This window comes from Dipteris shenzhenensis, chromosome 18, assembly GCF_047967505.1.
Source record: "Dipteris shenzhenensis isolate YYH24624 ecotype China chromosome 18, Dip_SZ_1.0, whole genome shotgun sequence".
Taxonomy (NCBI): Eukaryota; Viridiplantae; Streptophyta; class Polypodiopsida; order Gleicheniales; family Dipteridaceae; genus Dipteris; species Dipteris shenzhenensis.
In genome coordinates, this window is record NC_141613.1 from 21,618,199 (window position 1) to 21,690,287 (window position 72,089).

Genomic DNA, 72,089 nt, shown 5'->3' on the forward strand with positions numbered 1-72,089 from the left:
AAGAAAGATATTTGTTGTTTCATATGCATTGAAACCACAAACAAAAGCCAATTTATAAATGTTGCATTAGGAAGATTCGTTGGAGTAAATTAAATTGCAGTATCGATATATGCAATAGGATTGTTATAGAGCTTTGACTCCCTCATATAAATGTGGTGTTCAAAAACAAAATTAAACTTGCAACAACAACTATCAGTTTTTATTTGGTATATTAGATGTATCAAATTAATGCCAAATGCATATGTTTCTATGTTGATAAATTGCAGTATTGACATATGCAATAGGATTGTTGTAGAGCTTTGGCATCCATCATATAAATGTGGTGTTCAAAAACACCGTTCCATTAGAGCTCGTGAAACTCTCCATCACAATAGAGCTCATGAAACTCAGAGACATAGTCTTGATAAAAACCTTTTTTTTAATTGCTTTCTTGTGCTAAAGTAGGGAAAGCAGTTAAGGAAGGACGCTTGTCCAAAATGCTAGCTACAATACCAGATTTGCATGCCATGTCAGCTCAACCACAAACAATGCCACTTTTTGCAAAATAGCACAAGAGATGTGGACATGTCAATTTTAAAAGCTTGTTAGAACTCAGAAATTAGAATATGGCAATTCGAATTCCTAAGTTTTAGTAATGCTACTTTAGTAGACATTGCTAGAGAAATGCTTAGTAAGAAGCATCTTTTGAATCAGTATTGAGCAAAAGCAATAGCCACTACAAAATACTTGCTTGATCGGCTTCCGATTGAATCAATTTCAGGGTATGGTACCTTATGAAGCATTCATTGGACACCGGCCACGCATTGGGCATCCCTGCATAGTTGGTTGCATAGCATATGCCCACATACTTGACGACCATCATCGAAAATTGGATGCAAAGTCACGTTAATGCATCATGGTTGGCTACAATGAAGAAACCAAAGCATACAAGCTGTATGATCCAATCAACTATCATTATCTCCGAAGATGTAATCTTTGATGAGGAATCTGAATGGAAAACCTCAAATACACAGGAGATAGATGCACCGATTGCACAGTCATCTACAGAAAAGGTTGATGAACAAGAGCAAGAATTTCTAGAAGCACCCCAAGAAGAGCCACATCAACTCAGACTATCTATTAGGGAAATCTAGCCAGATTGACATATGCTCAGAAAGGCAAAGCAATTCACGTTGAAACCACCTACACTCTTATGACTATCATCATGACTACAGAAGACGCAGTGTACTTTGAAGACGCAATTAACAAGCCAGAATGGCAAATTACTATGAATGAAGAAATGGAATCTTTGTATAAGAATAATACTTGGGATTTATGTGACCTTCCACGAGGAAAGAAGACCATTGCAAACAAATGGGTTTACAAAGTGAAGTACAATCCAGATGGAAGCATCAAATGATACAAAGCTAGACTAGTTGCAAAAGAATTTGCACAACAATATGGTCAAGACTATGATGAGACTTATGCTCCAGTCTCAAAGATGGATTTCACATGGTTCTTGATATCACTAGCGACACTCAGCAGATGGAATGTGTACCAGCTCGATGTCAAGAATGCTTTTCTCAATGGTTATCTAGATGAGAAAGTCTACATGCAACAACCAATAGGTTATGTTGAACCAGGAAAAGAGAATTAGGTTTGCCACCTCAAGAAAAGTCTCTATGGCTTAAATCAAGCACCCAGAAGTTGGTATAGCAGAATCGACAAATATTTTGCTAATCTAGGTTACATTAAATCCAATGTAGATCATACTCTCTACTACAAAGTTCAAGGTGAAGACATTACTATTGCACTTTTGTACGTAGATGATCTAATTGTGACTGGAAGCAAGGATAGCTTCATCAAAAAGCTAAAATAAGACTTATCTCTGCAGAGGTTGACATGAAAGATCTTGGACTTATGCACTATTGTCTTGGAATTGAGTTCTAGAGAGATTCAGACAGCACTTTCATGAGTCTGCTAAAATATGTTGATAGTCTCCTGAAGAAGTTTCATATGGCAGATTGCAAGATTGCAACCACTCCCATGGAACATAGTTTGAAACTTACAAAATATTTAGAAATGCCTACAATCAATGACAGGTACTATCGGCAGCTCATCGGATCTCTTATATATCTGACTATCACACAACCAGATATTTGTTATGCAATAAGTTCACTTGCATAGTTTATGTCAGTCTCACGGGAATGTAACCAAAAGAGTCTTGAGATACATTGGAGGTACAAGAAAGTTTGGAATAGAATAAAGAGGAAGTCATCAAAGGTTGCATGGATACTGCGATAGTGACTATGCCGAAGATCATGAGGCCAGGAGATCAACACAGGGATATGCATTTTTCCTTGGTCAAGGTGCGTGGTTGTCAAACAAATAGCCAACTATTTCTTTGTCTTCAATTGAAGTAGAATATAGAGCACTCACTACAAGTGCATGTGAGGCTATATGGCTCATACGACTATTATCAAAAACATACAACTTTGATGAATCAAAGCCAACAACAATATACTTTGATAATCAATTCGCTCAAGCATTGTCCAAGAATCCAATATATCACTCTAGGACAAAGCACATTGATGTTAGAGAGCACTTCATCAGAGAAAGAGTGTTACTTGGTCACATCACACTGCAGTATTGTGATAAAAAGGAAAATATTACAGACATCTTTACCAAACCACTCGATAAAGAGTTTTTTGAGAAACACTGACAAACTCTTGGTTTGACACAGAGGAAGGACATTCCCATTGAAGGGGTGTGATGGAATGTAATGCTCAGTCCTTCTTTAATTCCCTAGAATCATCATCTTGAGGGAAGGCCTACTTCATGATGTTGATCTTGAGAGAAGGTGCTAAGAAACCATGCTCAACATCATGTGATCATATGTGCATAGCACTAACACATATAGAGTGCTATAAAGGAAAGGGTTAGATGCCCTAACCCTAACCCTAAAAGGGTTTGTATATATTCTACATTTTTAACTAAATCTAGTGTATAGTTAGTCATTTGTGGAGTGCTCTCTAACTGTGCCCTCTCTTCTCATCTCCACTCTTCTCCTCTCCCCTCTTCATATTTTGTAAAAAGGGGCATACTCCATCATGATGCATAGGTCCTATTTGACCTCTTCCATGGGGTCATGCTCCTCCCTAACTCTAGGCATGTAGTCACCTCCTCTTCCATGGACATAGGCCTCACATCCACGACTTTATTGTAGCCACCACAACCTTTGTGGCCTCTGCCTCTATCATGACTATATGTGTTGGGATTTGGGAAAATAAATGAATTGAATTCTTTCATGACACAAATGTATTTATGCAAGAGATGGAATCATTTTACTTCAAAGACAAAAGACGTTCATGAAATACCTTGATGCCCAAATTGACTATGTAAATTACACAAGTGCTTAACATAAGCAGCGCTATCCCAAATTGATTGTGGAATGAGGCAAGGACACAAAGAAGAGATATGATTCAACTGTAGCAAACAAAGCTATCAAATCTATTTAAAAAATTGACCAATATAGGCTCATCCTTATGGGGCTTGTTGCCTCGTACAAAAAAAACTACAATTCAAAAACTCAAAATTGACCTAAACCGTGCACATCATCATGTGAGCATAAACAATGGTGAAATTACACTAAACAACTCTCATGTGAGCATAGACATAGGTGAAAGTACACTAAGAACGGACCATCTACATGATAAATCCCTCTAGAACAAGGTTGCTTTGAACTACATGCTCATAATCCAAAAAGCATTGCCTCACTATGTATATCAAGCCTATGTTGTTGAGACTTGGAAACCACCCTTGAATCATTCGATAACTAAGGCCACCTCCTACTAAAATTGGATGACCAATTTCCACGAATAGATAAAATCTATGTTGGCAATCGCTTGCCATATATCACCTACATGAAAATCACAATATTATAACCCCTAGCAAAGGTGTGCTTATCCAACAATCCCCCTTGAAACCAAAGATAGGGGAATCACAAGAGATGTCGACTTGTCAAAATTGTTGATTCTAAAAAAACTGTGAAATGTCTGAGAAAGCGTCCCACCAACAAAAGTCTAAATAGCTACACAAAGAAAGAGGGGATTCTCAAAATGTGTCATCATCTCTCGCAAAGACAGAGATCGATCCAAAGAAATAACATACCATTACAACCCAAATGGAATTGCTTCCAAACAAAAGTTGGAACAACCCACATAGGGTCAAGTCCCAAAAGCTATAAATCCAAGAAAAAAGCTCTAAGTCAAGGAACTCATTGTGATAATCCTTTTTTGCAATCACTGATCTTGCAAAAACTTCAACTTCAATGTAGCTATAACCTCCATCTGAAATAGATAAAGTTGTCCTCCAAATTGCTAGAAGGGGGAACTCTTGGTAGTGAAGTTGGACACAACAAGCCCCAACAAAGGAAACTCCATAATTCAAACCTGTGGGCTCTAATACCACTGTTGGGATTTGGGAAAATAAATGAATCAAATTCTTTTAGGACACATAAGCATTTATCCAAGAGATGGAAATGTTTTGCTTCAGTCACAAAAGATGATGTAGCTACAGGTCTCCATCTAAAATAGATAAAGTTGTCCTCCAAGTTGCTAGAAGGGGGAACTCTTGGTAATGAAATCAGACACAACAATCTCCAATGAAGTAAACTCCATTATTCAAACCTATGGGCTCTAATACGATTGTTGGGATTTGGGAAAATAAACGAATCAAATTTTCAGGACACATGAGCATTTATTTAAGAGATGGAATTGTTTTGCTTCGGATACAAAAGAAGTTGATGGAAGACCTTGATGCCAAAAGCAACTATGAGAATAACATAGGTACTCAACATGAGTGACGCTATCCCCAAATTGATTGCAAAATGAGACAAGTGTACAAATAAGAGTTACAATTTAGATGTAGTAGACAAAGTTATCAGATGTATTCAAGTGCTAGTAGCCATGGGAGCTATGCCAACTTTGCAACAGAATAGAAAAGGGAGAAGAGGAGTTGGGAGAAACCTGCTAAGTCACAATTTGTTGGTTGGATGTGGAGATACTACAATTGATTTGCTGCACCCAACACAAGCTATAGGAATCTATCTATACATAAGCTATTTTACTGATAGCTTCTCTCATACACAAGAAAATCTAAAATAGATTGTAGCTCATATCCTCATATTATTTTCTCATCTCGCTGCCTAATTGCTACTATACATAATTGTGCCAGACATTTGTTGATATCTTGTGCTACTGCTAGTTTTGCACTGCTAGCTTTGTGCTATGTAGTTGCTACTGGTTTGTCTATCACGTCCCTGTTACTACACTGCTTGCTATCTTGCTTCATGGTGCTATGCTTTTCATTGCTTGCTACTAATGGCTTACTTCTACTCTTTCCTATTATTGAGCTTTGCATTTGCTGGCATTGCTAATTTTGCTTCTACTTCACATTGCTTTATTGCTATTATTAGCTTCTCCTTAATGCTTTGCTTCTTAATGATGATTGCTTCTTGCACTACTACTCTGTTATGCTACTACTTACTTGTTTCTTTTGTCATGGATTCTACTAACTTTGTTGCTAGAGTCCTTAGTAGTGGAGTCCAAGCTCTAACTTCAGTACTCAAAATGTTGGTTCTGCTCTTGCTATGCTTTGTATGCTCGTCTCTATTAGCTAGTATTTGCATTGAGGTGACAAGTAGCCAGCTCAATGGTGACACATAGATAACATGGTACGTGTAATATAGCTTGGATAGAATGGCGGCTCATAAAAGAGTGTTGCAGATCTAGAGAGAGAGCACATTGTTAGAATGAGAGAAGACTAGCCATCCTCATTGAAGGTTTGTAGGGATTGCAAGGATCTGATACCACACTAGTATGAGTGTGCATGTGTGGTGTGCTTGGCAACCACAAGAGATAAGAAATCTTCTTCAACTTGTGTTCTTCATCTTCTCTATTGCTTTCTTCTTATAAGGCTTCTCCATTTCTCCGTTGTTCAATCAAGTACCATACATATCTCACACCTTACCTTGTCATCCTTTACTTCACGTAACATTATGTTCAAACCACACACACACACACACACACACACACACACACACACACACACACACAATTCTCCTTTTTCTTTTGCATCCATTTAATTTCTTAATTTTTCATTTTCCTATTTTTTCTAATTCCTTTTCCTTCTATCTCACAAACACTCCCTAATTTTTCCTAACTCCTAATTTTTTTTCAATTTCTTTCTTAAAGCTCTAAATTCTCTCTCTCTCTCTCTCTCTCTCTCTCTCGCATCTCCCCCTTGCATCTTTAACCAATTTTCTTCCCTATTTTTTCCTCTTCCTTCCCCATAATTTTCCCTAATTTCATTTGATTCCCCCCCAATTATTTTTATCAATGTTTTAAAACTAACTTTTTAAATCCTTTTTCCCTGCCCCTTTTTTTACACCTTTAAAGTCCACATTGAGCTGAGTTGTTTAAATCCGTGTTTAAGCTACTATTTTATTGTGACCTTGATAACAAGGGAGGGGTGTTTATGACACCTGTCTTCCCAATTAAAGTTAAGCTGGTTCTTAGCATGTTTTCTTGTTGGATGGTGGCAGGTATGCAGAGTCTTATGCAATTTCGTAGATGCTTTACCTACATACTCAAGCTCTTCCTTAATTCTATAATGTTCTCTTTCTATCCTTTACCTTGACTCTTTTATCTTTTCACTCTGCAAAAGGGGTTGTTGTCTTATCTTTGTATCCTTTACCTTGACTCTTTTATCTTTTCACTCTGCAAAAGGGGTTGTTGTCTTGTCTCTCTCACACACACACACATACACACACACACACACAACACATGGGTTATTTTAACACATAACATGTTGTCCATCATAGCTGCACAGAGACATATTGCATCAATTAATAGTTTTTGTAGTTGAAAACCACCCAACTTCCTACCGAAGTGGATTTTATCCTTTAGAAGGATTATCAATGCACCCAATCTCCCCCCCCTAGATTGCTAGGTAACCAACAATGATGATGGTTGGGAAACCCAAGATCAATCAAGCAAAGTTGGAGGGGATGATGGCTGTAGTAGCGAGGAAACCCCATATTACTATGTTAGGATCGGATCGGATAGGATGGACACCAAATTGGAATGGTGCGTGGTCATAGGGACCTATCTCCAAATTGAAAATGCCTCGAGGTCTTCGACTAGAACCAAAGTCGTGTCAGTGGAGCCTTTTTTTTAATGGAAAGGTCCAAGTGAATCTTTAGAAGATGTGTTGCCTGCCATGAGATTCACCCTATCTTAAAAGAGTTCCATGACTAAAGCTGTGGGGGCCATTTCCTAAGCCAAATGACAGCTTAAAAGATCTTGTCGAATAATGGTGGACAACTAGAATAAAGGATATATCGAGACTTGTATGAGGAAGTCGAGAATAAAATTGAACCTCGTCCTTCGAACCCCGTCCTTATCTTGATTTTGACGCTCCTATTCGAGAAGTGGGACATTGACTTTGTTGGCCTCATCTCCCCTTCATCATCTTGGAAATTGTAAACCCTCATGGCTGTACGGATTACTTTACGAAATAGTCTCAATGGTGGCCAAATTTGTCTGCCATTTCAAGGGGATTATAATGGATCGAGGGACTCATTTTATGACTAAGCTCCTCCAGGAGGAAGTTGAGTGGCTCTCGATTGTCCACTGAGCAGACTCCGCGAATCGTCTGGAAGGTGAATGTCCAGGTGGAAAGCAAGAATCAACTCCTAGAGCCATTTTTTGAAAAACTATCCTAGGTGTATGCTCAATTGAGACAAAAAAGTCCCATGGGCATAAGGTTGGGTTGGCATCACCCGGTGGTGATCCTACAATGTCCTAGTTAAAAGATTTGTGTCTTGGCCTTCATGAAGGCCGCCCACTCAATGGCCAACTCCTTCAACCGCTACATGATTGGCCCATTCTATCTCCTCCAACGCGGACACCTGGCTGACAAAAAGTCAGCCCTGCTGTGAACCCTCACCCTAAATGTTGCATACAAAACGCATGAGTCCTAGTCTAATTGAGACACGCACTCGAGAGCTATTTGGTAGAGAGAAAACTATAGAAAGTGCAACCTCCGCTGTTTATCTTAACTAGCTTTACATTCATGACCTTGAAGCCTTGCCAGTAGCCATGCTACGGGCCGTAAAACCCAAGACTAAGCGCGGGAGACGGGAACTGGAGAAGCGTGCCCCCAAGCTTGTAAGCTCAGAGAGAGAGAGAGAGAATTGGTTCCGTTCACAAAGATGGCCTACAGTAGTAAGAATGGCGAGAGAGAGAGAGAGAGAGAGAGAGAGAGAGAGAGAGAGACGTGACTGATCGCTTTTACTTTGCAGGAAGAGAATGTAAAAAAGTTATTGCTTCTCCATGGCACAACTACTAGTGCCGTGGTGAAAGGAGTTCTTTCAGACTTATACCGACTAAGAAAGGCCGGTGGTAACGCTATTAAATACACAAGGAAAAATGAAAACATTCGACCGTTTGAGAGTGGAGGTGAAGCGTATCTCGAGGTTCTGTCCCAAAAGACAGACTGTAGTCTGTTTGTGGTAAGCTGAACATTTCCAAAATCTTATTTTCAAGTGTACGCGGAGCCTTTTCCTCCCTTGGTGATCGGCCAACCGTTTAAAGAACATCCTGCTTAAATAGCCATCATTAAATCACATTTTAGGTTTTGGTCAGACGCCACTCTCAAAGTTTGTGTGGCCCTTCAGTTAGTTTGTGGTAATGTAGTGTGCTTTCTGGGTTTCAAAAATAATCTAGCAGCATGCAGTGTCTGTGGATGGTTCCGAGGCTCGCAACTGATAGTATTTTTGATGATGTCGAGGGCAGTTTGGTTCTCACTCAAAAAAGAGACCTCACAATCTTGTTTTTGGAAGAATGTACGACCATCACGTGTACGATCTTGTAGAGCTTGGTGTGGAGCACTTTGATTCTATAATTTCCTTTGGAGGTGGGAAAAAGTACTCTCCACAGGAAGGCTCAAAGCCCTGCTTTGCTTTCGTTGGTGAAGGGTTTGAAGAAGATGAGAGGCTAAGGCATCTGAAGGAGCTTTTACTCGACTTTTTTAGGGGCGAGGTAACACTTCCTTTGATAGCCCATTTTTTATTTTTAGTGTAATTTATGCTGCAGAGTAAACAGATGACTGCGCTTCCATAAAGCTGTGTTCCATAGCAGGTTTTTGGACAACACAACAAAAAATCTAAATTCGTACGATTGGATATGTTCTAGTTTTACAAAGGTATATGTTTTGGACAACACAAACTTGGAACTGAAATCTGAATTCCTGCTTTTGTTTTCTTGTGGTAACTCGTTGAATTTAAACAAGATGGATTTTCAAAGGATTGTAACTGGTTGAATTAAAACAAGATGGATTTTCAAAATATTGTATAAGCTGCATAGAAATTTGAGCGTGGATGACAACCGATGATTAAGATCTCAAACTTGTCTAATTAGATGCACTGTCTTATTGTTGGCATGAACCGCATTGAGGCCTAAAACGTAGACTTATCTAGGCCTAAGACGCAGACATGTTGATAATATTACCGAGTAAGTGATATTTTTTAATATTCTATTCAACATAAATTTCTCCTTCTTGGCAAGGGCTGATATGCATACAAGCAATTGAGATAATTCTCTAGCTAGTTGTGATGTTTGGTAATGAAGGAAATTAGAAACTAAAAGCCATGGAAAGAATGTTTGCCAGGAATTGTATCGAAGATGTATAGACATGATCATTGTGTGTCTTCTAATTGACGTAGATAATCAAGTGTTATTTAGAGGTTATGAAAAGTACTTAGACAGTAGCACGCAGAGCATATAATATTAGTTCACATGATGGGGCTTGCTTATTTATGTCAGACATTATTGTCCATCATACAACGCTTCTCTTCTCTGGAGAGCTTTCCAAAAATTCCTTCGGCCAGCCACTGCCTCAAAAAATGATAGCGACGCATCTACAAAGACCTTGATGGTGCGGCCAAGCGGTGTCTTACGATCAGCTGCTGCTCATGAACCTCAGAGATTACGTAATGATTTCCCACGATCAGTCGTACATGCATATGGCCTTTGTTGCCTCCTCCGCCTTAGAGGACTCTTCAAAATCTGCCGCTGCTCATCTTCGGATGAAGTTTCAACTCCGGTCCCTGTTCTGCTGCTGCTGTGAACTTGCTGAAATCTCAGCAATCCTTTCTCAACGACTTTCGTAATTTGACGTTGCTCCTGGCGCAACAACAACTTATGGAACCACCACAAGATTTCCTAACCAAAATATGCCACCCCATTATATATTTTGGATAGCTAATATGTCAAAAGGCTCCAATGTCTTGCCGCATGGCAGATTGGAGATCAAGATGCAGCAAGGCCTTAGATGCGACTTAGACGTATGCCTTGCAATCACTCTTAGTGATATGGCAAGATACTATACACCTTGGTGGCCAGGTCCCCATCGACATTAGTTGCCTCTCAAAACATCAGAGTTTTTGCAAGTCTTCTGGGTTTATTTGCAATCCAAGTATACCTTTTCTTTGTGCTGCTTGGAAGTTTTAAAAACTCCCAAAAAGCCAAGATTTATTGCAGTTGCTTGTGAGACTACTTTGACGGATGTCTCTAAATGGCTAAGCTACTGCTTCAAAGCTATGTTGCCTGGTGTCCATGAACTTTGGAGGGACTTATCAAAAGAGGCAGATGTCCCCTTGCACTCAAGCTGGATTTGAAATGACTCTGTAGGAGTGATTCCTGTTGTTAAATTTTTTTTCCTCTCGAAGTATTCAAGAAAAAGAGTCTCCTATTCTCCTTCAAACCTATGATTTTACCACGCTTTACACAAAGATTGAGCTGGAAGACCTGAAGTTTAGAATACAAATGCTAGTGGCTGAAGTTTTCAAGCTGAGATTTGACAAAGATAGATGCAAAGTGCTAAAAGTTGAGAAAACAGCCTTATGCTTTGACTCTTTGTGGCTAAAAAATAAAGGTAAAAAGAAAAGATACTCAAAGGTAGCAAGTGTCTGTAGGAGTGATTTCTGTTGTAAAATTTTTTAAGTCCTCTCGAAGCATTCAGGAAAAAGAGTCTCCTATTCTCCTTCAAACCTATGATTTTACCATGCTTTACACAAAGATTGAGCTGGAAGACCTGAAGTTTAGAATAAAAAAGCTAGTGGCTGAAGTTTTCAAGCTGAGATTTGACAAAGATAGATGCAAAGTGCTAAAAGTTGAGAAAACAGCCTTATGTTTTGACTTTTTGTGGCTAAAAAATAAAGGTAAAAAGAAAAGATACTCAAAGGTAGTAAGTGTGGAAGATGTTTGCTCTTGGATAGATTTTCTTTTAGATAATCTTTACATCACAATAGGTGATTCTTTGTTTCAACAAATTATAGGAATCCCCATGGGCACTAATTGTGCCGTCTTTTTAGTAAACTTTTATCTTTTCACTTATGAATTTGAGTTTATGCAACGTCTTATTTCTATCAATACTTGTCCTATCATTTTACATAAGCTTAGCCAAGTTAGGCGTTTTATAGATGATTTATTTGTAACAGGTGTTCCTAACTTTCAAGACTTTATGTACAAAGACGCCAGTGCCTTTGGAGAAGGAATCTATCCTCGTGACTCTTGTGAACTGAACTGCACTTCAAGAGGGGATTCTTGTGTGTTCTTAGATCTTAGAATTTCTCAATCTACCATAGGATTAGAGATTGATATATGCGATAAACGTGAACAACCTGAATATTCCATAGATTTTCCCGCCTTTGTACAACTAAGGAGTCTTTTATCACTCAATGTAGTAATTTGATCACTTTACTATTACACAAGAGGTATAATCCAAGGAAAATAATGAAAAAAGTATGCACATTCTTAGATATGAAGTCTTTTAGCTATGTTGTATCGGCCTTAGGTATGTTTAGAATGATTGAACATAAGCTGAAAACAAAAAGCGGGGAGCTGAATAGCCCCGTTTTTCTTTTAGTTTTAAAAGAGAGTTTGTTTGAGTATGCTTGTGCTTTCTAAGTTAGAAATGTATTTTTGCCTCTTTGTAGGAAACGATACATAATTGTAAAGGACCATTTAGCTTTTTATGTTTTAAATAAGAGTGAGAGTGAGAGAGAGAGAGAGCGATATTCCGGTTTTTTGGAAGATTTTGTTTCTTGACTTGGTTGTTTATTTTTGCTTAGTCACTTGCTTCCTTTCTTCTTTATTTCTTGTTTTCTTTCTCTTTTGTTTATTTGACATATTTTAGTAAGCACTGGGTTTGCCTAAGAGACTCCGTGGGTATATAGCTGCTTATGCTTGGGCATTGATGACGACATAAGTGTTGCTTTGCTTGCTAAGTATGTCTTCCTTTTGTTTTTCATAAAAGTTTTTGTTTACCTCTTTTTTCTTCTCTTTCATTTTCTCTTTTATTTTCTGTGTAGATTTTTGATCATCAGAACAACAAAAAATCTAAATTTGTATGATTGGACTTATTCTAGTCTTACAAAGGTATATATATCTTCTTTCTCCTCTCTCTCTATCCTCTGTCCCCTAGCTTTTTGGACACTTTAACAAAGAGTGCTGCCATCATCAAAATAGCTCTTGCAGCAAAAGAGCGCTGCCAGCAGGTTTTCTCCAACAAGGTCAGTAAAGTCGAGGTTACGGGACAAGCACTGCCAGGTCGCGAGGGCGGCAATCTTCAATCGTGGCAGTTTTCCTTTGTGTTTTTCCTTCTTCCATCGTTCGAAGTCCTGCAACCAGCTACAATTATTCTCTTAACTCAGAGTTGGTTTAGTTCTAGGTCCAACTCGGGGGCCCTAGGTCCAACCCGGGGGTCAACTTCAGCAAAGCAATACTCAGATTATCTTAGGTTATCATGGAGTCTCCAAAGGTGAAGCCATTTGCTACCTCGACTCCAATCATTAAGCTCTCTTTTTGCTGCCATTGTATCTATCTTGACACCCGCCCCCTATGCAAAGATATATCAAAAGGGAAAGATTAGTTCAAACCCTTAGGAGCTTATTACTTGCAGGAAGCAAGAGATACATGAGCTCAAGCTTCGACTTAGCAGTTATGGAAAGGAAAGTGCAGAACATGGACAGCAGTGGAAAGCAGGAATTCATGGAAAAAGTACTACACATATGCAATGCATTTCCACCAGCATCACAACTGGTCTTTACAGTTGAAACTTTATCATGAAACTATGGAAGAATAAAGATTGGAGAAGACTCGCCAGGTTCGAGTATCCTTTCTGAATTTACCAAGCTATATTTAGTCAGTTTTTACTGTGGATACTGGCAAATATCCCTCTAGAAGGGACATATGGTTTAAAAAGGATAAATGCAAAAACCATCAGCATGGCCTATAGCAAAAAAGGTAAACGATACCTAAATCTAAATTGGAATAGAAGGAAAGCTTCATGCAGCAATAGAAGGAGTAAGACCCTAATTTCATGGTCGAAGCAAGAGTGCACCAATCAAGTGAGCTCAATCAAACAAGATATGATTGTTGACGTCACCAACAAAGTGAATAAAGTTGATCTTTACGTGCCAAGTAAAAGAACAAGAAGTTAGACTGATCAATAGAATGATCTCATGTGTCGGGGGTTTGGAGGATAGAAGACTTGGAGATGATGAGGGAGATACAGAAGACAAAAGCATATGCCTCGAGAAGAAAATTCCATAGGCTGAATGGGATGAAAATGATACATACAAAATTACTCAAAAGGGAACACAAGCAAGTTCTACTTGAGAGAGGGGGCAATGAGGGTTAAGATTCTTAGGTAAACACACAAGCTGAAGGATACAAGGATTTGAATATTGGAAGAGCTTACTTCGACCTAGCTCAAACAAAGGAACATCGAAGTTTCTAAAGTGAAAGAAGCACGTAAGGCAAGCAAATGGGCTGCCTATTGAGATGGACAAGCATTGATTAAGGACTTCAAATCCAAACCCAAAGACTCTCTGTTTTAAATTGATGTTATTCCAGCCATCTTATGATAGTATTGAAACATAGCCATTTTGCAAATAAATCGGGATGAGCTGAGCTTTATGCGCTCCCCTGACTCTTTTGTTATCCAGATGGAGTAAGTCACTTTTTGGTATTTGTACTTTGTCTCATAGGTCCGTGAGGCCTTCTACAGATGTTGATACATCTCTCTCTCTCTCTCTCTCTCTCTCTCTAATTGTTCTTTGGTTTGTCTTACAAAAAACCTAAATTTATAAGATTATGTACATTCTAGTTTTATTAAGGAATCTAGAATTTTCACCAAAGATCTCGGTAATCCATGTAGTCGAAATGCTTTACTCGTAAACAAATTTGTTGCTTCTAATAAACTACGTGACTTAGTTGTTGAAATGAATGAGCCATCTTGGTAAGACAATCAACCACCATGAGAATGGAACCATATTCTCCTTGTGTTTGGCAAATTAACTATAAAATCCATGGAAATGCTCTCCCATCTACCTGATAGTGTTTCTAATGGCTGTAAAGGCTAGGGGTTTCACTTGATGTGCCATACTCACTTGACATGAGGACCATCATGTAATAAATCATGTTTCAAGCTCGTATCTTTTCTTGACCCTTAGATGTTGCACATGGGCTGTCATGGCATTGATGAATGATCTTGTCTCGGAATTGTATTTATCCCAAGAAATAAAGAGAAATGCTTTATTTTGACTCCGTCAAAGAGAGTAGTCATGTCAAAGAGAGTTGACTACGGTGAACTAGAGAAGGTTTCTACTTAACTATTTGTTTCTGTGATTGGTGGGGATGCTCACAAAGGACTAAATTAGTCAAGAGTGTAAGAATGCATGCATTGGCTAACAATTTAATGGTTGAAATGTGTTGGAATTGTTTTATTTGTGGTAGGGGATTGGAGAGTGCTGAATTCACCCACATTTTAAGGGGGAAAGCATTTTAAATGGGACGACCGGCTTTAAAGAAGGACACACAGGCGAGAAAGCAGCTACAATGATTGGAGTGTCAAAATTTTGGGAAAAGGCCCTTGCTTTCCAGAAAAGCCAGCCTATTCTGGCTAAAGCATGAGCCAGCTTTATGGAAAAGCCTAAAAGCATGGGCTGGCTCCAAGTCTGTATATTTAGAAGCCTCCATGCTCTATGTACGATTTCAAAACTAGTGAGTTCTATTGCTCTCTCGTGAGCTTTCATTGTATCCAGCTATTGTTTTTCTGAAATAAATACTTCGGGGTGGCCTAGTCGTTATTTCTGGGCCCTTGCATGGTGCAAGTTTTTCCCTCCCTCTTTCCCCGTAATCTCACCCTAATGGATAGCTGCTGTTTTCACTCCCTTCTTGATTTAGAGCACCTAATTTGCTGAGTTATTGTTGAAGAACTAAGAGTTGCATTGGGTGATGATCCCATAAATGAATTCTTGGCATTAGATTCGTCCATTTTCAGGATGGTGAGCAACCTAGCCAAGCAGACAAATCCAGTTTGAAGACACTCGAAATAGCTTGCTGTTTTGTCAATCTTTTTGAGGGGAGATACTAGGCACAAATTTCAATTAGCTCCCTTTTTAGTTTTACGCAGCCATCCTGGAGAAGAAGTGGCCAACCTTGATGAATCCTCATAAATTGTTTATGGAAATAGTTGTAGCAGCGGATAACACTGCATTCCTGTTTGACATGAGGCAATTAATCTTGACAGTTCTTGTGTGTCCATCGATCAACATACACTCAGCCTAGCAAGAAATATTCATTTACCATGGCTAATTCCAAGGATCATGACAGTTCAAACAGTAGGTGACACAGTTCGCCTAACAAGAAAAGACTTGAGGAACGTGATGATCTTGACTGGTAAAGGCAAAGTTTCAAGAGTTGAAGAAGGTCCCCGGATTTGAGACTCTCTTTGGAGCTAGCCACATGGAGGAAGTGTCCAAACGTGTGTCAACCATCTCCCAAGAGAATAAGTTGAGATGTTCCCCTTAGCCCATCATCTTCCTCTTCAAAAGAATCACCTAGAAATCGCCATGGATCTCAACATAGGGAAGAAGCAGTAAAGGCTAAAGAAGATCCCCAAGTCCTAGTTAATCTTCATCAAGTACCAACACATCTTCATCCTCCTCATCTTCATCTAGCTCTTAAAGAGGAAGAAGCAAGAAGCGTCCCAAGACCAAAGTCAAGACGTTTACTGAAGGAGGCCGATCCATGCATTACTTATGATGGCTTATGGCCATACAGATAAAGCATTGCAATTCATATGGCAATTTGATGTAGCTTTGATACTGAGCAATTTCAGGAACAATTCAAGTTAAGGATGGTAAGCCATGATCTCACAAGCACGGCTAGTGCTTGGTGGAGTGCACATTTGGTAGATGGTACCACTCCTAAGAAGTGGAAGTATTTCAAGAAGTTACTTATGGCAATTTGTTCCGAAGTAGTTTCTTGATGCAGTTCATATTTTCGGGGAGAGTTTGTGCAGGGAGTTGGGGGATACAATCGAGTAATAATAACAAATTTTGGGATGCATACTTGCAAATTACCCCGTTTCAAGAAGTTTCCGAAAAGGTAAAGCTTTGCAAGTATCGAGCAGGACTAGTACATACAAACTTATGTGAATTTTGTGCCCAATACAAACATTTAGGATCTCATACACTCAGCATTGGTAGCAGTTCTTATGCTTATGTAGGACCCACCATCCTCTCAAAAAGGGAAAAGAGCAGGATTAGAAAAGAGAAATTTTGCATCAGCTCCACGGCGTTTCTGGGCACTGTTTTTGAAACTAGAAATGACGTCTCGAGCAGGGCAGTTTCTTTTTTTTTAGAATTTAAAATAAATTTATTTGCAGTGCCTTTGGAGCATAGCCAGGGAAACATATATATAGAGCAACAATTAGACACCAATGCTCAGCTATAAAAGAAAAAGTACCAGCACACACACACCCGCCTCAACCACTGAGTAAGAACCCATTGGCGGGTAGGGCAGTTTTTGTTCTCCCTCTCCAGCCTCTCCTCTTGCTCTCCTCTCATCCTACAACCCCCCTCTCAGCTCGCTGCCCCTCCTCCTTGCTCTCCTCTCCAACCTCTCCTTCTTGCTCTCTTCTCCTCCTTGCTTTCTGAAGCCCTTGCCCTCTCCTCTCCTCCTTGTCATCCTCTTAGGCCTTGTTGTATGACACACACACACTCACACACCCACACACACACACACACACATACATACACACACACACGACCTTGAAAATCGAAACTCCGTTTCCACCGTTTCTTCTGGTGATCGAAACTCCGAAACACCGTTTCCTTGTTTCCGAAACACCGTTTCCTATGGTTCACCTCGAATTGACAGAAAGTAGTTTCAGCCTTAGAAACCAAGGGAAAAGAAAAAGTTCTACAAAGGCAAGATTAATTTCAAGCACATTAATTTAAGGAAGGTAAGTGTTTAGGATGCGAAAAAGGGGGGCTTTTGCGTGTCTCAAAAAGCCCATGGACCTTAGGGAGCAAAAAATCCGAACAGAAGGTGCCAAGAGGAGTCTTGGATGTACTAGGGAGAGTGGTCGATGTAGAGGCTAGAAAACTTTGTCTATCTTGATCCAGGAGCTACAGGTAACGTCATTGCCGAGGACCTAGCCTTGTGACTCGGTATTGAAACAAAAGAGTTGGGATGAGCACTTGATGCCGAGCAGATACTCTAAAGAGATTCTATTTAAGTTACGCTCCTTTATTGGGAAGCTCAAGATTCACATCCAGGATTATGCGGATAGAGAAAAGCTCAACATCTAGCATCATGATGTAGTTTTGGGGATTCTCTGGTTTCATAAAAAGAAGTAAAGCTTTTGATGCTAGAGAGGACCCTTGTATTTACTCATAGAAACAAGGAGCATATGATTATTGCCAAAAGAAAAGGAGAAACGATTCCTATGTATCAAATGTTTTAGTTGCAAAATCAATAAAGTCTTCTATTTCTGTGTATATGATTTTTATCAGAGATAGGGAAACTGATGCAACAACTGAATTGAGTCCATTGCATAGAGAAAAGTTTCAGTTTTTGGACTCTTTCAAGGATTGCTTCTAAGATACCCTCCTAGGAGAATTACCTTGCGAGCGTCTCAAGGATCACACCATCGATCCCTTACCAAGGAGTGAATTACCAAAATTACCACCCTATAGGGTGAGTGCAGCTCAAAGAGAATAAATTATGACTCAGGTACAAGATTTACTTTCTAAAGGGTTTCTTAGACCCAATCCTCCACCTTTTTGTGGGCATGTGCATCCACAAGTTATACATAAAACTACTTTTTGGACTAGCTTTGGGTTGTATGATTTTTGGAAATGCCTTGTTGGCCTTACGAATGCTCTAGCCATAGTGTTTCAAGAGCTGCACAATAACAAGCTCTATACCAATGGGAAAACGAGTGAATTCTTTCTAGGCAAGATCCATTATCTAGGGAATGTGATTTCTAAAAAGGTGTATAGATGGATCTTGTTAAAGTAAAAGCTATCTAGGAGTGGCTTGAATGCAAAACAGTGCATGAAGTATGAAGTTCTTATCATTTGAGATTCATCCGACATTTTGCAAACATTACTGCCCCACTTCTTGATTTAACCAAGAAGCATGCCATCTTTAGATGGGGAGAGTGGCAAAGGACTGCTTTCAGTACTCTCAAAGAAAAGCTGACCACGGAATCCATTCTTATTATTCCAGATCTGCACCAATCCTTTGAGGTAGATTGTTATGCATGTGGAGAATGCATCAGTGCTGTATTACGGCAAGGAGGTTATGTGGTGGCATATGAGAGCCAGCGGATACTTGATGTTGAAAGACATTTCCAGGTCTATGAGAAAGAATTATTGGCTGTAATTCACTCTATGCAAACATTGTCTTTTGGGAGCTGATTTCACGGTCAAGATAGATCATCAAAGCCTCAGTTATTTCTTAACCCAAGTCAAGCTTTCAGGGAAACATTTGAAGTGGGTGAGTTTTCTGTCCATGTTTCATTTTAAGATTTGCGTACACCAAGAGCACAGAATAAAGTGGCAGATGCCTTGTCTAGAAGGCCTGAAGTGAATAATGTCACTACTACCTATCATAAAGCTCTGTAGGACATGAAAGAGCTTGTAGGTTATGGATAAACTCTTGCACATTTAAAAAAATGATTGTAAAGGCACTCAAGGTGATTTGTACAGTGATCATGAAGAACCTACAAAAACGTCAATTTTCTAATATTCTCAATGAAGGGTATGTTAGGAAAGATGATCTTCTATGTGTTACTCAGGATATGAGGAAGAAAGTGATAGATACACCTCCTTCTGTGGGTCACTGAGGGATCACTTAAACCACTCAAGAAGAAAGACCCGGTATGCAAAAGGATATCCCTAGGTTTGTGACAGAATGCCTTGTTTGGCAGAAGGTGAAATATGATAGAAAGCACCCGGACTTTTGATGCCTCTTCTAGTGCACCGTGCCCCAGGCACTATTGGAAAGCATAGCTATGAATTTATCTTTGATTTTTCTAGGTCAAAGCATGGGAATGATGGTATTGTTGGAAAGGTCGACTCCTCATCTGTAAGCCCCCAAATGAGGAGAGCATGGGGGAGGGAGACCTAGGGCAAGATATGCCTAGAGAAGAGGGAGAGAGGGGGCTGCCGCATGGGCAGCACTCACAGCAACTGTACAGGTCTGTGGAGCAGCAAGTATGGAGCTGAGGGAGCTGGCTAACATGGCACAGAATGCCGCTGGCAGCAGGAGTAGGGTCGGCCACTGGATGGGGCTGGTAGGGCTTGTTGGAGCCAGCCAACCAGGCCAGCAAGAGGGCAGACAAAGGGGCTGGGTCCCTGCATGTAATGAAGGGCCAGAGGCCTGGTTTTATAGAACCCCACAGGTCAGTGGGGAGAACAAGTCCGCCAGAAGACCCTGTTTGGGTCGGGTTTTGGGCCTGGTACAAGCCCTAGAAAAGGGTGTGGTGAAGGGGGCCAGCCAGGTCACCTGGCACACACAACAAGGGGGCTGGCCCCCCAGTTATAGGCAAGCACATTTTGTATGTGTGGGTGTGTGGATTTGTATGTGTGAGAGCATATTTTTATACTATGGTCTACACCCACTGTTGGGCGCTGATGATGTGAGTGGGGATGTCATAGTAGCTAGTCCTTGCTATGCGTGATGGAGTTTATGGTTTTTAACCTTGTGAGTGACTATCATGAGATTGAAACTGCACTATGTTGTGTTTTTAGAGGATGAGTTTGGGAATGTTCCTGGATTCATCTAGGTATATGCTTCTGCCGTATTAGCGGACATGCAAATTTCACCTTGTGAAGTTTTCGTCTAAGTTGCGGCCTGCTGGTTTTGTGATAATTCTTTCTATCTTAAATGGTGCGTTGCCCTATCAGCTAGATTTAGATGATGCTCGTTGGGGAGAGACTAAAATGAAAACGTTTAGACTTCACAAGCAGTTGTAGCTTGAATGAAGAGATTTTGGACTATTTTGATTAGCCTTCTCCTTTAGTGCTAGCCTTCGTCATGGCTGAGTCTGCGCTTCACCTCCGGAGTGCGGACAAAAACTCAGTACGAAGACTTTGTATAAATGGATGCTCAAGTATGTGTGGGTGTGTGGATTTGTATGTGTTGGGGTAAAGGCACTGGCCACCCTTGTAACAGTATTAATCTAGTACTACTAAGTACACTAAGTACACATTGTACTTAGGTACTTAGTGGCCCTAGTCTTATCCACAGATATATATACTAGTGTGTGTACTTGGGGAGGTACCACTCATTCCTTTATCCCCACCCACTGGTGTGTGACTACTGTGAGTGTGTCTCCTTCACTCCCTACTCCAAATCCCTCTCCCTCTCAATCTCTCAACTGGTATCAGAGCCAACGGGCTCTCTCCCTCCGCTTCCACTCCCATCTCTCCCTAGCCTACCCCTACCGTACGGACAGGTCCGTACGGCCGTACGTCGTCCGTACAGCCGTACGGACGGATCGCGATAGCAGGCTGCAAGGGCGAGGGCGCGGGCGGCGTAGCTGCGGCGCGGCTGCAAGGCAAGGGCGCGGGCGTGCAAGCTGCAAGGAGTAGCAAAGGGCGAGGTCGCGGCAAGGGGCGCAAGCTGCAAACCAAGGGCTGCAACGCGCAGCAGCTAGCGACGTAGGCCAGGGCGAGGACAGCAGCCGAGCAAGTCGGCTGCAGCCTCGCAGCCAGCAGTAGTTGGCCAAGCGGCTGACCACAGTCGGCCAGAGCCCACAGACAGCCGCCAAGGGCCGACCTTCCGTCGGCCATCACCAACAGCGTGCTACGCGCAAGCTCGAGCATTCAGCCACGAAAACATTTCGAAACTACTGTTTTGCACGAAAATCGAGTGCATAGTACAGCAGCAAGTACTCCACTTGGGGCATGGCTTTCACTCGCACTGAGGCTTAGCTGTCGAGACAGGTCTATCACTTAGCCAGTGATTGTATGTCAGTGGTGGCACTGAGTGTATGCATTGGACAGATCTGTACTTGATACTTGCAGTGTATGCCTTGTTGGATGCAACTAAATGGATTTGCAGTCAAACGCCTTGTGTGAGCAGTAGCAGTTGATGCCATTTACTGTGTCAATGCACGGAATGTGCTGCCAATTCAAGGGGCTTTTGATGCTATTATGCTTGTGACAAATGCTTTAGCTTATTGCTGAAAGTCCAATCGCATTTGGTACAGATTTGGTCGATTTTGACCAAGTTTGACTTTAGTCAAATTTGGGGCTTTTGTAGCCTGACCGGCAATTTGTCAAGTAGGAGCACTCTACATGCATCAGGCTATCTTGTGGAGCACTATTATGCTTTGAAAGTGCAAATTTGACTTACAGGGTTTTGTCAAAGGTCAATCTCTCAAATTGGAGGTCACATCCCTGATTTTCTTCATGCATTCAAAGGGCTTTTGAGCCACCTTACTTCCAAATTGCAAATTCAGTTGCGGGGGAAGTTTATGAAGCATATGGAGGTCTAAAATCAGGGATTTTCATAAAAAATCAGAGATTTACAGTTACTGTTTTTTGACAGTCCGGGACTGTCAAACAGCAGGTTTGACCATATTTGACTATCAGAAAAGTCAAAAAGTACTGCTTTTTTTTATTATATCAGTTCTGGATTTTTCTGGAGCGATTTGAAGCAGCTGTACCGCACTTTCGCCAACAAAAAAGACAGGAACAGCTTGCTGTACTGTTTCTGCAGCAAGTGGGAGAAAAATATTCAGTTGGTTTTGTGCCACTGAAACAGTACCAAGTTCACTTTTGATCGTACTTCCGCTGCGGGGGAATTTTCTTGGAGTGACTAGTGCTTAATTGCACGACTACAGGGAGTCAAACTCTACTTTCTTTACCATGAGTTCCGGAAGCGACGTGTCGTCCTTGTTTCAGATAAAGAAGCTCGAAGGAGCTAAAAACTACGACATATGGAGGACACAATGCTACAATGTGTTGATGCAGAAGGACCAGTACAAGCCTATAAAGGAGAAGGGTGTTAAGCCTTCCAACATTACTGATGAGCAGTGGGAGAAGATGGACGGCTTGGCCAGGTCGACCATTATGCTTACAGTTGTTGATTCACTGGTTGTAGGCATCAGGGATGAACCTACTGCGTGGAAAATGTGGCAACGTCTTGAGGATACTTATGCCAAGAAAAGTGCCACGGGAAAAGCTTACTGGCTGAAAAAGCTTGTTGGTCTTCAAATGAAGGAGGGGACAGCTATGTCCACTCATATTATTGAGTTTAACAGCATATTCAGCCAGGTGATCAACCAGGGGTTGAAGCTCGATGATGAGCTGAAAGCTACACTCATCTTATGTTCTCTACCTGAGTCATGGGACACATTCAGGACTTCTACCAGCAACTCAAATGTCATTCTGTTATTTGCAGATGTGGAGAGTGCTCTTCTACAGGAAGAGATGAACAGAAAGAACAATGCTATTGGGAAGTCAAATGCTTTGAATGCACGCAGCAGGTCCAAAACACGTGGAAAAGACAAAGAAAGAGAGAGGAGCAAGTCCCGCTCTAAAAGTGATCTTGTCTGCAATTATTGTGGCAAGAAGGGACATATTGAGAAAAAGTGTTTTCAAAAGAAGAATGACCAGAGAGCCAAAGAAGGCAAGGCTCAAGGCAAGTCTAAGGGCAAAGAAAAAGAGGAGCTGAATGTTACTTATGTTAGTGACAGTGACAGTGGACATGAGATATGTTTCACCTCTTCACTGGAGGCTCATACACTTCATGCTGGTGATGGATCAGATATGTTTTCCTGGATTATAGATTCAGGTGCTTCCTTTCATGTGACATCCTACAGAAATCTGTTTGTCAGATATGCAGGAGGGCAAAAGGGAGTTGTCTTTCTTGGTGATAACCATGCATGTTCTATCATTGTCATAGGTTATGTCAGGCTTGTTCTTGAAAATGGCCAGCAGTTGATGCTCAAAGGGGTCAGGCATGTTCCTGAGGTGAAGAAATGTGGGGGTAAAGGCACTAATGCTACCCTGGTACAGTTAGTACACTTAAGTACAGTTAGTACATTTGTTTGCTAGGTACACTAAGTACAGTGTACTTAGTGGTTGTAACCTTATCCATTAATATAAAAGGTCTACCGTGTGCTTGGGGAGGTACACACATTACTCATTGCTTATCCCCTAACTCGTGTGTCACTGTGCTCTCCTCCTCTCTCACTCAAACTCTCAACTGGTATCAGAGCGAGGAACACAATCTCTCCCTCTCCGGGTTGCCCATCCCCCTTCTCCCTCCGAGTTCTTCTAGCTCTTCTCTCCGTCTATCTCATTTTTCAGCTCGTCCTTGTTTCTCCGAAGGAGTAGCTCTCCAGGAGCCATCGAGGCGGCTGCATTGCGCACGAGTCTATCTACCTCATTGCGCGTTTTGAAGCTAGGCGTGCAGCTTGCTGTCACATCAGGTCGTGCGAGGGATTGAGCAGGGGTCGGCTGCATAACAGCCGTCTGCTGTGGCAAGGGCAAACAGCAGCCGGCAGCTAAGCTGCGGCTGGACATCTGCAAGAGCAGCCGAAGGCCACTAGTCTTGGCCTAAGGCAAGGTCAGAAGCAGCACGCGGGCGCAAGGACTGCCAGCAGGAGGTGTGGAGGAGCAGATAAGCGCGCAAGCGAAGCGCGCTGTCGCGCGCATCTACTGCAGGCAAGCGCGCAATACAGGCGTGCTGTCGCGCGTATCTCTGTCGGCCAGGAGCAAGGCCGACAGGGCCGACCTCTAACAGGTCGACAGTCGACCTACAGCTGACTGCCGACTGTCGGCTGTGGGCCGACAGCCATCTGCCTCCGACTAGCCTTCCCTCTTCAATCCTCGTCTTGCGCACCTCCTCTGGTATAGAGGCTTTTTCCCTTTCATAGCGCACCTGACGAAGAAAAAGAAAATGAAAATCAGATTCTTTGTCTGAAAAATCAGAAATACAGCAAGGTACATCTTTGTTCTTTGCGGATAAGAATGTGATTTGAGAGAACAAGTGACAGGATAGAAGCAGAAGTTTTTTTTGCATTGGGATGCGTGCAAGCAGGTACAGACAGTAGTACAGTTGTACAGCAGGTACAAAATTGTCCTTGCAGGTGCAGGAACAGCCACAGGGTCCTGTGAGCTCTAACTGAGCATCTTTAGTGTCAGATGCAAATACAGTGAGCTTGTATGCCACTGTGTGAGGAAATCCTCAATTTCCTTTGCAGAGTCAAGGGGGCTTTTGTAGCCAGAGCCTACATTGGGCTTGTGTACGCAGGAATTGCGTCTCTGACTCCACATTGGAGATTGAATTTTGCAGATTTAAATGCATTTGTGACCAATGGTACACAGGAAGTGAATGCAGACTTCAGCACGGAATGTGCTAGTCAAACAAGGGGCTTTTGCAAAGGGAATGTTTTTTTTGCCAGAGACTTATGCATATGCCTTATAAATGTCAGGAGAGCAGTAATGCAGTGAAATTGTGATTTTTTTTACCTCCAGTCAAGGGGCTTTTGCCCAATTTCTGTCCTAAACTGTTAAATACAGTTTTAGGAGTGTCAAGGAGGTTGAAATTCATGACATTGAACTGTTAAACAGTGAAAATCTGTTGCTGTACTTTCTGGTACAGTCAAGGACAGTTAAAAGTCAACAGGTTTGACTGAATTCAGTCAGCGTACAGCGGTACAAAAAGCTTTTATTATTGCTATTTTTTACTGATTTTACAAGGGCAAATGCTTCTGATTTTTCAGAGATAAGCTGGTTGTACAAAAGTGCATTAAATGATGCAAACAGAGTTGCTGTACTGAAACTGCAGCAAGCAGTAAACAGTGATACATCTCTGTTTAAGTGGGAGATATTGTGTGCATTTCAGTTCCTATTTATTCCGCTGCGGGAATTAAATATTTGAGCACAGTTCAAGTGCAAGTGTGCACTTGGTTTGCAGTGAGTCAGGCACCCAAACTTGGGTTGAATTGTTTATTTGCTGATTATAATGGCTTCATCATCGGAGTCTTCACTTCTTAACATCAAGAAGTTGCAGGGTGCTGCTAACTACCCTATGTGGAAAAAGATGGTCCTGAATGTTCTTATTCTCAGGCAGTTTCATGCTCCAATAGTGCACAAAGGTGTAAAGCCCACGGGCATGACAGATGATGCTTGGGCACTGGCTGATTTGTCAGCAAAATCCATCATTGAATTGTCACTCCATGAGAGTGTTGTTTGGAATGTTGATGGTGAGAATACTGCCTGGGGTGTGGAAAAAGTTACAGGACACATATGAGCAGCAAAGTGCAGCAACAAAAATATATTGGTTGAAGAAGTTCTTCAACCTGAAGATGAAGGAAGGCACTTCCATTGATGCACATCTGAATGAGTTCAATTCTATCATAACTCAGCTTGCAAATCAGAAGTATGTGGTGGACGAGGAAACCAAGGGTATGGCACTCTTGATATCCCTTCCTGAGAGTTGGGATACGTTCGTCACGGCTGTTACAAATGCAAATGCTTCTATAAGTTTTGCAGATATTACAGGGCTGATTATGCAGGAAGAGCAAAAGCTGAAAGCTCAGAATGTGTCAAAGCCTAACAATGCCTTGAATGCAAGGGGAAGAAATCAGCAAAGGGGTAAATCCCAGGAAAAGGGAAAGAGTAGGAGCAAGTCCCGCTCCAACAAAGATATTGAGTGCCACTACTGTGGCAAGAAGGGACATACAAAGAAGCAATGCTATAAGCTGAAGAATGATAAGAGAGACAAGGCCAAGGAATCTGATGCAGATGCAAAGGCAATAGTACCAGTAAGCAAGGGCAAGAGTACAGTGAAGATTGAAGAAATTCATTCTACACATGGTGATGACAGTGAGGGAGAGGTTCTCTTTCTCTCTACTTTGGATGCTCATTCTCTTCATGCAGGCAGTCTTGCAGATATGCACTCTTGGATTATTGACTCAGGTGCCTCATTCCATGTTACACCTTACAGAGAGTTGTTTGTCAGGTACACAGGAGGCAGTAATGGAGTCGTGTTTCTGGGAGATAATCATGCATGCAATATTGTTGGCATTGGAGATGTGAGGCTTGTATTTGCCGATGGTACTCAGCTTATGCTACACAATGTCAGGCATGTTCCTGAAGTCAAGAAAAATCTGATTTCTACTGGTATGTTGGATGATGAAGGTTTTGTGACCAGCTTTGGTCATGGTTTATGGAAGGTCACCAAAGGTGCCTTGGTTATTGCCAAAGGTCCCAAGGTTGACACTATGTATTCTCTTCATGCCAATGTATGTAATCATGCTGATATTTATGCAACCGAGCTGCCGAATATTTCTATGTGGCATAGCCGGTTGGGACATATGAGCATAAGTGGAATGGAGCAGTTGGCTCGTCTTGGCTACTTACCGTCTCTCAAATTTTCTGATCTTAAATTTTGTGAGCATTGCATTTATGGCAGACAATTACAGTGCCCTCATAAAAGGAAAATAGGACATAAGGATGCTCAGCTTGAGCTTGTACACACAGATGTGTGTGAGATGCCTAGTCCTTCACTTGGAGGTGCACGGTATTTTGTTTCTTTCATTGATGACTCCACACGGAAGGTGTGGGTGTATCCTCTTCGGCTGAAGAGTGAGGTCTTTACAGTGTTTCAGAAATGGCTTGCCATGGTTGAGAACCAGACAGGCAAAACACTGAAGGTTTTGCGTTCAGACAATGGAGGGGAGTATTTATCTAAAGCATTCAGTGATTTCTGTGATGCTAGAGGTATTCAAAGGGAACTCCCTGTTCCTTACAGTCCACCGCAAAATGGTACAGCAGAGCACATGAATAGAACTATACAGGAAAAGGTCCGCTCTATGATGTCACATGCTGCTTTATCTTATGGATTTTGGGCTGAGGCTGTGAAGACAGCAGTACATCTCATAAATAGGTCGCCTAATAAGAGGCTAGCAGGCGAAGTGCCTGAACAGCTTTGGACAGGGAAATCTCCGTCCTATAAGCACTTAAGGGTCTTTGGTTGCACTGCGTACGTGCACATACGCAGAGAAGAACGCAACAAGCTAGATCCTAAGTCTCTTAAATGCATATTTCTTGGATATGGTGACAAGGGTGAGATGGGGTACCGCCTATGGGATCCAGTCAGTAGAAGAATTGTACGCAGCAATGATGTCTTATTTGATGAATCATGCATGTTTAAAGCTGTAAAACAGCCCTCACATGTGTCAGATATTGACATTGATGATTTGGGACATTCTGTAGAGTTCAGGCAAGCTGTAAATCAGCCACAACAGGCTGCAGCAGGTCCAAATGGACAGCCCGCTATGGCGGAAGACATCTTAAATGATGTACCACATGTGGAAGATGTTCCAGACATTGTTTTGCCACAGAATTTGATGGAACAGCCACCTGTTTTAGGTGAAAACCAGGCTGGACAGCAAGACCAATGGGTCAGAAGGTCCACTCGGAGGACAAGGCAGCCACAAAGGTTTGTTCCAGGGGCAGACTTTATAATGCTTACTGATTGTGGGGAGCCTTCCTGTTACAAGGAAGCTGTGCAAATGCATGATAAAAGGCTATGGGAACTAGCCATGAAGTCCGAGATGGACAGTCTCCATAAAAATGGTACTTGGGAATTGGTGCATCTGCCAAAGGGTATGAAAGTACTACCATGCAAGTGGGTATACAGATTGAAAGTCACACCTGATGCTAAGCCAAGGTATAAAGCCAGGTTGGTAGTCAAAGGATTTAAGCAGGAATATGGTGTAGATTTTGATGAGATCTTCTCTCCAGTGGTCAAGATGACTACACTCAGGACTGTACTTGCTTTGGTTGCATGTGAGGATTTGGAATTATGCCAAATGGATGTGAAGACAGCTTTTCTTCACGGAGATCTTCAAGAGGAGATTTATATGCAGCAACCAGAGGGATTTGCAGTCAAGGACAAGGAGTCACTTGTATGTAAGTTAAAGAAGAGTCTTTATGGGCTCAAACAGGCACCAAGGGAGTGGTATAAAAAGTTTGATACCTTCATGAGGTCCCAAGGTTTCAAGAGAAGTGATATTGATCACTGCCTTTATACTAAAAGGGCTGCAAATGGCAGCTTACTCATCCTTATCTTGTATGTGGATGACATGCTTATTGCAGGTAAAGCTCGTAAAGAGCTTGATGATCTTAAAAGGAGATTGCATGAGGCCTTTGATATGAAGGACCTTGGTGATGCAAATCACATACTGGGCATGCGGATACGGAGAGACAGGAAACAGCGGTTGTTGTACTTGTCTCAGTCAGAATATATTGGCAAGGTTTTGCAAAGGTTTCACATGGAGAAGGGGAAGACTCTTAGTTCTCCATTGCCTCCATATGTGAAACTCAGTGCAATGGACAGCCCACAGTCAGATGTTGACAGGGCTGAGATGGCCAAAATTCCGTATGCTTCAGCTTGTGGCAGTCTCATGTATGCCATGGTTGCTACCAGACCTGATATTGCTTTTGCAGTGGGAATGGTTAGCAGGTATATGGCAAACCCTGGTAAGAAGCATTGGGAGGCAGTGAAAGGTATTATGAGATACCTGAAGGGCACACAAGGGTTGTGCATATGCTTTGGCAAGCAGGATGCAAAGGTGCATGGTTTTGTTGATTCAGATTATGCTGGTCATCCCGATAACCGAAAGTCTACTACCGGTTATGTATATACATTCACAGGAGGTGCAGTGTCGTGGGTATCAAGGATACAGCAGTGCATAGCTTTGTCCACCACTGAAGCTGAATATATTGCAGCTACAGAGGCATGCAAGGAAGCCTTATGGCTATCTCGGCTAGTGGGAGATTTGGGCATTACAGGTGATATTCCATTGTTGCATTGTGACAGCCAGAGTGCTATTCAGTTGGCACATAACCCTGTCTTCCATGCAAAGACAAAGCACATTGATGTGAAGTATCACTTCATCAGAAAGGTGATAGATGATAAGCTGATTCAGCTTGTCAAGGTTCATACGGATGACAATCCAGCAGATCTGTTGACAAAAGGTTTGCCTGCAGAGCGGTTAGCACACTGTCGACACTTGATGGGTATAGGATGAGCCCAACTGGGCTATGTACTCCATTGTGTATATGCTGTTTTTTTTTTATTTACTTAAGGGCACTTTGCCTTTAAGTGGGAGGTTGTGGGGGTAAAGGCACTAATGCTACCCTGGTACAGTTAGTACACTTAAGTACAGTTAGTACATTTGTTTGCTAGGTACACTAAGTACAGTGTACTTAGTGGTTGTAACCTTATCCATTAATATAAAAGGTCTACCGTGTGCTTGGGGAGGTACACACATTACTCATTGCTTATCCCCTAACTCGTGTGTCACTGTGCTCTCCTCCTCTCTCACTCAAACTCTCAAAGAAAAACTTGATTTCCACAGGGTTGTTGGATGACGATGGTTATCATACCACCTTTGGCAGTCAGAAATGGAAAATCAGCAAAGGGGCAATGGCTATTGCCAGAGGTCCTAAGGTTGATACTTTGTACTCACTTCATGCTGGACATTGTCCGCATTCTGATGTAAATGCCACCGAGCTGCCAAAGATTTCATTGTGGCATAGCCGGCTTGGCCATATGAGTATTAAGGGAATGGAGCAATTGGCTCATTTTGGTTACTTGCCGAGTCTAAAATATTCAGATTTACAGAAATGTGAATTTTGTCTCTACGGTCGTCAAGTACAAATACCTCATAAGAGAAGGTCAGATCAGAAATTACAGCTCTTGGAGCTAGTACATACAGATGTGTGTGAGATGCCTACACTCTCTTTAGGAGGTTCAAAGTACATACTGTCATTCATAGATGATGCCACCCGCAAAGTGTGGGTTTACACTCTCAGAAAGAAGAGTGATACTTTCAAGGCTTTCACTAAGTTTGTTGCACTGGTCGAAAATGAGACAGGCAAAAAACTGAAAGCCTTACGATCTGACAATGGTGGAGAGTATTTGTCCAAAGAATTTCAAGAATTCTGTGAGGCAAAGGGTATTCAAAGGGTGTTGTCTGCACCATATGATCCTCCACAGAATGGTACAGCTGAAAAAATGTTCAGGACCATTCAAGAGAAAGTCAGATCCATGCTGTCACATGCTGCATTGCCCCACACATTTTGGGCTGAAGCTGTAAAGACAGCTGTGCACCTTATTAACAGGTCACCAAACAAGAGACTATGTGGTGGTGTGCCTGAACAAGCATGGACGGGCAAGCCTCCGTCTTACAAACACCTACGGGTCTTTGGTTGTGTCGCGTATGTGCATGTACGCAGGGAGGACAGAACTAAACTGGATCCAAAGTCTCTTAAATGCATATTCCTAGGTTACGGTGACAAAGGTGAGATGGGCTACAGGATTTGGGATCCCAAGAACAGAAAACTTATATGCAGCAATGATGTCGTGTTTGATGAAACCATCATGTTCAAGGAACCTGTTGTACAGCAGGGACCTTTAAAAGTAACTATTGATGATAACAGGCATCATGGGCAACACGAACAGGCTGTAAATCAGCCACAACAGCAGCATAACCAGCCATTAAATGATGCTGCAGCAGGTCCTAATGGACAGCCAGGTATGGCAGAAGACATCCCAATGGATGAAGCACAGTTAGGTGATCTTCCTGACATGCAAATGCAGCCAGGAGACATGGGACAGCCACCTTATCAGGGTGATGAACAGGCTGGACAGCCACCTCAAGACGATGGTCATTGGGTTAGAAGGTCATCTAGACCGACGCGGCAGCCAGAAAGATTTGTTCCAGGCATTGATTATTTGATGCTCACTGATTGTGGAGAGCCTTCATGCTACAGAGAGGCTAGGCAGAGGGCAGACAAGGTTCAATGGGATCTTGCTATGAAGGCTGAAATGGACAGCCTTCACAAGAATGGCACTTGGGAATTGGTATCCTTGCCTACTGGTAAGAAGGTACTGCCATGCAAATGGGTTTATCGACTTAAGGTCACACCTGGTGAAAAGCCAAGGCATAAAGCCAGACTGGTTGCCAAGGGGTTCAAGCAGGAATATGGTGTTGACTTTGACGAGATATTCTCTCCTGTTGTTAAGATGACAACACTCAGAACTGTATTAGCATTGGTTGCACATGCAGATATGGACTTGGTCCAAATGGATGTCAAGACAGCATTTCTTCATGGTGATTTACATGAGGAAATTTTTATGCAGCAGCCAGAGGGTTTTACAGTGAAGGGCAAAGAGAAGCTTGTATGCAGACTGAAGAAAAGTCTTTATGGTCTAAAGCAGGCACCCAGGGAATGGTATCATAAGTTTGATACATTCATGCGAACCCAGGGTTACAGGAGAAGTGACATTGATCACTGCTTATATACCAAGAAAGCTTCAGATGGCAGTTTACTTATCCTCATTTTGTATGTGGATGACATGTTAATTGCTGGAAAATCTCATAAGGAGATGAATGCCTTGAAAAAGAGATTGCACCAGACCTTTGATATGAAGGATCTTGGTGATGCCAACCATATATTGGGTATGCGCATACTTCGGGATAGGGAACAGCGGTTGCTATACTTGTCTCAGAAGGAATACATTGGCAAGGTCTTGCAGAGATTTCACATGGAGGGGGGGAAGAGTATTGGTACTCCATTACCTCCTTATGTGAAAATCAGTGCTTTGGACAGCCCTCAGACAGATGCTGAGAGAGCTGAGATGTCAAAGATTCCGTATGCATCAGCGTGTGGCAGTCTCATGTATGCTATGGTTGCAACCAGGCCCGATATTGCGTTTGCAGTGGGAGTGGTTAGCAGATACATGGCTAAACCTGGCAAGAAGCATTGGAATGCAGTGAAAGGTGTCATGAGATACCTGAAGGGTACACAGGACTTGTGTATATGTTTCGGCAGTCAAGATGCAAAAGTGCAGGGTTATACAGACTCTGATTATGCCGGTCACCCTGATACCCGAAAGTCTACTACCGGCTATGTTTTCACTTTCACTGGAGGTGCAGTGTCGTGGGTATCTAGAATGCAGCAATGCATTGCTTTGTCTACTACAGAAGCTGAATATATTGCAGCCACTGAGGCGTGCAAGGAAGCTATATGGCTATCTCGGCTAGTGGCAGATTTGGGCTACTCTAGTGATACTCCATTGTTGCATTGTGACAGTCAGAGTGCCATACAGTTGGCACGAAATCCTGTTTTTCATGCAAAGACGAAGCACATCGACGTGAAGTATCATTTTATCAGGGAGGTGCTTGAGAACAAGCAACTTCAGCTTGTGAAAGTTCACACTGATGACAATCCAGCAGATCTGTTGACAAAAGGATTGGCTGCTGAGCGGTTTGCACACTGCAGACGGCTTATGGGTATAGGATAAGCAGACCAACTGGTCCTGTACATGATGATGTATATTGCTGTTTTTCTTTTACTCTCTCTTATGGGCACACTGCCTTTAAGTGGGAGGTTGTTGGGGTAAAGGCACTGGCCACCCTTGTAACAGTATTAATCTAGTACTACTAAGTACACTAAGTACACATTGTACTTAGGTACTTAGTGGCCCTAGTCTTATCCACAGATATATATACTAGTGTGTGTACTTGGGAAGGTACCACTCATTCCTTTATCCCCACCCACTGGTGTGTGACTACTGTGAGTGTGTCTCCTTCACTCCCTACTCCAAATCCCTCTCCCTCTCAATCTCTCAGTATGTGTGAGAGCATATTTTTATACTATGGTCTACACCCACTGTTGGGCGCTGATGACGTCAGTGGGGATGTCATAGTAGCTAGTCCCTGCTATGCATGATGGAGTTTATGGTTTTTAACCTTGTGAGTGACTATCGTGAGATTGAAACTGCACTATGTTGTGTTTTTAGAGGATGAGTTTGGAAATGTTCCTGGATTCATCTAGGTATATATTGGCTTGGATCATTGTCTACTTGCTAGTCTGCATAACACATCTATGTGAAGCACTTTAAGTAAAGAAGTGCGAGCTCCTGGGCTATTCTATCAATCTTCCACTGCGCGTACCCTTAGTTGGACGATTTCTAACTGGTATATTGACTATCATTGACAGACTTAGCAAACAGGCACAACTTCATACCTGTCAGAAAGCGGACCACATGGCAAGAGTGTCCTTGGCACAAACTTTCAAGCAATTTTGGGATACCCCAATCCATGGTGAGTGATCGAGACCCCAAGATGGGTCTCCTTGCATCCCTCCTCAAGCACCTTGATATGACCTTGTCTTTGACCTTTAGTTTGAACATGTAACCGAGGTTATATTAAACTAGGTCTCCCCAAATACTTCTGTCAATCGATTCTTCCGATGCCACGTCGCATTCAAACCAGAATGTAATACTCTAGCTTGCCCTGCTTTTTGTCCTTACCCCAAAGCAACGAAAGATAATGATAAAAGGGCTCTCTCTCTCTCAACCCTAGGTTGTCTACTTGGGCAGCAAGGTATTGAGATCTTTATTAAGAAAAACAAGAGAGATATAGGAAGCAACCAGGAGGGAGCAACAGTACCAGGAGGGAGCAACAGTCTCCTTCACAAGCAGCTCATATTCACCCCACACAATACCATTGGACACTACTAAGGTCACACCCATACATTGTAGATAAGAACCAACTATGGTTGAGTCAGTGTGACTCACCTTATTCACCTACTCACACAACAGGAATAATAATTGAGAGCTTGATTCCCAACACTCCCCCTCAAGCTCAAGTAGGGAGCATAACACCAAGTAGCGCTCTAAAGCGTGTAAACTTATCTCTACCCAATGACTTGGTAAAGATATCTGCAACCTGATCTTCAATCTTCACATGTATGAGATCAATCTTCTTTGATAACACCATCTCTTTGATGAAATGGTAGTGTACCTCAATATGCTTAGTTCTAGCATAATAAACCGGATTACTAGCCAACTGCACATTGCTCATGTTATCACAATAAAGTCTGATTGGTTTTTCTACATGCAGTCCCAAATCCTGCAAAAGCTTTTGAAGCCAAGCAATCTCACATGAAGCCAATGCTGCACCTCTGTACTTTGCTTCTGTACTAGACAATGCCACTGTGGGTTGCTTTTTACTACTCCAACTCACCACTGCACTACCAAGGCTGAATGCATAACCACTGGTGGATCTTGTCATAGGCACATCCTGCTCAATGTGCGTCTGTGTATCCAACCAGTTCTATATCCTTTCCATTCTCATAAAAGAGTCCATACTGATATGTTGCCTTGACATAGCGCATAATCCTTCTCACTGTGCAACTCCACCAAATCCCAATTCTGATTAGTGGCAAGGGCATCCATCTCCTCATCCATGGCATTCTGCTAATGACCATGTTGCACAGCCTCACCAAACATAGTTGGCTTAGTATGTCCCATAACTTTTGTCATATATGCATAATGCCCAGTAGCATAACCACTATAAGTTAATATGTCAACAGGATACGTAACTCTATGTGACCTTCTCACTGGAGTGCCTGACTCTCCTCGTTCATGAGGAGGTATGTACTTGCTTCCCTTGACTCCAGGTGTAGACACAGATGAAATACCCAACTCACTATCCAAACTGTCACTACATGACGAATCATAGCCACAATTTGATGGCCCAAGGACATCATTTTCAGCTTGCGAAAGCACCTCAACAACCTTGACTTTCCCTTTCTCTCTCCCCCTCACTGACATAGCAGTGTTAGTGGAATTGCGTCACCTGCCAGACCAAGGATTCAGTGTAGTAGAACCAGTAGATGTAGGCCCAGATATGGATGTACTAATTTGCTGATTTTTATCATATGCATGACCTGCAAATGCATCATTTGGAACAGCCACTTTCGGTTTGCCATACCAAGATTCCAGCTCATAAAAAACAGCATCCTGACTCACCATAGTCTTCTTGGTCGATGGGTTGTAGCATTTGTAACCCTTCTGGTTCTGTGCATAGCCAATAAACACACATCTTTCAGCTTTGGGATCCAACTTCGGTTTTTTTTCATCTGGTATATGCACATATGCCAAACTTCCAAACACTTGAAGATGACGGAGATCAGGCCTCTGCCTATACAACTTCTCATTTGGAGTAATCATATGAATGCCAGCTGTGGGGGTTCCATTCAGCGCATAAATTGCAGTCCCAACTGCTTCTGCCCAATAGTAGTCAGGTAGATACTTTTCATTTAACATGGCTCTTGCGGCCTCCACAAGAACTCTGTTTTTCCGCTCAGCCACTCCATGTTGTTGAGGGGTATGAGGGCATGTCAGCTCTCTCCGTATCCCATGATAGGCTAGGAAATCATCAAAGGAATTAGATACATATTCACCCCCATTATCTAACCGCAAGCAGGGAATATATGCATTAAACTCCTTCTCAACCACTTTCTTGAAATTTTTGAATACTGACAACACCTCATCCTCGTGCTTCAAAAAATACAGCCATGTATACCGGCTGAAATCATCAATAAATGTAACATAATATGACGAGCCTCCCATTGAGGTAGTGTGTGCGAGACCCCAGACATCAGAGTGAATCAACTGCGAAGGTCTACTACTCTTTCGGAGATGCTTAGTGAATGGCAACCTTGATTGTTTTCCAAATTGGCATGCAGGACAAACATGCTCTAAAGCAGTATACTTGAACTTTGGCAAGCCATCGACAATGCCTCTTTGCTGCATATTTTTCAGCCTCTGAATATTGATATGACCAATCCTTTTGTGCCAAATATCCAAATCAGAGACAACACCTGTACCATGGGTAAACATGGCAGCCTTTAGTTTCGGCATGCTTGCATCTAAAGTAAACATTCTTTCTTGCTTTTTCCCTTTTGCAATCAACTTGCAGCCATTACCAAACTCCTCAATGAAGCATCCATCCTTATTAAACCGGACTTGCAAGTTTTGCTCAGCCATTTGTCCAACAGACAACAAGTTCTTGGTGATCGAAGGCATATGCAACACTTCACGCAGCTTCTTGGTCTGACCATCATGCATCACCAGAGGCACAACACCCTTGTGTGTAATGTCATGCTGTGTATCATCTCCTGTGCAAACGTAACCATGCACATGAGGAGTCGTCTCATCAAACCACTCTCCATTTGGTGTCATGTGATTAGATGCTCCTGAATCAATATACCATATATCATCCAAGCCACCATCAGTAGGCTTATGATCGTGCACATGCGTCATAGCAAATAGCTGATCTGAGGATGTCTCATGTGCATGACTAGAAGAGGCAAAATGACCATGCTGATTTGCCTTTCCTCTTTGATTTACTTGCTTCTTGAAACAGTCTCTGGCAATATGGCCAACCTTGCCATTGTCTCATCACTATTAGGATTATGCACTGTTTGTTGCGGTTGCTGCCAAGTACCTCTACCATGAGAAGCGCCTCTTCCCCTACCTCTAAAGGCTCCACCTCCTCTGTGAGGTGACTGACTAGGGTTTTAGGGACATGCCTGCCATCATCTCTACCATGAAATGAACCTCTGTATCGTCCACCATGGCCTCTCTGATCAAAGTAGAACACTGCATCACTATTCCTTGAGCTACTGCCATTGGTATTCAACCCAAGTTTCACTTCCTCATGGATCAAAAGAGCAACCAGCTCATTGAAATCCGGCATATTCTGCCTCATAGAAATAGAAGTGTCAAATGACTTATATTCGGGACTAAGTCCATTCAGAGTGACTGCAACCATGTCATCATCATCCACAGGAGCATCAATAGAGGCCAATTGATCAACTATAGTTTTGATATCAGTCACATATTCTTGTATCGTTCTCTCCCTTCTTGACATAGTGTTAAATTTTTGTTTCAATTGTATCTTTCTGGCACTTGTTGTGGTGCCATAATACCTCGTCAAGATATCCCAGGCATTCTTGGGGGATGTGCATGACCATAATCTGCATGACCATGGCATCCGAAATATAAAGAGAAAGCCAATGTAGCACCTTCCGTGCTCTCTCTAGCCAAGCCTTGTGGCTCTTGATTTGATCCTAAGTAGGATTCTTGACAGGCATGTCAGGCTTTGTCTCATCACTAGTAATGAGATTCCTTTCCAATCAGGAACTTTTCCATCCGAAACTTTCAAATGGCATAATTATTTTAATCTAACTTCTCTCCAACAATCTGTGTGATGTCGTCGTTGTCACTAGCATTAGCCATGGTTTCCAACAGTAGATTTTTGCAACTTTTTGTTGTTTTGCACAGTTAATCCGCACGTTACCTCAGATGCAAAAACCATCAACAAACAAATTGTAGCCAATCCACAGGTCTATAACTTTTCAGTTTAGTGTAGGTTCAAATTTCGTAAGGTTTCACTGTTATTTGCTGCTAAAAACAGGCACCCGCACACTTTTGATAGCAGTCCGGAAACTTTCAGTTACTAGTTCAATGGATCAACTAGACTCAAAATGCCACTTTGCTACTATCACTGGCAAGACATAGCATTTGTCAAGCTACTTGACATTAAGATCCAACCACTGGGCATCCAAATACCATCACATATATCCATGAACATTGCAATATCATGCCTGCAACTGCATGTGACAATTTGACAATAAGTTGTAAACTGTAACTTTTTCTGATTGTCCCAAGCTCATAACTTTTGACAGTAAATCCAAATGAACTTGCTTCCAGAAGCAAAGTCGGAGCTTGTATACTTGCCTCCAACTTGTTAGTTCAGATCAGCATCCAAATCCACATAGTTTGAGAAAAAAACAGTCCGGAAAATGACAATTTGATCACTTTTGAGCAAAAAAAAACAGCAGCAGTACTTTTTGTGTTTGGAGGAACATGGGAGTCTTGGTAGCTCACAGAGAGACTAAGACTCCACAAAAATGAGGTATGAGGATGTAGCAAATCTTTGGGATGCTGGAAAAGGAAGAAAGCAAGTCGTATATCACTTTTGAAGTCTCCAAAAGCTGTCCAGGAGCAAAAAAACGAGATCTACAAGCTCAAGGTTCTCCTCACTTGATAGGAGATGTAGAAGAGTTTTTTCCAGCCACAAACAACCTCCAAAGAGCTGGGCGATGAGGTTTGGAGAGACGTTTCACTAACAACCTCCAGAGAGCTGGGCGATGAGATTTGGAGAGACGTTTTTGCTTCTTACTGCTGTATATACCTCTTGCTTGGCTCAAACCGAGTAGTAGTTGTCCAGAAAAAGAGATCAGCTCCGTTCTTACATACCCAAATAATAAAAACGAGTTGTGTTTTGTCAAAATACATCTCCCACGAGCAACCTATGGATAATAGTGATCTCCCCTTAGCAAGAAGACATCAATTGGACGGCTCCCAAGCCAAACGGAAGCTGAAAATTGCTTACTTCAGTCCAAAAAACGAGATCTCTTCTCATTGCTTCGAAGCTTCAGAGTAGGAGAAGCACTCCCGCAAGCTTCCACAAGCAGTGGGCAACTAGAAGGCAAGGAACGGTAGCTCTGATACCATATTAAGGAAAACAAGAAGAGAGATATAGGAAGCAACCAGGAGGGAGCAACAGTCTCCTCCACAAGCAGCTCATATTCACCCCACAGAATACCATTGGATACTACTAAGGTCACACCCATACATAGTAGATAAGAACTAACTATGGTTGAGTCAGTGTGACTCACCTTATTCACCTACTCACACAACAAGAACAATAACCAAGAGCTTGATTTCTAATAATCTTTGGACAGAGAGTTTACATTGGAGCACGTGGTCGCGGATAGTAGAAGAACCTTTTGGTAAGATCAGAGGACCACGATTTGGTGGAACTCTGAATCTGTCTTTTGTATTGTGTCCATAGCTTTGGACGGAAATATATTATTTTGGTGGATTCTATATCTGGCTTGGATCATTGTCTACTTGCTAGTTTGCATAACACATCTATGTGAAGCACTTTCAGGAAAGAAGTTTGTGATTCCACCCACACCACACACTGTGTGAGCTCCTAGGCTATTCTATCAGTCTTCCACTATGCGTGCCCTCTATTGGTCGATTTCTAACTGGTATATGGACTATCATTGATAGATTTAGCAAACAGGCACAACTTCATACCTGTCAGGAAAAATATTAAAGTGGACCACATGGCAAGAGTATTCTTGGCACAAACTTTCAAGCATCATGGGTTGCCCCAATCCATACTGAGTGATCGAGACCCCAGGATGGGTCTCCTTGCACCCCTCATCAAGCACCTTGATAGGACCTTGTCTTTGACCTTTAGTTTGAATGTGTAACCGAGGTTATATCAAACTAGGTCTCCCCAAAGACTTCTGTTAATTGATTCTTCTGATGCCACGTCGCATTCAAACTAGAATGTTAATACTCCAGCTTGCCCTGCTTTTTATCCTTTCCCCAAAGCGAAAGATAATGAGATAAAAGCTCTCTCTCTCTCTCTCTCTCTCTCTCTCTCTTTCTCTCCCTCTCAAATCCCCCACGCCCCCCTCCTGCTTCTCCACTCTTTTCTGTACACTTTCTTTGTTATGAATTTTCTTATTGTGGCTAATTTTTAATCCAAAGTGTTGTATTTGAAGGAAATATTTGGAATGGTGATGTATTTCCTTAATTGTGATGGCCATAGTAGTTTGCTTTCAGTTATTAACTGTGTTGTCACTATTACTGTTCGACTTGGATGACTTGCCAAGCATGGCTTGAATAAGATTAGGGACTCATAGGCGTTTGAGAGTGTATATTTTGGCCATCTCTAAGATTCTGCTGAATCCTGATCTATGTTTTTGACTGGTGGAGCACTAGGTAGTGGAGACTATAAATCTTGCTGGGCTTGACCGCGTTTACCTTTGTGTCTCTTCTGGAGATAAGGTTGCAATTCAACTTTTTTTGTCTACCCTCTTTGACAGGTTTCTCTAATGACCTATTTTTTGCTGCTCATGAAGGTGCTTACATTTCTCTTTTTCTTTCCTGAAGGTTTATTTCAAACATTGTGCAATTTGCCTAAAGAAATCAGGATCAAAGGTACCACGGATTGAACTGGTTGAAGCGGGGCCATCATTAGAGTTGGTTATCCGCAGACATAGACTTCCACCTGAAGACCTGAGAAAAGAGGCATTGAAAACTGTTCCTAAGTCCAGCAGGAAAAAGGTAGAGCCATGTCCTGCTTAGCAATGGATGCAGCCTTAAAGAGCTGGTCTGTCCATTTTCTCCCAATTGTTTGTCTATCTGAAAAATTGCCAGTTCGAGTTTTCAGGATGACTTCTTTTTACTTTCAGGTGAAAAATGTCAGTGGTGACTCGCTTTCAGGCAGGGTGGGACGGATCTACATGCCAAAACAAGAGGTAGGGAATTCGATGTCCCAGTATATCATTATGTTGTGCTTTGCAGCAGGTCTCAATTGTCATTTTGTCCCACTTGATGGACTTTGTAGGAGCTCCTAGGGAAAAAGTAAAGGGAAACACACTATTCTATTCCATCAGAAACCTGTCAAGCTCTTTGGAATTATAAAAAATGAATCTTCAAAAAGTCAGCTCTGTTTTTAAACCTGTTTGTCATCTGCTGCTGCTACAAGGCTGACCATTGTGCTCCAAATCTGTATGGATTAGATCTACATATGAGGTGGATCTGGGCTGTATGGCAGCCCTTTTAGATGCCCCTAACGTCCCTTGACTCAGCTGAAGTATAGGCAGATGCACATGGGCCTGCAACATGCCCATGGCATCCCCTTTTGTTGAAGTTGAAACAGAGGTCGAGTCTAGAGAACCCTGCTTCAATACCTGCTGTACGTGAAGGCTGGATATGGTGGATGAACGGGTGACATGTGACTGAAGGTCTTTGCTCTATCTGGCTCATACCATCTTCAGCTAACACAACCATTAACCATTGCATGATCACCATTTGGTATTTACCCATTTGTTCACAAACAAAACCACTGAAAAAGGGATGGAGGCTAGAATGCCCCTGCTCAACAAACATAGACAAGTGCACCCGATTGACGCCAAACACCGTGACGTCCCTTTCGGTATTTCTTTATATTTCACAGCGAAATGATTACAAGTTGCATCTGGGAGACCTTCCCTACAACTGAGCACGCAGCCCCAATTCACTGAGCCTTCTCAAGGCTTTCAAGCATAGAACACCATCACATAAGTGCACTTAACCCATAGGCTCAATCCAAAGGCATTCTCTTTTTCGAGTGCAATTCCATTGGCTGTCCAGATGCAATCACACTGCACCCCAGCTGCACTCTCTTTGAGTGGTTTCCAGATGGCATTCACAAAGCTTTTCAAAGCTCCAAAATAAAATCAGCAAAGTACCCAACCAAAGTACGAAGACTTTGTATAAATGGATGCTCAAGTATGTGTGGGTGTGTGGATTTGTATGTGTGAGAGCATATTTTTATACTATGGTCTACACCCACTGTTGGGCGCTGATGACGTCAGTGGGGATGTCATAGTAGCTAGTCTTTCCTATGCATGATGGAGTTTATGGTTTTTAACCTTGTGAGTGACTATCATGAGATTGAAGCTGCACTATGTTGTGTTTTTAGAGGATGAGTTTGGGAATGTTCCTGGATTCATCTAGGTATATGCTTCTGCCGTATTAGCGGACATGCAAATTTCACCTTGTGAAGTTTTCGTCCAAGTTGCGGCCTGTTGGTATTGTGATAATTCTTTCTATCTTAAATGGTGCGTTGCCCTATCAGCTAGATTTAGATTTAGATGCTCGTTGGGGAGAGACTAAAATGAAAATGTTTAGACTTCACAAGTAGTTGTAGCTTGAATGAAGAGATTTTGAACTACCTTTTGATTAGCCTTCTCCTTTAGTGCTAGCCTTCATCATGGCTGAGTCTGCTCTTCACCTCCGGAGTGCCGACGGAAACTCAGTACGAAGACTTTGTATAAATGGATGCTCAAGTATGTGTGGGTGTGTGGATTTGTATGTGTGAGAGCATATTTTTATACTATGGTCTACACCCACTGTTGGGCGCTGATGACGTCAGTGGGGATGTCATAGTAGCTAGTTCCTGCTATGCATGATGGAGTTTATGGTTTTCAACCTTGTGAGTGACTATCATGAGATTGAAACTGCACTATGTTGTGTTTTTAGAGGATGAGTTTGGGAATGTTCCTGGATTCATCTAGGTATATGCTTCTGTCGTATTAGCGGATATGCAAATTTCACCTTGTGAAGTTTTTGTCCAAGTTGCGGCCTGCTGGTATTGTGATAATTCTTTCTATCTTAAATGGTGCGTTGCCCTATCAGCTAGATTTAGATTTAGATGCTCGTTGGGGAGAGACTAAAATGAAAATGTTTAGATTTCACAAGCAGTTGTAGCTTGAATGAAGAGATTTTGGACTACCTTTTGACTAGCCTTCTCCTTTAGTGCTAGCCTTCATCATGGCTGAGTCTGCCCTTCACCTCTGGAGTGCCGACAGAAACTCAGTACGAAGACTTTGTATAAATGGATGCTCAAGTATGTGTGGGTGTGTGGATTTGTATGTGTGAGAGCATATTTTTATACTATGGTCTACACCCACTCTTGGGCGTTGATGACGTCAGTGGGGATGTCATAGTAGCTAGTCCCTGCTATGCATGATGGAGTTTATGGTTTTTAACCTTGTGAGTTACTATCATGAGATTGAAACTGCACTATGTTGTGTTTTTAGAGGATGAGTTTGGGAATGTTCTTGGATTCATCTAGGTATAAGTACCCAACCAAAGAATGACTCATGTAGCACTGCCTGGGCACCTGTGAACCAAGAAAGAGGCGGCACACGAGGCCAACCAATAGCTTATGGCAAAAAGAAATTGCAGCAGCAAAATCACAACTCACCAAGCCTTGAAAACTCGAACCAAGTCTTGAATCGCCAAGAGGACATAGTAGCCAATGCCCAGTTGCATTCTCAGCCAAAGAGGAGTGCAAAGGCATGAAGAAAGAGCGTTTACAAGAGCCGACGAGCAAGAATTGCATTGAAAAATGCGAAAAAAAGCACTTCTGTCGCGAAGAAGTGGGGGTTCTTGGTCTCAAAAGAAGCATGCTTTAGAGAGGAATGCATTGAGAAGGTTTTGGAGAAGTTTCATCGTCGGAAAGTCCTCCAAAAGTGAGAAAAACCAGTCAACCAGTGCGGCTCGAAATTCAACAGAAAGCTGTAGCTTTGCAAGAGGAGAGGCTCAGGAGGCTGTAGAAGCAAAAAGGTCCAGAAAAAGCCACTTTTGCAAATTCGACCAGCAAAAGAAGTGCTCAGCTCTGCTCGTTCTACTTTGAAGGGGAGGTAGAGGGGAAGCCATCGGGCCAAATGGAAGTCAAGGAATTCAAACGAAAAGGAGTTATGAAAAAAAATGGAATTGAGTTGAAGGAGGTTGAAAAATCAGTCCAAAAATCTCAGCCCATTAAAAATGCCACATCATCATTTTCCAACAACCACTCTTTTAATTCCTTGGAATGCCTTTGGGCCTAGGGATTAATTAACGCTTATGTGCTAGGAACCATGACGCGTTTAATTACACATTATTAAGTCCATGCTTGGGCTTTTAAAACCAAAGTTGTCACAGTCTTGTAGGACATTAAAGTACATAGAATTTCATACCCCTGTGACATACCTCTCTCTTGAAACATCAAACCACAGTTTGCTGTCCCAAAACACAGGAGTGAGCATGAAATATACCATGAAAGAGTATATTAGAAAGCTGCAGGTATAGTATACACAGACAGTGAAAATATAGCTAGGAGAGGCATTCATCCATCCATATACACTGCTCAAAATCTTTGTGATCGTCGGCGATCAATAGTCAAGATGCAACAATATCATGAAGTCTCACAGCAGAAATATTGTCAGCTCAGTATCTCGGATGAAACATACAGTGTCATCAAGCGACCTCATGAAATCACGGTGAGCCAATACTATTTAAATTTGAAATGGACCGTAGAACTTCAATGCTAGCTTGAGATGTGGATTGAACTTTGGGCTTTGTTGATCTCTTCTTTTACATGTTCAAGTACTTATAATATATCCTCAGCAAATTGTGTGAGCGGCGAAATTACCCAAGTGTGTTAGTGTGGGTAAGCTTTGGCCATAGATGATTTCAAGTGAAGCTTTCTTCGTGGAAGTACTGTAGTGTTGTTGGAAAACTCCACTATAGGTAGGAGTTTTTGACACGTTTTCGGGTTGGTCATGGACGTAGGCTCTAAGTAAAGTAATTATAGCATTGTTGGCTGCTTCACTTCGTCCATTTGTTTGTGGATGGAAAGTTGTGGCAAATTTGAGTTTAGGCTGTCCAAAAATTGCTAATGAAACAATAATCATTATTGGAAGTGATGGATTTCTCTAATGGATTTCCGGTTTCAAGAGCACATAACTCCTTTTCATAGGGGACAAATTGAGCTTGCTTACTAATCTATCCATGATGGTAAAGATCTACTCCCTTGACACAAAATCCATTGTGTAATGCGTTCCTAGCTGTTAGAGGGAATAAGCAAAGGCTTAAAAGTTGCTACATTGTTGTACAAAAGCTGAGGCTTTTTGATGAAGTTGAAGCCAATGGAAGGCCTTTCAATACTATCAATGGTCCCTCTAATGCTTTGTGTCAAAAAATGAAGTTGCATGTAATTCACTCATAACTGGATGCCAAAGTGTTTTGGGTACAGGTACTGTATGCCCAAGCAATAGATACCCATCTGCGATGGAGTATACCCCTCAATTGCAATATGCTGAATCGTTCGTAAATTTCAGCGATGTCCTCATTGGAGGAATGATCATGGAATGTGGGCATTCAATTATATGGTCGACCCGAATTCCTTCAGCAGACACAATTGTAGGCGATCTTCTCCCAATCGTATTGATGTTGTCTGGGCCCTGGTATGTGCCATGTAGCTTTAGTTATTGGCACTTATATCACCTAGTACTTTTAGTGTCTTATGACACCCCGGTACTGGCATAGATTGTGAATGCAAGACACCTCTTGTTGAGGTAATTTTTCTCTTTGAAAAGCAAAGGCTGCATACATCAGTTGCATACGCAGTGTGTGTGAGAAACTTTCAGACCTCAGACGAGTCGTAAGAAAATGGCTCAATCACCTATCCAGAGGGACTCACAAGATAGGGATGCACATCTAAGACAGAGAAGTGTGCAACAAACTCAGAAAGAATTTGAGCAGACGATACGCACTCGTATGCAAGAGATCGAAAATCTCAAAAGGGATCCAAGAGCTCAGCATTTGTTTCAAGCAGAAGCTATGCCTAATGCAGTGTATGATGTGCCAATGCCAGAGGCACACTGTCATGTACAGCTAGAGAAAGAGAGATCTCATAGGGGACGGTCTCATAGCAGGAAGAGATCGAGGCATCATCATCGATCTCCAAGTCCTTCACCGTCTACCTCGAGCTCGACTTTTGTATCTTCTTCTTTATCAGATAAACCATCCAGGAAAAGAAGGAAACACAAGAAGTCTAGGAAGAGGAAGTCTTCCAGAGAGACCAAGGAATTCAAAGAGGGAGGTAAATTTGTCAAGTTTATGACTTATAATGGACAATATGGTCATACAGATACATCATTGCAGTTCATCAGGCAATTTGATGCTGCATTCGGTACAGAAAAGTTTTCAGAATCCTCTAAGTTAACAATGGTCAGTTTGCACTTGATAGCGACAGCTAGTGCATGGTGGAGTGCACAGACCACAGGTGGGTCAGCCCCAAAGAGGTGGAAGGACTTCAAGAAAGCCTTGTACCAGCAGTTTATGCCTAAACAGTTTAGAGACCATGTTCTTCAAGATTGGGACAGTTTGCATATGGATGCAGGAGATACAGTGGATGTGTACAACCAAAAGTTTTGGGATGCTTATTTGCAGGTTGCACCTTTCAAAAAGTTCTTAAGATGGAAAGATGGCTTGATACTAATGTGACAAGAAAGCTTAACAGCATTGAACCTCCCAGCCCACGGTGACCTCCTATGCTTCAACAATCTCTTAGTTTCTTCTCATTGGATCCTCTTTGAAATGAAGCTCCATAGTTCTTGATATGCCCAATGCCTGCCATGTGGATCACTCTTTTTTTTGGCCTTGCAAAGGGTCCTAAGGGATGTCTTGGTTTGTAGGTTCATAGTTTTGAAGTTAGTTCATTTGGTCAATTTGACCATCCAAATTGGGGAGTATGAGCTTTAAGTGTGTTAGTAGTAGTTTAAGAGCTTCTAATATGTTTAGGGTTTAAGGTTTTTGTTTGCTTGTGGAGGTCCTAAATGTTCTTGTTTTTTGTTGTGGAAATCCTAAATGGTTTTGTCTTTTGTTAGGTATTTCTCTCTAAAGATAGAGGCTCTCTTTGTCTCTTGTATGACACGACCTTTATATTAGGCACGTCCCCACTTTTATTTAATGGTCCTTCTACCACACACCTCTTTCATCTCTTTTCTCTTTCTCTAAGACATGATATTCAGTTTTTAGTTTCTCAGGCGAGTAGATATATGCTTAGGCCAAATATTATGCATTGGCAGGCTATAAAACGCATCTTTCATTACTTGCAAGGTACAAAGTCTTTTGGCTTGATGTTTCCCAGGGGGGTGACTTGCAGATGCATGCTTACAGTGACTTTGATTGGGCTGGAGACTATGATACTAGGCAGTCCACCAGTGGGTATTGTTTCTTTCTAGGACATGCTTGCATTTCTGGGTTGAGCAAGAAACAATCTACAGTGGCTACCTCCTCGTGTGAAACTGAGTACGGCAGCTGTCATAGCGACAGTTGAATTTGTTTGGCTGCGTCGTTTGTTTGTTGATCTTCATCTTTCATTTGAGGGTCCTCCGATTCTCACTGATAGTCAGAGTGCTATAGCAGTAGCAAAGAATCCTGTGTTTCATGCTCGCACGAAGCACATTGAGGTTCACTATCACTATGTCAGAGAGAAGTTGCATGCAGGAGAGATCAGTATGATCTATGTGTCAACACATGACAATGTTGCAAACATCTTCACCAAAGCACTTCCACGCGAGAAGTTTGAGGCATTTCGTAGTGCCCTGAACTTATCTCGTTTTGGTGATTGATCATTTCCTTGTACACGACATTGGCGCTGTAGGGGGTGTTAGAATTATTATTATATTCTAGCAGTGACCAATGTAATATAATAAGTAGGTTAGGGGCACTTTTTCCTCTTTAGAGGTTTTTCCCCCTAACCACAGTTAGTTTACTAACTACGGTTAGTGAAGGATAAGGTTTTGTCACTTAGACAAAACCTTTCTCCCTTCTTGTATTCATTCATTTCATCTATTGCAAACAATTGTTTAGCTCTTTTGCTCTCTCACTCTCTTTCTAACAAGACAGAAGGCACCTGGCCTACTTATGCCTCTTCCCGTGCCTCAGGCACCGTGGGAAAGTATTACAATGGACTTCATTTTTGATTTGCCAAGATCAAAGTCAGGGAATGATGGGATTTGGACTATCATTGATAGATTCAGCAAGCAAGCTCATTTCATTTCAGTTCGTAAAACATAAAGGTAGATCATATGGCTAAGCTTTTCATGGCACAGATCTTTAAGCCCATGGTATGCGTAAGTCCATTGTCAGTGATCGAGATCCTAGAATGACCAGTCTATTCGGGAGAGCTTTATTTGACAACATGGGGACGAATCTGAATTTTTCTTCTTCTTTTCATCCCCAGACAGAGGGTCAAAGTGAACTAGCAAATTCGACAGCATTGGATATGCTGAAATGCTATGTGGGTGACCAAGGTTTAGACTAGGAAAAGTACCTACCATTGGTAGAGTTTGCTTACAATAATACAGTACACAGCTCTATAGGGAAAGCCCCCTTTGAGGTCATTTATGAGAAGGTGATTCTGCCACCTATCCTGAGGACCAATATTTGCAACTGATCAGTTTGTGAGAGACCTCTAGACAGCTTACAGCCAAGTTCGGACAGCAATTGAAAGGTCTTAAGAGAAACATAAAAGAGCTGCAGATAAGCATAGCAGACAGTTAGATCTCAAGAAAGGAGATTGGGTACTTTTGAATTTCGAGAAAGCTAGGCTCCGCAAGTTTAAAGGCAAATAGAAAGTGTATGCAAAGTTCTCTCCCAGATACTATGGCCCTTTTAGGGTTACAGAAAGAATAAATATCTTCTAAAGAAATTCTAGGGGCCAGAGCCTACAGAGCCAGTATCAGAGGATCCACCAGAAGTGAATGAGCTTGAGGAGGTCCTTCAGCTAGAGCAGATTGTGTACCATACTGTACGCAAAGGCCCTCAGGGCAAGGAAATTTACGGGTATCTTATAAAATTCAAGAATTATACCGCACTAGATGCCAAGTGGATGGATGAAGACATGTTGTCCAATCATCCACAGCTTTTGGATGTTTAGAAGGAAGCTTTTCAGTTGAGATCAACTGAATAGAAGCCGAGGGGATGTCACCACAATGTAAATATGTACAGTTGACCATTTATTTGATCATAATTAAAGAGTTTTCATATGTGTTAATTATGGTCAAAGAGTTCTTTTAATGGTCAAAGAATTGACTATGGCCAAAGATACTTGACTCTGGTCAAGTAAACTTGACTTCAGTCGGGGATACTTGGTTTATTACCAAGGGGGTTAACTACGGTTAACCAGAGAACCACAGAGCTGACTACGGTCAGAGAGTGTTGACTTCGGTCAACGAGACTTAGCATGTCCCAAGAGGGTTAACTACGGTTAACCAAGATGTGTCAACTTCGGTTGGAGAGTTGTGCCAACTTTGGTTGGAGAGACTCATGCATCCTCTGTGGAAGCATCAACAGGAGGCTATAAACTAGGTCGTGGCAAGAAGGACCTGGTTGACAATCAGCGCTCTGCGTGCTAGGGAGAGTTTGACGGAGCTTCAATATAAAAGCTTACGTCGGACTCTCGCTAGCATTGGGGTGCTCTGCGGAGATGTCAATCCCCACTTTGACATCTTAGGTATCTCGCTGTCTGCTCGCATGGAATCCACCGAAAGCCGAAGACTGCCTCCCAATCTCGGACCCTCTTGAACCTCCTTTGTGCCTGTGAAAAAGCCAATCCAAATGATCCTCGTCCTAGAGGCTTCACAGTAAATGGCCAAGGCTCTCCTCATTGCCTCTAGGCTCGCCGCAAACTCTGAGTCTAGAAGCTCCTTCTCTTGGCAAATGGGCCTGGGAATGGATAAAGTAGCCCAGCGCCTCAACGACGAAGAAGAAGAGGAAGGGGGCCAGAGGACAACCTTTTCAAACCAAACAAGAAAGAGAAAAAGCCTCTTCTGCATGCCTTCCAATGAACACCTGACTAGAACTCGTTGTGTATAGAGCTACGACCCCTCTGATCCATCTCTCTAAGAGGCCCATACCTTGCATGTGCTCTCCAGGAAAGACCACTCCACTTGGTCATACGCCTTCTCAAAGTCCAAATGATCCTCGTCCTAGAGGCTTCATAGTAAATGGCCAAGGCTCTCCTCATTGCCTCTAGGCTCGCCGCAAACTCTGAGTCTAGAAGCTCCTTCTCTTGGCAAATGGGCCTGGGAATGGATAAAGTAGCCGAGCGTTCAACGACGAAGAAGAAGAGGAAGGGGGCCAGAGGACAACCTTTTCAAACCAAACAAGAAAGAGAAAAAGCCTCTTCTGCATGCCTTCCAATGAACACTTGACTAGAACTCGTTGTGTATAGAGCTACGACCCCTCTGATCCATCTCTCTAAGAGGCCCATACCTTGCATGTGCTCTCCAGGAAAGACCACTCCACTTGGTCATACGCCTTCTCAAAGTCCAAGAGAAGGATAGCAAGAGGCTGCGTCTCATATCTGGCTGATTCCATAGCCTTCCAAATTATCTAAGATTCTACACTCCTCTTCGGAAAATAAGCCACCTGCCACTGGAGTCTGCGATGAGGCCGAGTCTTGTGACGGAGCGGGAGAGGCCTCAGGCCTTTTTGAGGAGGCCTTAGCTACAGAGGGAGCGGTTCGACTCGCTTCCGCGCTTACTCCAAGGCTTTGGGGCAGAGGAGCGTCTAGCGGGGTACTGGGAAGAAGAAGAGCTCTGTTGCAGCAGCAAGAGGAGCAGGGCAGAAGAAGGGGAAGAGGGGGGGTGTGTGGCAAGGGGGTGGGTGGTGGGAGTCACTGTAGCAAGGGGGAGACGGGGTTCGGAGGAGGAATCAGCGGAGGGGGTGGAAGGTCCGGCGGAGGCGAAGGAGGCTGAGGGGGGATAGAGACCACCTTCAGGGCGACGGGGGAGCTTCAGTGACCTGTTGGGTGCGTGTGATATTGCCCTCGGGGTTCTCGCCGTAGGGGGGACATCATCGAAGGTCTCCTCCGGAGTTTGAGACTGTCTGCAAAGTCTCCCTCTGTCTATTTTCCTTGTGGACAGGGCTCCATGCCTCCTCTGCGCGCTATGTCTGGTTCGACGCCCGTGGTTCTTCTTAGCCCTATTGTTAGCCCTCTTGCATTTTACCTTGGTCCAAGCCCCTCCCGAGGGCTCCACCCATAGGATCTTGGACTCCATTTGCTTGCTTGGCTCATGCAGAGCTATCCTTGGGCGAGCAGACCGTTGCTCCTATCGGGGTTTAGTTGGAGCCCTAGCGTCACCCCGTCGACACTCGCGGGCTAGGTGACCCATCTGCTTGCAACGTAGGCGCGGTCCTAGTAATCCGAGACATCGATCCTCTAGCTGAACTCTTAGCCGTCAAGAGTCTCGAGGAAGATCTCCTTTGGGAGGGTCTTTGGGTGCGCTACGACCAACTTGAGATGGAGGACCCAATCATTTGCTACCACTGACTGTACCAAAGGCTTGCTTGATGGAGTGGAGAATGGTATGGTACTCCTTCGAGAGCCTCGGGAAGTGGAGCATGTGATGTGTCGACTTCATGTCCTCCACAGTGAAACCATGGTACCACGGAATAAAGTAGACTAAATGTGGGCCTAGAGGAAGGAGGCTCTGCTCTAAGAGCACACGGGAGGGGTCTAAAGTTTTGGAGGGAGGGAGATCTTTTTGGGGAAGTGGGTTGGGAACAAAAAGCGTTCTCAATTTTTAGGAGGAAGCGTTGAGTACTTCAAAAGGATTAGGTTTCAGCCACAGGAAACAATTAAATTTCCTAAATGACAGCGGTGATCTCCTTCCCAGTTGGCTCATCCACCTTCATGCGTGCCACTTTACTTGCTTGGGGATTGTGTTGCACGGTTTTTTTTCGTGGTGCTTTGAAGCACACTGTCATGCGATCTCCCCTTGCTCTAGAAGTTGATCACATCCAAGAGGTGATGATTTATGGACGTGGGGTCTTTGTGATTCAGATGTCCACTCCGGAGACGGCTCAAACTCTTCTCCACCAAAGTTTCCCTATAGGCCTTACTTTGTTTTCTTCACATCTTGGTACCATGATTCCGGCACCCCTTTCTACTTCTCGTCTACTGTAGGGGCAGCAAACTATTCATCAATTGGGCTTTGGCCGAGCACATGACCCAAGGCTGGTGGCCCAGTGTCACCTTTGCCAATCCCAATGGGAGCATCTTGGAGGCGTTGCACTTCGAAATCAGAAGCTGTAGAATAGATCCCATCTTCTTGCTTCTGTCTCCTACAACATGCCCTGTCAATGGTTGGGGGACTTGAAACACTAGTAGTCTAGAGGCAATGCAGACACGGTGAAGAATCATATGGAGGAATGCAATTGTGCGCCAAGCAAAAAAGTTCATAGCACGTGAGTTAGATGCTAACGATTGAGTGGACAAGGAGCAAGAAGGAAAGCGAAAGAAGGTAAATGCTTTTGCCATAATTAGCGGACATGCAAATTTCACCTTGTGAAGTTTTCGTCCATGTTGCGTCCTGTTGGTATTGCGTTAGTTCTTTCTATCTTACATGGTGGGTTGTTCTATCAGCTAGATTTAGATGCTCGTTTGGGAGAGATTAAAATGAAATCATTTATACTTCACAAGCAGTTGTAGCTTGAATGAAGAGATTTTGGACTACTTTTTGATTAGCCTTCTAATTTAGTGCTAGCCTTCATCATGGCTGAGTCTGCCCTTCATCTCCGGAGTGCCGACAGAAACTCAGTACGAAGACTTTTATGAATGAATGCTCAAGTATGTGTGAGTGTGGATTTGTATGTATGATGGTCTACATGACGTCAGTGGGGATGTCATAGTAGCTAGTCCCTGCTATGCGTGATGGAGTTTATGGTTTTCAACCTTATAAGTGACTATCATGAGATTGAAACTGCACTATGTTGTGTTTTTAGAGGGTGAGTTTGAGAATGTTCTTGGATTCATCTAGGTGTAAGCTTGGATGAGGGAGAGGGCAGAGAAAACAAAGGGAAGAAGAGGGAGCTTGGAGCATCTTGTTAAGGCTGTTCTAGAGTAACTCAAAACATTATTTAGTAGATCTTTTGCGAGAAACCTTTCTAAAGTGTTCCATCTTCGTATGACGTGTCATTGGAGACATTTCACAAGGTTATGCTGTCACACCTGTAAAAATACACTCAGTTTTCCATTAAGGAACAACAAGGCACTTAGGGACGACTTAAATTTGGATATGCATCAATTACACAAGGAAGTAGAAATACTATCTGTGAAAGCTAGTTGCTGATATGGGATGAAAGCAGTTTTTGGCTCTCTTTGCTACCCTCTTTGCTGTATTAGAAGAGATCCCTTTAGAATCGTCACCTCGGTTGCCAACATGTTGTGTCAGAATTATTCTTAGCAGAAGCATGTTTCCAATTATTTATTCAATTAACTCTCAAAATTTAAGTACCCATCGTTTGGAAATAGAAACAAAATTCATCACACAAAGTTCTCATTTGGAGTAATGTGCTTATGCTTTGTGTGTGTGTGTGTGAGCGAGCAAGCGAGAGAGAGAGAGCATAGCTCATGGGCTTCTTATGCCAGGTGGAAGGAATAGCATTGGCAAAAATGAAGGGTCTTAAAAGGGAGCGGCAAGAAGCTGCTTCTACACCTGGTGCTGGTTTTGCTTCAAAGAAGCATCGCAAAAATGAAGGGTCTTAAAAGGAAGCGCCAAGAAGCTGCTTCTATACTTGCCTTTGGTTCTTTTCAAAGGTCTATGCAAAGCGACCATGGAGATGATTTTTTAAATGTCAACTCCTTCATTTGGTTATTCCTCTTACTCTCTACTCTTGGAGTATCCTATTGAAGATTTTTTGCGAATTTGTAATGTGCTCTGCTAGAGCTTCTAGTTTCCAATCAGAAGTTATTAGATGTTTCTTAAGGAGGCCTGGAACACAGATTAATCTGGTTTGACACTAAGACCTTACAGTTGGTGGTTTTCTTGTTAGAAAGCTGTTTACGTTGGGGACAAGCTTGCATTGATTGATTGACAAAGGGCATGTCATCATGTTTTAAGTTATTGGGTTTACAAACAGTCGTTGATTTGGCTAAAGGATTGTCTAGAATGTGCTGTCGTTGATGTTAGTCTCTGTTATGTAGCAAAAGTCTGCAAAGGCTATAGTGAGTTGTATGGGTTTGTTGCCTCCCTCCAATGTACTTCAAATTGGGTGATCACCCAAGGTCGACTAATGAATGTCAAGGCTATCTGCATACATGGAACATATTTCAAAAATTTCAAGTCTTATGGTTTACATTCACAGTACTGGGAGAGGTATTTGGTCCATTTTTATGTAGAGACTTCCTTCAAAATCAGATTAATAATCTAGAGAGAATTGTTATGCTTTCAACAACTCTCAATAAGAAATGTAGAGGGTTGTTTTGCTTGACAGTTTGTCTCTTCTCATGTCTTTATCTTTTAAAATTTGGAACTAGTGAACTTCAGATTTTGAGATGTACATTAGTTCATTACTACATTGATTGGATATATAAGATTGTTTTGATTATTGTTCGGCTTTCATGTCTTCTAGATTTTGTGGTTATCTTCCATTTGAAAGTAATTAAGATGAGAGTTTTTTGTTTCAACGAATAGGGTTCCACCTTTTGGGCTTTGTTGTTTTTTGTTTGTTTATTTTTTTTGTTGGGTTTGCTTATGTAACCACCGTCTTGTGACCTTTTGTTTCAATGTTTTGGAAGTACGACTTCAAGAATGCAATCAAGGATGAGTGGAATGGAAAATGTGAGCCTGATTTGAAGTGATTGGACGAATGGTAACCGTTTGGAGAAGTCTATAATCTCGTCTCACCTATTGAATTGGTGTGCTTATTTAGTTAAGGTCTTTGACACAGTGTCCTTCAACCATCTCGTTTGTTGTGACACATCTATAATCAATGAAGAAGTTTGTGATCTCGTTTGTGAAGAAATTTGTGATCTTGTTTGTGAAGAAGTTGTGATCGTGTTTGTTGTGACCCATCTTTGGTTGAGGTGGTCAATGACTTTGCTAGTGTATCCATAGGTGAAAAGGTAGTGGTAAATCCCACCAATTTGATAGTATTTGCATCATCGCATCAAGACGTGCTCCTCTATTTGTTAAATATAATTGCAATCTCACGCATGCCTCAATGTAATGGATGAAGCCATCCTCACTCAAATGAAGGAAATGCTCTTGGCAGAAGGCCATCTTGATCGCGAATGGTTACAAGGGATACTTGCCATAAATTATCTCTGATGATCTGATGAATCTCTTGTCGTGTCAACCACAAGGGGGTGTTGAATCAATCATATCTTGGGAATGGAACCATCTGGAGACTCATGCATGCTACCACTGCTCGTCTCCCTCAGTTGCAAGTTGCATAGAGGATAAGAGGACCTTGACCTATATTAGTTAGCAGAGCTGTCTGACACGGTCGGTAATTTGGAATGAGCTCACAATCCGCCACAATAATGTTGTGTTGAGCGCATCACTTCTCGTGGATCATGCGACAATTAGTCTACTCATGCCCCTTGAGGTTTGCTACCCAAAAAACATGTGTATAGGATAGTTGGTTGGACTAGCAAAACAAATAAAAGTGACTTTGGTTACATTTGCTAGAAGTGTGCCTAGAATCAATTTTCTTGCCTTGTATAGCATCAATTTGGAATAAGATTACAAAAAAAAGCTTGAATTCGTGGGGCATGATGAGGCCATTCATTGTTACCTCATTAGGGACCTTTGATGCCATGGTATTAGAAGTCATTTTTGAAATCCTATTGTGCCTTATAGATTAAGAACAACTTACTTCTATATTTTAGATGATGGCTTCAAGCCTATATTGTGGGATGTTTGGCCAATTAGGAAGCTTAAAAAATGTTTGAAAGAGAGGCCAAAACAAGAAGAAACAAGAAAATGAACATCTTGGCTCCCCTAACTAAGGAGGACTAGTATAAAATAGAGCCTAGTTAGATGTAGAGAGTCCTTTTAAGAGTTGTGTTTGAAAGCAAGTCAACCAAAGAACCCTCCAATTTTTAAATTATATTGATCTCCCTCCATGCCAATGATAAAAAGCAAGGTATGGTGCAATTTACACCATCCTAAGCACCCCCTCTTAAATTGCATTGGGTAAGTAGAGGGTGCATGTACACGACCTTTTTGTGGATTTCGTTTGGCACATATGATAGCATCCAAAACTGAAAAAGAAAACTGTAAAGAATTAGAGTAGTATGTGCATATGTTGAATTACACGGCGCAGCAGAACAGAAACTGAACAAAGAACAAAGAGTACACCACAAAATGGAGACGAACAAAATTTTCCTTCAATACTAATGTAGTACAGATGATGGCTCCGTCCACCCGTGCGCTCCCACAATGGAGCTTAGATGGTGATCTAGACAGATACTAGGTGAAGAGCTATTAGCTAGAAGATCTGATCTGATTTGAACTGATGTGATAGAATGGACTGGGGAGGTCACCTCTTTATAGCTATGAGGTTGGTAGTTGGATCAACCTAGTCAGTGGAGCCGACTAGTCAACCTAGTTGGTGGAACCGACTAGTTGTCCATGGAATATTCAAGGAATATTTCCTATACCATCGCCTTGGGGGCTCTCGCCCTCGAACCCCCACCAGGGGGGTTGCTGGCTCCCCTGGGACCCCCCAGTTGGGGGCTAACTAGCCCCCAGGCCATAGCAAGAATAACGGCCTCCCACACAATCGCCTTTCTACCATCAATGGTCTCATTGATAGACCTCATCTGACATACAAGTCAAGATCCATCCAGTGTCCCAGGCTCACACATGGCTTCTCCTCATATGGGGGCCTTACAACTTGAGTATCTTGGAGCATTGGTGGTTACTAGGATGGTGGGGCATTGAGCATATCTAACACCCCCCCTCAATGTCCACCTGTAGGTGAACTACCTTCTTGGCCCAATGTCGAGTCTTTGAAGATGATCCTGAAGCTGATCCTTCCCGAGTGCCTTGGTGAAGATATCTGCTCCATTTTGCTCTACTGAACAGTAGACCAATTCCACTATCCCATCCTTGATCAAATCACACACATAGTGATATTGAATCTCTATATGTTTTGTGCGCCCATGAAACATTGGATTTTTAGCAATAGCCATGCAACTTTGATTGTTGCACCTTAGCACAGTTGCCTCATCCTCTTGCCATAAGATCCTCCTCAGCCACGCTACTTCACAAGCAGCAAAACATGCTGCCTTGTACTCAACCTCAGTAGAAGACAATGCCACTGTTGGTTGTTTCTTACTGATCCAAGAGAAGATACCTGAACCTAAAGAGAAACAATATCCAGAAATTGATTTCCTGGAATCAACATCTCTAGCCCAATTTGAGTCACAATGACTAGCCAAGGAAGTGCCTCATCCTCTTGCACTCCCATGTGCCATAAGGTCCTCCTCAGCCATACTGCTTCACAAGCAGCAAAACATGCTGCCTTGTACTTAGCCTGGATAGAAGACAATGCCACTATTGGTTGTTTCTTAGTGATCTAAGAGGAGAAACAATATCTAGAAACTGATTTGTTGGAATCAACATCTCTAGGCCAATTTGAGTCACAATGACCAGCCAAGGAAGTGCCCATACCATAAGTGTTGCCATAATCAAGAGTGCCCTTCACATACCTGAGCACCCACATCCCTGCATTCCAATGATTCTCCCGGGGCTTATTGGTGGAGAACCTACTCAAAACGCCAACAGCAAAATTGATGTCCGGTCTGGTGTTGCACAGATAGATGAGACTGCCGACCAACTTCCTGTACCTCCCGATGTCTGCTGGTGGTGAGGCATCCTCCATAGACGACCTCGTATTTACCTCCATAGGTGTAGCTATCTCCTTGCACTCGAACATACCAAATGCCTTCAAGATCTCCCTTGCATATTTCTACTGAGAGATGAAGATCTTGCCTGGCTCTTGCTAGACTTCAATCCCTAAATAGTAGTGCAAGCCTAAGTCTATCATCTCAAACTCAGTGCTCAACGCCTTTCTTGTCTGCTGGATCATGTCTTCATTGTCACCTGTAATAAGGAGATCATCCACATGTAGAACAATAATAGCAGATTTTCCACCTTCCCTGTACACATACAAGTTAGCATATGAGGCACATCTTTTGAAGTTTAATTTATGAAAAAATTTGTATATCCATTGGTACCATGCTCTTGGGGCTTGTTTCAGCTCGTATAAAGCCTTCTTGAGCTTACATACCTTGTTCTTAGAATGGGGGGCCTCAAACCTTGGTGGTTGAGCCACGTACACCTCCTCCTTGAGGTCACCATTTAAGAATGTTGATTTAACATCCATTTGATAAACTGGCCACTTTTTATGAGCAACCACTGATAGTACTATGTGAATAGTGGTCATTCTGGCAGTTGGAGCAAAAGATTCATGAAAATCAAATCCTTCAACCTGCGAAAATCCTTGTGCAACCAATCTAGCTTTGTACTTTTCCAAAGTCCCATCGGCCTTGTACTTTACCTTCCAAACCCACTTGGTGCCAATAAAATTTCTGTTAGGTGGTCGATCTAGCAGCTTCCAAGTTTCATTCTTCATGATGCTGTCATATTCTACTTGCATAGCATTTTTTCAATCTTGGTGTGCAAGTGCTTCCTCCAAACTCACAGGATCCTTTACTTCTGCAATAATCTCAACCATCAATGCCATGTGAGTAGAAGCCCTCCTTTGCTCCTCGATTCTCTAAGATCGCCTTGGTTCATCTGCATGCTGCTCAACAAACATAGGCATCTGGGTATCATGGTCGTAGATTTGCCTTACCCATCACGGCAATGGCTTTTTCGGTGGCGTAACAACAGGTTGGTGACTTATACCTTCATCATCTGATATATCCTCCTCCTTTATAGCTCCTGGGATAGGTCCATAGTGAATTACCTCTTTGCTTGATGATAAAGTGGAAGAGCTCTTCTCTGCCTCCACTGCATGTGGCTGCTCCATGAACACCACATCGCTATGATCTTCTTTGCCTCTCGGTCATACAACTTATAGGCTTTCTTCTCATCACAATAGCCTAAGCGGTGGCTGTAAGAGCACTTAGCTCATATAGGTTGTTCCTCCTTACTCCTGTGCCAACAAGATTGCCAACACTATCTAGAATTTTTGCTCCTATCTTGTTGAACCTCACCTCATGGTCAAGGTCAGTTATGGAAGCAACTGATAGCAAATTTCTCTTGATTTGTGGAACATTTAGCACATTAGATAGTTTCTTAAGATCTCCATTTATAGAAACAAATGAAACCGTACCTATACCCTCAATAGGGCATTTTGCATTATTTCCAACCGTCACAGTGGTGGGTTCCTGTAGAGGCTACATGGAACAATATAGACCCTTCTTGCAAGTCATGTGACGAGAGGCACCACTATCCAACACCCATGAATCAGTGGTTGACACTTCTTGAACTGAGGAACACTCTTCCTCAATGGCCAAAAATAGATCCAACTCTGCTTCCACTGTGTTAGTTGTCTCTTTTCACTTATTTGTCTTCTTACTTGTAACTAGGGCACATAGAGCATTTGCATTCCTGCATTTCCAAGCTTCTAGAAGGTTAGCATTAGGAGGTATTGTACTCCTCGGATTTGTTGGGTCGGGGGTTCCTTGTGATTCTGGGTCAAGTCCCTAGTACTATCTCCAGAAGCTCATGTGAATCCAAAATAGCAGTAATTTTAAACTTCGATAGAGTGTAGTTTGTACCATCTAGCTTGCCTTCAGTGAAGGGAATCCTCAACGCTCGGATTGTTGGTGTAGCAATAGCTGACTGGAGCGGCTTCCTATTGCCATCACTCTGTATGTTGTTGAAGTCCTTGCCTCTCTTCTATCCTTCGATCCTTAGAGCCACTTGGGCTGTGATACCATGTTAAATTAAATGGTGCAGCGAAACAAAAATTTAATAAAGAATAGAGAGTACACAGCAAAATGGAGAGGAACAAAATTTTCCTTCAATACTGATGTAGTATAGATGATGGCTTCGTCCATCCGTGCGCTCCCATAGTGGAGCTTAGATGGCGATCTAGATAGATACTAGGTGAAGAGCTACTAGCTGGAAGATCTGATCTGATTTGAACTGATCTGATACAATGGACTGGGGAGGTCACCTCTTTATAGCTATGAAGGCGGTAGTCGGATCAACGTAGTGAGTGGAACTGACTAGTCAACCTAGTCGGTGGAGCCGACTAGTCAACCTAGTTGGTGGAACCAACTAGTCATCCATGGAATATTCAAGGAATATTCCCTATAACATCGCCTTGGGGGCTCTCGCCCCCAAACCCCCACCAAGGAGACTGTTGGCCCCCAGGCCACAGTAAGAATAAGGGGCTCCCACACAACCACCTTTCTACCATCGGCGATCTCATTGATGACCTCATCTGACATGCAAGTCAGGATCCATCCAATGTCCCGGGCTCACACATGGCTTCTCCTCATATGGGGGCCTTACAACTTGAGCATCTTGGAGCACTGGTGTTTACCAGGAGGGTGGGGCATTGAGCATATCTAACAGCATATGTGAGCACAATGACTATGTAGCGGAATCCTGTACAATGAGTACAACTTACTATCCTGTACGTGATGTGCATTTCCCTCTCTTAAGTTGGGGGTCATCCTTCGACTTTGGGAATAAGACCCAAAAGATAAGCTGAAGCGAAGAGGAAGAAAATATGCAAAAAGTAAAGTCCACCTAGATCAAAGATTGGTCGATCAAAAGATGATTGTATGCATGGATGCATGTATGGTTGCGTGCTAAACATGTCATAAGTCGCCATGGACTGTGCAGCTGCTCTATAGAAGAGGCATCTAGATGTAAAGCTATTAGCTATACTTTCAGCTTGTTGTCCCACTTGCATATTAGCTACATTTGGCTTATCATTGCCACCAATAGATGATCCATTATTTGCCCTTGATTGTGTACCTATGGGAGTACCTCGTGGCACCATTTTCTGCACATTTGGTGCATGGACAGCTTGTTGTCTATCAACATATGTGGGTGGATTCACATCCTGGAAAGTGACTCTCTCATTTCCACATCCCTCATGGGTGTCTTATGCATCTTCTTCTCATTGAAGACCACATCATGGCTTCGTATGATTTTCTTTGCTTTTGGATCCTAGAGATGATAGCCCATCTCTCCACTTTCACCATAACCCAAAAAGATGCATTTCCTAGACTTAGGATCTAGCTTCTTCTGAAGCTTTTTTGGAACATGTGCATATGCCTCACACCTAAATATACGCAAATGAGAGTAAGAGGGCTTCTTGCCACTCCATGCCTCTTCAGGAATACCACCATCCAAACTCTTGCTAGGTGATCTATTGATCACATGCACTGCAGTCTTCATTGCCTCAGCCCAAAAACCACTAGAAAGACTTGCATTGGAAAGCATATATTGCAACCTTTCCTGAATGGTGCAGTTCATCTATTCTGCAATTGGATTCTACCTTGGAGTATGAGGGGATGTGATCTCCCTCTTGATCCCACGTGTATCACAGAAATGTTGAAAGTCATGAGAGATATACTCTTCACCATTATCAGTCCGTATGCATTTAAGCACTCTACCTGACTGATTTTCAACCAAAGCCAACCATTTTTGAAATACCTGGAACACATCGCTCTTCTGAGCTATAGCGTAAGCCCACGCTTTCCTAGTTGCATCATCAATGAATGTTACATAGTATTCAATCCCACCTAATGACCATATAGGCATGGGACCACATACATTTGAATGCACCAGATCAAGCTTTTCAAGCTCTTTCTTTTCCCTTCTTTTATGGGCTGATTTAGTTTGCTTCCCATAGAGACAATGTTCACAAAATTTAAAATCAGAAAAACTCAAATGCGGTACATAATCCAAACAGCATAAGAGTTTCATTCCATTTTGGCTCATGTGCCCCAACTTGCAATGCCATAAAGAAGTACTTGGCTACTCGGTTATTACAACAACATGATCAAACACCCATGATACATGTAAGGGATACAATGTCCCACACTTGACACCCCTTGCCAAAACCATAGAGCCCTTTTGAATTTTCCATTTTTGAAAGCCAAAGGTGGTCTAAAAACTAGCATCACCTAGCTGACCTGCTGAAATAAGACTCTTGGTCAGCTTAGGCACATGTCTCACATTTTTCAAAACAAATGCAGACCCATTTGCAAAAGAAAACTTTATGTCACGTGCTCTCACTATGTCACATGCATAGTTATTTCCAAGATGCATACAACCTGTCTTTCCACTGTCATAAGTGGAGAACCATTCCTTATGGGGAGTAACATGGAATGAAGCACCAAAATCCAAAATCCAATCCTAGGAATATGCATCATCTGACGTGGTAAGCAAGTCTACAGGTAGACTAGACATGAAGAGAATGTCATTGTCACTATCATCAGTGACTGCATTAATCTCCTCGATCTTCATTTTTCCTTTGTTCTCCCTTGGACTCTCTTCCTTCTTATTTGTACCCTAATTTGCATTCTTTTTCTTATCCTTTTTCTCTCTTTTAAGCTTGTAGCAATCCTTTTTCATGTGGCCCTTCTTGCCATAGTGGTAATACTCAATGTTTAGTGCCCTAGATTTGCTATGAGACTTTCCCCTTTCTTGGGACTTGCCCCTGAACCATGATCTGCTCTACCCCTTTGCACATTCAAGGCTGCATCCTGCTTGTTGCCATGCATAGACTTCCATCTAATCTCCTTGGCCAACAAGCTACCCACAACATCATCAAACTTTAATACTCCACCAAGTGCAGAGTTACTGACAGCTGCGCGGAAGGTATCCCGTGAGGATGGTAATGAACATAAGAGAAATATTGCCTTAATCTCCAATTCAAAATTCATTTTCTAAGCCTCAAGTTGGCTGAAAATAATATTGAATTCATTCAATTCAGAAGCAATGGATAGCCCTTCCTTCATTTGCAGCTCAAACAACCTCTTCATGAGGTAAACTTTATTAGAGGTAGTTTCCTTCTTATAAGTGGCACATAATTTCTTCCACAAATCTTTCATAGTGTGCTCATTTACTACTGTGAAATAAACTGACTCTGCAAGATGAAGTCTAATAGTAGACTTTCCTAATGCATCTAACTCATTCCAATCATCCTCAGACATATCTGCAGGCTTAGCTTCAATCCCTGTTAAGGGTTTGATTTGCTTCTTTTGAATAAGTATGTCCCTTATGTATTCTTTCCACAAAGAAAAGTTTATCCCATCAAACTTTTTAATGTTGAAAAACTCCTTTTCAGACATGGAAGAGGATGCCATGTTGCAAATGAAACAAAATCCCAAATGCTAGTACCTGCAAGAGAGAAATCACACCAAATACTAGGTGCACCCAATATGTCTACCTTAATGAAGGATAGTGTCAACAAAACTCATGGCTTAATGCATTAAAAATGCATTTGACTCATGTGCATATACTGTGCATCCATATGAACAAATCTGGCCCAAAAGAAAATGTCAACCCATAATGACAAAACAATGGCAAATATAACGCCAATAAGAGCCAAATGCCTCAAGCATAAACACCGTCCATGGGCATAAGCATCAATAATGTCTCATCTAAGAGATCATAGCACAACTTGTGGATCCACTACAATATGTCAAAGTAGTCGCTCAGCATAAAATAGCATCTATGTGCTAAACATCCATCAATAAAGCATCCCACAAGGCAATTTGGGCCTATCAACGCATGCAACAAGGATCACAATGCATCCAAATGGCCTTTAAAGCATCTACTGCAACCCAATACAAACCACGAATGAGTGCACATGGCTCAAACTGCAACCAGAGTGATTTGCATAAGGTATATCCAAGAAATCATGGGCCCACGGCAATGACCGCTAGTGAAAATAGAACCTGGGATGTCTCAAATGTTAGATATGCTCAATGCCCCATCCTCCTGGTAATAACCAGTGGTCCAATGTCTCTCCTTGTAAGGCCCCCATATGAGGAGAAGCCATGTGTGAGCCTGGGACACTGGATGGTGGATCCTAACTTGCATATCATACGAGGTCTATCAATGAGACCGTTGATGGTAGAAAGGTGATCTATGTGAGTCTAACCTATGGGCTAGGCAGGGTAGGTAAGCTGATAGCACAACGAGGCACATTGTCTTGATTATGTGGGAGCCCCTTGCTCTCGCTAGGGTCTAGTGAAGGTATAGGGAATATTTCCTAAATATTCCATGGACGACTGGTCGGTTCCACTGACTAGGTTGACTGGTCGGCTCCACCGACTAGGTTGACTGATTGGCACCACTGACTACGTTGATCCGACTACCGCCCTCACAGCTATAAAGAGGCGACATTCCTAGTCCATTGCATTAGATCAGATCTTCTAGCTAGTAGTTCTTCACCTAGTATCTGTTTAGATCGCCATCTAAGCTCCATTGTGGGATCGCACAGGTGGATGGAGCCATCATCTGTACTACATTAGTATTGAAGGAAAATTTTGTTCGTCTCCAGTTTGCTGTGTTCTCTCTATTCTTTGTTCAATTCCTATTCCGCTGCGTCGTGTAATTTAACATCAAAACATGGGCATCACTGCATATTCGAACTCAGCAAGACAATCTATAAATATCTCTCTTCTACCATAACTCCAAAATCTCATCCAAGGATGGAGTAAGAGCCAGTTAACCCTTGCATTTACTTGCAAAAACGAACCTTAGGAAACTTAACCTTAGCAGAAATGCCACATGGCAATCAATGAGAAGGTCTTGGAAACTTTGAGAAATTTCCTTTAGAGAGATGACGGAAAAACACAGAGAATCACAACTCCTTCCATTCTTCACGGAATAGCAAGCAGCTTTGTAGACATATGTTTCAGGTAGTCCCGGATCCAATGGGACAGAAAACTCTGCAAATGGAGGCCTGGATGTTGAGTTCCACTCACGCAAGAAATGACGAAATGAAGACGTTGGAGTAGATAGAGTTTCACTACAGACTCATAACTTCACGGAATCGGAAGTAGCTTCACAAGTAGAAGTTTTGGACTACTCTGAATCCACTAAGAGTGTCTAAACTGCAAGTGGTGGCCTGGATAAAGAGATCCAACACATGAAATTTGCATAGGAAATTGAATTTCGTCACTTTTTGTAAGAGTTGTAACTTTTCACTAAAAACTCGGATGACAGAGATGTAAAAACAAAAAGTGAAGTACTGAAAGTCGTCTCCAACTTTGTTTTTGATCTCAGGGCAAGATTCAGCTTCTAGAGAAAGATATCTTCATCATAAGGCTCTTAGATGTAAAATAGATTGTCTTTTTTACCTCCAAAACCACCTGCTGGCTTGTAAAAAACCACTCAGAGAACTTTCCAAAGGTTTCTACAAGGTCTCTGCAAATATGGATTGTAGGTAAAGACACCCAATGGAGCTTCTCCTTCTTTCACAGAGCTGTAGCAATAGACTTTGGGCTCTAGGCTCACACCCGGACTTAGCTAGAACACCCGCGCTCTGATACTAGTTGAGAGATCTCAACAACGGAAGTGGAAACGGAGAAGGTAAGAGAAAGGGAGAGCCAGAAGAGAGAGTCACATAAGTTTTTGGTGGGTGTAGAACACCCTAATCTTCTATGTCATCCATATATATATATATGTGTGTGTGTGTGTGTGTGTGTGTGTGTTTGAGTATTGTACATAACTAAGGTTAAGGTATAGTGGCCTTTAACCCCCACATAATGCTACTCACTTCCACCTCTGTGAAGCCCTCTTTATTTGGAATCCATTCATGTTTCTTTTGTAAGTAATCCTCATATAGTTGTTTCATTGTATATTTTTTGGGGAGACTTTTCAAAGGTTTTGGTTTATACCATAAAGCTGTGAATGTTATAGGCATTCCCATTGCTATATAAGCAACCTTTGCCACCCAAATTGGGCCACCTCATCCAACTCTGAATCTGCATCAGATGCCCAAACTGCAACAAACATACTCTCTTCAATCTCGTCAGATGGTACAAACTCTGGTAAGTGTTTATCCCCCTTCCTACCACAATATTTTCGAGGTAAAAGGCATTGCTCAGCTTCTTTCTCATATATTGCTGTATTCAATATCCAATGTGGATCTCGATGACATAGCTTGTTCTGGCCAAAAAGGTTCAGAGTATTCAATGCTCATTAAATTTTCTTATTTTTGTAAAGATTTGACAAGTGCCTCAATTGACTTGATTATCTCCCCATTCTTTATTTCCTACTCAGGATATTTTTGTGTCATACTTTGAAGATGTTTAATAAAGGCATCCAAGCCTTTCATTTCATCTACATCAAGTGCTTTGTTCTTTGCAAGAAGAAATCTAGTTTCCTCCAATGGAGTTATTTTTTGTAATAAATCATATGGCTCACTCCATAAATGATCTCCATCCACTAAGTAGTGCTTCCATTGCATCACTGGAATATCGCTATGCATGCTAAATTGGAAATAGTGTGGATTTGTGTGCCATATTAATGCATCATCTCCACCTTTTAAATGTGTCTCTATGAGTTCTCTCCAATCTACCATTCTCTCCAAGATAGCCACTTCTAATTCCTCTTTTTGAGAGCCACCAATTTTTTTCCCAATTCGAGACATCATATCCTCCAATGTCAAAACATCCCTTGACTTTAATTAGCTAGAGATAACACTAAATATTTGATCTATATCTTCATGTGTATGGCCGATAAGAAGAAAGCCAACTTCCACTTCTTCAAATATTTTCAAACTAACCAGCATAGAGCATGAACCAAATATATGTCTATTCTTGAATTCTCTCCAACAGTTATCGGCATGTATACGCAAGGCGTGAGGTAAACATCCATGTGCATCTCTGACCTTTTGTATTTGTTTCATGATGGATGTTGCCACTTGGTTACTATCATGTTCTTGCAATCAATCAATCCATACATCGCAAAAGAGTCAAAATCCATGCACTAATACTCCATAGAAATGTGTTTTTAGTCCACGTTTACCCTCCAATGGTGGTGGGGTACATCTACACCTTGGTAATGTTGGTGTATTCTAATCCATGTCATCAATGGTAATGCACATTGAATTTTTGACAAGCACAATAGCTTCCTCTCTCCAAGAGGCATACAATAATCTAGCATCTTGTACATGACTTAAATGGATTGTTTGCCATCTTATATATTTTCCTCGCTTGTGCTCACATTTACTATGTTCAATGGCATTTTTCAATTCATCACATGTCTTGCATTTTGACATCCTTTGCTTTGATGGTGTTTTGACATGAGAAAACTGTCCATGCTAAATTTTATACAAGGTTGCCCTTGAAATCATGCTCTCCTCTCTATCTTGTAAAGTTTTATTGATTGTTTCTAGTACAACCTTCTTTGTCATTCCCAAAGGAAGATGATGATGGCATTCCACACTTCCATCTAGCATTGTTTGGGGAAGATGAGGCTGTGGTAATCCATGATTGTCAAGGATTTGGTTTAATGTTGCAGTTGCATTTCTAGTGCTTCTTTTCCCTTTAAGCTTGTAGGCATTTCCATGAATTTTATGAACCACTTTGTCTTTTACCTTTGCCTAGATGGTCCGATATGTATCATGTGATAGTACAGTTAACCATTGATATCATTGATTACATATGGATGTCCCATTAACCATGGGTTTCAATTTGGGTTTACAGTGTCTTGTCCTTGAGTCCTTATCACCTTGATGAAGAAAAGGAGAAAACTCTTGAAGAAGATAGTTATGTCTACTAGTCCCTGCCTTACTCCAAGTGCTTATGCGCATGGCTTCACAATCATCTTTTGCAACTTTTCTTATGCAAAGTTTCTTGTAACAAACGCGCATAAGAGTCCTTTCTATATTCTCCTCAGATAACATTACATGTCTCTTGGGTTTTGGAATTGGCACCATGATTCATCACCTCTTGACACTCACATAATTTCTTTCATCTCTAAAATCAAATGTAGAGTGGCCTTGGGAATTATTCGATGTCACTTTATAATATCTTGGAATTGGCAATCTAGTAGTCTAAGACAACTTGTCCATTAAAGTCAACCTATTGCCAATGCCTCTTGAATTTTGTGGATGAATTGTTTCTCCTTCACAATTAGAGGTTCTGCCATCCATATGCTCCTTGCTAGTAATTACATTAGGACCATCACAAGTCTTAGATGTTCTACCATCTTTGCCCTCCATTCCAATGACAACATCATGACCATGATCATTAATATCAACAATTCCAATTAGCATGTTGAGTCTTCTATACCCATGAGCATGTTTGAGTCTCTTTCAATATAAGACAAGTCTTCTATACCCATGAGCATGTTTGAGTCACTTGCAATACAAGACAAATCTTCTATACCAATGAGCATGTTTGGACCACTTGCAACTTTAGACAAGTCTTCTATACCATTGAGCATGTTTGAGTCACTTGCAACACAAGACAAGTCTTCTATACAAGCGATCATGTTCGAGTCACTTGCAACACAAGACACGTCCTTTACACACCAGTGGGCATATTTGAGTCACTTGCAACCTCTCTTGCATCAACACAACTTATTATAATGTCCTCAATACTTAAAAGTATGCCTCTATGGTAGTCTTTAGAGCTGCCATGATTTCTTAATTTTAAGCCCATTTGTGTAGTTCTTTTCTTCTCATAATACTTTCCTGTATCTTCCACCACATTGAAGGAAACTTTCTTAATAGGTAAATTTGATTTCAAGAAAGCTAACCCCCATTTGACAATGTTATGAGCATGAAGATGACATGTAGTATTAAGGGCCTCTAGATGTGACATATTATCCATTGCATTTTGAATGACCCCTTCACTATCAGCTTATTTACCTCCACCATACAAAGAATATTCTGAGCATAGCCCTTAAATATGCCAAGTACTAACATTTCTCCTGAGCAAGACAACATCTCAACTTTCCCCCCGCCAATAAAAGTTCTCTTAATATATCTTTGGAACGATTTCATCTCGGTCCCAAAGAGTTGTATGTGCTTGCATATAAAAAATGTCACCTTGTAAGATATCACCCAATGTTTCAAAGTCTCCATGTGGATAGCATTGTAGGACTTAGCACGTTGGTGATTATCACTACACATCTTCTCTTTGAAAATGACACACATTCATAGGATCAAGACTATATATTTGTCAAAAGCCTACGACTTCATTCTTCTTGTATAACACCACCTCTAAACCCTATGTTAGGGTAAATACCTATAACAAAATTTAAAAAAAGCATTAGCAAAAACTATAAAAAAGCCCAACAAATCTCACACTTTTAATCAAAAAATAAAATATATTGATTTGCACCCCAACCTAAACCATGAACCCTAAATCCTAAACCCTAAACCCTAGCCCTAAACCCTAAACCTAAACTCCAAACCCGAAATTGTAAATGTACCTCCAACCTGTTGCATATGCAACAGGTTGGTGGGTGCAACCCCAACCTGAAATTTGGTGATTTGTTCAACAGGTTGGGGTTGTGCCCACCAACCTATTACACATGCAACAGGTTGGGGGTGTACCCCAAACTTATTGCACAAACCACCAAAATTATTAAATTATTGCTTGTATTTTAAGGTTTAGCTAGGGTTTATAATCTAGAGTCTAGGGTTTAGAGATTATGTTTTTGGGTCTAAGACATAGGTTCTAGGGTTTAGGATCTAGGTTGTAGTGTATAGGGTTTAGGTTTTATAGCTTTGTATCTAGTTAAGAATTTAGAATATAGAAAGTAAGGTCTATGATTTACGGTTTATGATTTAGGGTTTAGGGTTTAGCATCTAAGGTAAAGAGTTTAGAATGTAGAATCTAGGTTAAATGGTTTAGGGTCTAGGTGCAAGGGTTTATGGTTTAGGGTTTAGGATTTAGGGTTTAGGGTTTAGCATCTAACGTAAAGAGTTTAGAATATAGAATCTAGGTTGAACGATTTAGGGTTTAGGTGCACGGGTTTAGGGTTTAGGCTTTAGCATCTAAGGTAAAGAGTTTAGAATGTAGAATCTAGGATGAATGATTTAGGTTCTAGGTGCAAGGGTTTAGGGTTTAGGATTTAGGATGTAGGGTTTACGGTTAAGGATAATTTAATATAGTTAAAAATAAGTAAAATCTACATTCTAAATCATGCCAAAGAATTGTTTGATACTTTGCACAAGCCTTAAAGTAAGTAAGTTTAACGTTTGTACAAAGTATCATACCCATGAAAAACAAGTACATAGGCTTAAAAGCACATGGACGTATTTCTCAACACTCTTGCATGATGCAAGCTCAGAAACGAGAAATATGCATTTCAAACCATATACTAAATGATATCATTTGGGTATGACAATTTAGAGAGGTCCTACACTAACGTAGTGTAAATCTTATACAAAGGATCATATCCATAAGAGATGGGCACATAGTCTAAAAGCAAACTAAGTGCGCAATGCTTTTGAACACTCATGCATGATGTATGGTACAAAATAGGGAAATACACATTCCAAACAACTGAAATAATATCCAATGGGTATGATACTCTACACAAGCCTTAAACTAAGAAAATCTAAGGCCTCTGTACACACCCCTTACTTTATGATGTACTTGTATTCTTCAATTGTTTGAAAGAATATTATTTTATTTGTAAATTAATTTTTAAATATGTTAATTTCTTTTTGGATAAAAATATATTAGACTCTCATTCTTATTTTATATCAATAATATAAAATTTTAATTAGTTAGTTTAATATATCTTTAATGTATAGCTTAAATATTTTTTATTTAATTATTAGTTATAATTAATTTTATGTTTTATATAAATAATATTAGTAATTTTTTTTAAAATTCTTATAAATATATCATATTTATATAATTGTATAAAATATACTATGTTTTAGTATAAATTTTAATATATTATTATATTATATTATATATAAATAATATTATTGACAAGAGTTTTTGAAATCTAAACAAAAAAAGCCTTTCTAAGTTGTTGCGTAGGCAATAGGTTAGGGGACTTTTTCAAAAATATTGTAAATTTTGAAAAAACCTAAAGGATTGGAGTTGTTGCATATGCAATATCTTGGGAGAGTTTTTTGGGAAATCTTTTAAAAAGCGAAAAGCAAAGCAAGCTCTTTGAAGTTATTGCTAAGATAGGTTGGAATTTGGAACAACCAACGTTAATATTGTTTTTTAAAGTTAGGTTGGAATTTGAAAAAGCCCAAAAGAGTTGTTGCGTATGCAATAGGTTAAGTGATTTTTTTAAAGTTTGGAAAGTTTTTTAGAAATCTTGAAAAGTTTAAAAAACTAAAAGAGAAGAAGCTTTTGAAAGGTGTTGCTCATGAAACATATTCGAAGAGATACAAAAAGTAAAAAATAAAAATACAAATATTTGATAGGTGGAAAATGTTGCGTACACAATAGGTTGGAAAGCTCTTCACTTGTTGCATGACTTTGAAAAGTTTGTTTATCCATGCAACAAGTTGACATAAAGAGAGAACCAAGAAAATGAAGAATGAGCTCCGAATGAAAGAGTGTCTTATACTTATACTTTATTCTAAAAAGCCTAAAAATGCTACCCTAATCCTAATTATAACCCACTTCCCCATAAAATCTCAACCTTCCTCCTTTTTTCAAATCCTCCTCCTCCTCCATCGCTGATAGATGACTCCTCTCCTCTCCAAGTATTCCCTCTCTCCTTCCTCCTTCCTCTCCTCCTCCCTCTGATATCTCCTCCCTCCAATCTTCCCCTTCCCTCCCTCCCTCCTGCTCCGCTCCCCCTCCCCTCCCTCTTCTCCCTTCCTCTCCCCTCGCTTCTCCTCTCCCTTCCCGCTCCCCGTCCACTCCCTACTCCACTCCCTCTCCCCTCCGCACTCTCTCTCTCTCTCTCTCTCTCTCTCTCTCTCTCTCTCTCTCTTTCTCTCTCTCTCTCTCCCCTCACCCCCCCCCCCCCTCTCTCTCTCTCTCTCTCTCTCTCTCTCTCTCTCCCTCTCCCCTCTGCTCTCTTCCTTGCTATCCCTCTCCCCTCCCCTCCGCTCTCTCTCTCTCTCTCTCTCTCTCTCTCTCTCTCTCCCCCCAAGGCTACATAGGGCGTGGTGTGGGCAGGCAGAGTGGGGCGATGGGAGGCGCAAGGGGCTAATGCAAGGGCAGGTTGTACCTGTTGCCACATGCAATAGGTTGGGGGGGTGGGCCGCACTTGTTGCATCCCTTAGGCCCTGCTTACCCCCCCCCTTAGACCTCCCTTAACCACCCCTCCTTAACCAATCCCCCTTAACAACCCCCTTAGACCCCCCTAATTAAATTTAATTTAGGCGCAAGTGGCTAATGAAATGGCGGGCCATGTCTGTTGCATGCGCAATAGATTGGGGGGGTGGGCTGCACCTGTTGCACCCCTTAGGCCCCCTTGAACCACCCCCCCTTAGACCCCCCTTAACCACCCCCTCCTTAACCAATCCCCCTTAACCACGTCCTTAGACCCCCCTTAGAGCCCCCTTAAGCCCCCTAATTAAACTTAATTTAATTAGAAATAAATTCACGTATAAATTAAATTTAATTTAAATTTAAAATAATTAAAAATCACGTTTAATCTAATT

At 41.8% G+C, this 72,089-nt stretch overlaps 1 protein-coding gene across 1 annotated transcript; it reads left to right on the top strand.

Moving 5' to 3' along the window:
- The first annotated feature begins 7,996 nt into the window (after positions 1 to 7,996).
- LOC147890945 (Ribosomal RNA processing Brix domain protein) lies at positions 7,997 to 53,820 on the top strand. Its single transcript, XM_087389532.1, has 7 exons — positions 7,997 to 8,210; positions 8,345 to 8,554; positions 8,838 to 9,083; positions 40,098 to 40,163; positions 40,269 to 40,442; positions 40,571 to 40,636; positions 53,134 to 53,820. Exons 1-7 carry the CDS (start codon positions 8,142 to 8,144, stop codon positions 53,248 to 53,250), a joined length of 948 nt encoding a protein of 315 aa, XP_087245658.1. The 5' UTR covers positions 7,997 to 8,141; the 3' UTR covers positions 53,251 to 53,820.
- The last annotated feature ends 18,269 nt before the right edge of the window (positions 53,821 to 72,089 follow it).

Bases quoted from the DNA above. Each gene is read 5' to 3' on its own strand.
- LOC147890945 (XM_087389532.1), top strand. From the start codon at position 8,142: ATGCTACGGGCCGTAAAACCCAAGACTAAGCGCGGGAGACGGGAACTG. The intron at 8,211-8,344 runs GTAAGCTCAGAG...TTTACTTTGCAG, and splicing joins AGAAGCGTGCCCCCAAGCTT to GAAGAGAATGTAAAAAAGTT. The intron at 8,555-8,837 runs GTAAGCTGAACA...TGTCGAGGGCAG, and splicing joins CAGACTGTAGTCTGTTTGTG to TTTGGTTCTCACTCAAAAAA.